The sequence below is a fragment of the Pelecanus crispus genome, chromosome 1 (genome assembly GCF_030463565.1).
Source record: "Pelecanus crispus isolate bPelCri1 chromosome 1, bPelCri1.pri, whole genome shotgun sequence".
Classification (NCBI taxonomy): Eukaryota; Metazoa; Chordata; class Aves; order Pelecaniformes; family Pelecanidae; genus Pelecanus; species Pelecanus crispus.
Genome location: NC_134643.1, coordinates 153440514 through 153492920, shown reverse-complemented (window position 1 = coordinate 153492920; position 52407 = coordinate 153440514). Strand labels below are relative to the sequence as shown.

The 52407-nt window shown below is 45.7% G+C and overlaps 5 protein-coding genes across 9 annotated transcripts; 4 read left to right on the top strand and 1 right to left on the bottom strand.

Moving 5' to 3' along the window:
- The first annotated feature begins 9628 nt into the window (after positions 1-9628).
- Positions 9629-13886, top strand: LOC104026372 (lysozyme g). Of its 3 annotated transcripts, none has more exons than XM_009486747.2 (5): positions 9629-9703; positions 10526-10615; positions 11666-11862; positions 12089-12227; positions 13273-13886. In XM_009486747.2, exons 1-5 carry the CDS (start codon positions 9661-9663, stop codon positions 13401-13403), a joined length of 600 nt encoding a protein of 199 aa, XP_009485022.1. In that variant the 5' UTR covers positions 9629-9660; the 3' UTR covers positions 13404-13886. The 3 variants fall into 3 exon arrangements, with proteins under 3 accessions (XP_009485022.1, XP_075569994.1, XP_075570002.1); XM_075713879.1 differs by having other exon boundaries at positions 9665-9816; XM_075713887.1 differs by lacking the exon at positions 9629-9703 and adding an exon at positions 10092-10406.
- A 2281-nt stretch (positions 13887-16167) lies between these two features.
- Positions 16168-28932, top strand: LOC104024605 (lysozyme g). Of its 3 annotated transcripts, XR_012831198.1 has the most exons (7): positions 24618-24737; positions 25504-25576; positions 25966-26067; positions 26329-26525; positions 26649-26787; positions 27813-28053; positions 28671-28932. XR_012831198.1 is itself a non-coding variant. In XM_075713917.1 (6 exons), exons 2-6 carry the CDS (start codon positions 25534-25536, stop codon positions 27944-27946), a joined length of 615 nt encoding a protein of 204 aa, XP_075570032.1. In that variant the 5' UTR covers positions 16168-16253; positions 25504-25533; the 3' UTR covers positions 27947-28641. The 3 variants fall into 3 exon arrangements, 2 of the variants coding, with proteins under 2 accessions (XP_075570032.1, XP_075570023.1); XM_075713917.1 differs by lacking the exons at positions 24618-24737; positions 28671-28932 and adding an exon at positions 16168-16253 and having other exon boundaries at positions 27813-28641; XM_075713908.1 differs by lacking the exon at positions 28671-28932 and having other exon boundaries at positions 27813-28641.
- Positions 28933-35348: 6416 nt separating this feature from the next.
- On the top strand, positions 35349-39617 carry LOC104023950 (lysozyme g). Its single transcript, XM_009484941.2, has 5 exons — positions 35349-35382; positions 36045-36134; positions 36862-37058; positions 38106-38244; positions 39039-39617. The coding sequence occupies exons 1-5, from the start codon at positions 35376-35378 to the stop codon at positions 39170-39172; spliced, it is 567 nt and encodes a 188-aa protein (XP_009483216.2). The 5' UTR covers positions 35349-35375; the 3' UTR covers positions 39173-39617.
- Positions 39618-44338: 4721 nt separating this feature from the next.
- Positions 44339-47885, bottom strand: MRPL30 (mitochondrial ribosomal protein L30). Its single transcript, XM_075716264.1, has 5 exons — positions 47832-47885; positions 47291-47371; positions 45501-45647; positions 44602-44675; positions 44339-44513 (listed from the first exon to the last, which is right to left on the bottom strand). Exons 1-5 carry the CDS (start codon positions 47883-47885, stop codon positions 44381-44383), a joined length of 489 nt encoding a protein of 162 aa, XP_075572379.1. The 3' UTR covers positions 44339-44380.
- Positions 47886-48025: 140 nt separating this feature from the next.
- On the top strand, positions 48026-51033 carry MITD1 (microtubule interacting and trafficking domain containing 1). Its single transcript, XM_075724752.1, has 7 exons — positions 48026-48179; positions 48719-48820; positions 48944-49080; positions 49163-49249; positions 49921-50036; positions 50377-50437; positions 50525-51033. Exons 1-7 carry the CDS (start codon positions 48026-48028, stop codon positions 50618-50620), a joined length of 753 nt encoding a protein of 250 aa, XP_075580867.1. The 3' UTR covers positions 50621-51033.
- The last annotated feature ends 1374 nt before the right edge of the window (positions 51034-52407 follow it).

Here is a 52407-nt window from a genome sequence, read left to right as displayed (position 1 = left end):
TTGCATTAAATTTAATTTAGGAAACCAATGTTCCAACAGTATTTTTAAGAGTGCCTTAGCAGGACTCATCTCTGAGTCCTCATTATGTTGAATAGTCTGTGGAAATATAAAATCATGTCTAACGTAGTTGCGTGCTGTGTGGAAACACGTGGGCTTGTCAGGATTCCAGCACGGTGTGTTGTTAGAGGTTATTCAGTTCCATGTGTGAATAGCCCCATTACAAACTCAATGCAAATCCTAGTCAGAGTCTGTGGTTTCATGTCACTTAGAGCTGCTGATTTTTTTCTAGGTTAATCTTCAGTTGGACCTTTTTTTTTAATCTGGCTTGTAATATGGCCACATGCACTCCAGTGCCGATACAAGGAGTTTGCAGGAATGTGTGGTTTGAGTAAAAGGGGAAACTGAGACTGTACTAAGAAGTTTAAATTTATTTTGAAGTAGCAGCCTCATAGATCTGTCTGCTTCAAGTCTTTACTTTCATGTCTGCTTTCTGCATTTTCTGTCTTGAATGATTAAAACTCATTGAATGGTCCTCTTGGTAAGATCTCCATTCTTGATCTGCATATTTCTTTGAGATGAACAATCCAAATCCAAGAATCTTATTTTGGCTGAAACTTAAAAATTCTTTAAGAACTGGAAAATTCTTCTTCTTTGAGTAGTGAGGAACAAACTGTTCTTCTATGGTAAAGCTCAGTGATTTTGCAGTGCAGATTAAATAATGAAGTGTCCATGATAATAAGACCTGGGTCAGCAAGCTAGAAGTGTTAACAATACAGAGCACACCAACTCAAATGTCAGCTGTACAGACTTGAAAAGCACAAAGCTTAACTTCATCAACAATGATCTAGTGGCAGTATGGCTGATAGATAAGATGATTATACACAGTATCTAGAAAGGATGCAGGTTGCATGTGATTAATTGCTTACAGCAGATAGATCGTGTATGTAAGGACATGGCTAAATAAGGTTCCTGAGCCTAGACTAATCGCAAAATGGTACCTGGTCTGGCATGTGTTAGCCATGAAAGGGTATTATACAATAAAGAGATGAGAAATGTTCACGTATAGCTTTTGAAGTTACAGGGCTTATGCGTGAACTCAGCATGTAACTTTAGTAATGATTAGTGCTTAAGTCTGTGCTTGATGCTTGCATGAAGTAATCATTAAAGAAAGGCATGGAGACAATAATAACCAAACGATCTGTGTTGTTCGGCTCTTAATGCTAGTACTCGGCGCTGGTGAGGCCGCACCTGGAATACTGTGTCCAGTTTTGGGCTCCTCACTACAAGAAAGATTGAGGTGCTGGAGCGTGTCCAGAGAAGGGCAACGAAGCTGGTGAAGGGTCTGGAGCACAGGCCTTATGAGGAGCGGCTGAGGGAAGTGGGGTTGTTTAGCCTGGAGAAAAGGAGGCTGAGGGGAGACCTTATCGCTCTCTACAGCTACCTGAAAGGAGGCTGTAGTGCGGTGGGTGTTGGTGTCTTCTCACAAGTAGTTAGCGATAGGACAAGAGGAAATGGGCTTAAGCTGCGCCAGGGGAGGTTTAGATTGGATATTAGGAGAAATTTCTTCACGGAAAGGGTGGTCAAGCATTGGAACAGGCTGCCCAGAGAGGTGGTGGAGTCACCATCCCTGGAGGTGTTCAAAAAATGGGTAGATGTGGCACTTTGGGACATGGTTTAGTCTACCCTTAATTGGTTTAGTGTGGACTTGGTAATGTTAGGTTAATGGTTGGACTGGATGATCTTAAAGGTCTTTTCCAACCTAAATGATTCTATGATTCTATGACTATTTGGACATGACTGGGCACTCTTTGCTGATTGATCCTGCGTTATGCTTGTGATGGTCTGCTCAAGAAATCCACCTAGAAGTTAAGTGCTGAGATGAGCTTTGGGATTTGGGAAGTGTGAAGAAGTCTAGTCCCTGAAAGAGATGGGATGAGAAACAAACTGGAGAGGGCAACAACTAAGCAGCTGCTCTCAGACCCCATTAGTAGGTTGGATTGCCTGCAAGTGTAATAAGGGTCATTGAGGGAGGCCAACTCGAAAGGTGAATTGATGCTTTCCAGTCCTTGGTTCCAAGTAATCCACATTGTGCTATTTCCCAGCTAGAAATTCTGAAAAGAATACTTTTCTACAGGAATTTCTATAGAAAATTTGTGCTTTGAACAGTACGGTTTCTAAAACAAGCCCTTTTATCTTCCATGTAAGAGTAAAGCAATTGTCTTCAACCCAATGTGAGGGATGCTGTCATCTTGTCTCTCTCTTGCGTGCGCACACACAAGCAAACGAGCACAAGCTGGTGCAGAAATAATACAGCTTTTGTACTCGTCGCATATTCAATAGCTGTGTATTCCACTTTTTTAAAGGAAAATTCTGTCAGTAGTGGATTGATCCATCAGTCTCTTTAGAACAGCTGTATATGCCAGTTTGAGAATGAGGGTTACACTCCAGAGTTTAAGGAAAGCCTCTCTAGGAATTGGAAGTGGAGGGTATTTGATGTTACAGTAGAATATTTTAGAACTGTTCTGAGGGGAGTGTTGCCCCTGAGCCCGTTTTAAAGGATAAATAGATAGATAGGTTCCACAACATTTGAGCAAATTACTGCTCTGAAGGTCTGCTCTGATCTTTTTTCTTGGATCATGCTTTGGAGCCTTCAGTATTAAGCCTGTCTAATACGATTGTGGTGATCCAAGACATTCCGGTCTACCAGATGCTCCTTGTCATCCATCCCCCCTGGAGAGCACCATTCTGTATCACATGCTGCAAAAGGGAACATGCCCATACCTTCTTCATCAATTTAAGCTAATGCATCAAACTGGCTGAAGTAATACGTAAGAGACCAAAGCATCACCCAAAAAACTCTTGTTCAAATTTGGTAGATTAATTTTAAGTGCATGTACACTGAGAGATATTTGATGCTCATTGATGGAAAGGGAGTAGTTAAGGAAACTTGCTTTTAGAGATCCCATGAGGTGCATATTCTAAGGCTACATTTTTTTGGATTAGCTATTACAACCGTGGCTTTTGCTGCCTAAAATAAACCACCAGTGATCCAGGAGCCATGTAGCTGTGTCAGCTCAGTGTTGAATCTGTGTTAATATACTTTGCCTTTTTGAACATGGCCTGTTCAGACATCATCTGCCTAGTGGTATGATTTCAACATGTGACTCATAAAAAAAGGTTTAAAAATTAACTTATCTGCTTCACAAACTGTGCAATCTCCAGTAACCATTGGCTTTTCCCAAGATGACGTTGTATGAAAATCAGGTGATTGTGATACACAAAAGCATATTCATTCCTTTCCTGATCTTCCTCCTAGCTAATCATTTCTTTTGTTAGGTGCTGCCCTAGAAAAAAGTCTGAAATTGTTTCCTGTTTGGTTTCAAAAATGTTGACAGTCCTCAGTGCTTTGTATCATGAATTCCAGGCACACAGAAATGCTCTTAATAGTTATCATTATTAATGGGTAAAGTTAATTATTAATGGGTGTTAGTTTGACATCCCTGTGAGTCATGAACGTCCTATCCTCATTTTGTATGAGGATCTTGTAAAATGAGACTAGCTCTACTGAAAGACCTAGGAACATCAGGAATTAGGTGCTCCAGTATCTAATTTCAGTCTCTTCCTGGAAACCAGATTTTGGGATTAGGTGTGTCAGTTTCCTCTCCAGCGGGTGGTGCCCCGGGGCAGGATCCAAGGCATCCAGAAGGCGCTGCCAAAGTGAGCAACTACAAAATGTTGTACCCAAGCATGGCATTCTTCTCCACCCTCGCTTCTGAAGCTTTGTGTAGCACAGTGTCAGGCTTGTGGGACTGGAAAGAGGGATCAAGAGAAAAAAGTGACTTTGTAGCTTATGGATGTGAGAGGAGATGAGGTTCTCCTCCCTATTCCCAGTGCTTTGTGTATTTTTTTGCACTTACTACAAAATGTTACGTTGATTTCCCCACCCCACCCCCCTTCTCTGTTCAATATGAAACACTAAGGCAGTCTCAGGAACATGAAGGTGATGCAGCTGTGTCCCTGCAGGGGCTGTAGGGCCATTCTTTTGTCTTCCCACCAACTTCGCCCGTGGCTCTGGTGTTTGTTCTCTGCTGTGCAGTGACACAACCTCGACAGGCTGAAGAATGAGCAGGCATGCATCCAGTCTTGGTAAGGGGTGTAAGTGCTTTACACAAAAGGGAGGTTAGCGTAGGTTTCTGCCTTCATGAGGTTATCTTCTAAGATTGGTCTTTCTTCTGCCACGGCTTGTTTAAACAAAGTGGGCGTCGCGGCCACTTTTTGTGTGCAAATGCGTGAGTGTGCGCTGTAAACTCCCACTCACCCAGAGATTTTGGCATTGGAACATGGAGTCCAGAAACAGACTTTGGGATGTAAGGACCAAGCTCCTCCATCTGGGCCGCTTTAGACTCAAACAGGAACAGAAGTGCATCTCAGCCAAGTACTTGGAACACGGTTTTGGAGCATGACAGTGTTTTGAGTCGTGCTTTACGAGCATAAACCCTCTCCTGGCTCAAACTTCAAATGACTTGCTTTAGGTGATAGATCTGTCTTTAAGCTGGGATGTGAACTGAGGTCTCATAAGATCCAGTCCAGTGACCTCTTTGCTACAACGCGTTTCCTACAGTAAAATTCAAAGTCTTATTTCAGAGAACAGAAGGCAAATACTTTTTCCCCCCCCGTCATAAATGCTTCTGGTCTTAGTTACTTTACATGATAGCTAGAGAAAGGCTTTGTGCAGAGTGGGATGTCATTTCAATGCCCACCTGCATTCTTCAGAAAGGCAAGACACAGGAAGAGATGGCGGCCCTCAGCACCCATTCACTTCTGAACACAGTGGAAACTGAGAGCCTCATGTCTTACAAGTTTGAAGACCTTTGCTATCATTGCTTACAGGCTGTAGAGAAGAAAATGTATGGAAATGTAATTTTTAAACCGGCTGTCTCCCTTTAAAAGTTGGGAAAGACAGCTCTAGAGGGTTTGTTTGAGGTGATGCTACAGATGCATCTTTAACTGGCCAGTTAGTGGTAGGCATCCAACATGCGTCAGCTGTTGTGGGCAGCTTCCCTATAAAGCAGTTATAAAGTCTGTGAATACCTGGTGTTACCTATAATTACATCCCAGACACAACGAACAACCTGAGAAATGCATCTGCCTGCCGACGTTATGAAACCAGAGTTGAATCTCACAACAGAGATGGTAATTAGTATGGGTATTGTTCCAGGTAATTTTAGATAGTATTCTCACCACCCAGTGAAACATGGTGCTATAGTCTGCAACCTGAAGAAGAATAGCATGTGCAATACATAATGCATTTCAAAATGATGCTCCATTTTGATCACATCTCCATTAAGTGGAATGAAGAAAAAAAACCTCACCCTGGTAGATCGCTTGGCGTGAGGGAAAAAAAAAAATGTAAAGTGAAAATCTGTGAGTAGGAAAGAACTGATGGTATTGAACCTTGGTGTGCTTTCAAACTCAGGTGTGCTCCTTTCTAGCTTATGTAAAACAAGTGGAAAATGCTATTCTGTCAGGTAGTGTTTTTTGTCCACTCTGTACTCCTTTTAGCTCAGTGTAACTAACAGTGTCAGCGAAAGACCATGGGGAAACCGTGTCTGCGGTCACCAACTGCAGCTTATTGCCAGGATGCCCCTGTGAATACCAGGAAGCTTTCCTGCTTCTGAAGTTTAAGAACATGCAGATACCTTCTGATAAGTGAACTCCTCCTCTTTCCTTGACTGTCTATCCCCTCCCTCCCAATCACACACTGTGCTGACCAAAACCAGCGCAAGGGGAATACGTACCGGCATCCTTTATGTTTAAAAATTACACAACAACAAAAGGAGTTTAAAATTATAGGGTTGTTGGGGTTTTTTAATTATAACATTTGTGTCCTTTTTCTTTAATTTAATAATATCATATTTCCGTGGCTTTCTTATATTTTTCCTACTACCAAGCATGAGGGCTAGCAATTTGCTGTCCTTCTAAATGAGAGTCTTGCAATATATGAATCCAAAAACCTGTGCTTCTAAACAAAATACCAAGAATAATAAAGAAAATTATCAAAAGAGGCATGGTAGTGTTATGAGAGAAGGTAACATTTTTCAGGGACATCAGTGCATTCCTGGATACTTCTTTATGAAGTCCAGCCATTTAGAAAGAGCTACATTAGTCATATACACAAAGATGCCTTCTAACTCATCCCCTCTCCAGCCTATCGAAAGCAACATCATACCACAGCTGTGCGCATCCCTTCTGTTGGGTTATGGGCTGTCAGAGGTAGACCTTATCTGACCCTTGACATAATATTCCAAATTAAATCTAGCATAAACATGAAAAGTTGTGCTGTACTAGTGACAGGTGCAACCCGCTCCCATGTAGTGGTTCACCTGAATTCAATGCTCTGGGTTTACAGCCCCACAAAGACCTTTGAGCAGAAGATCATGTTTTCTCACATCTTGCAGGTCCCTTTATGTGGCAGTGCCTTGGACAAGTGCACTGGCTTAGAGCCCTGCCCCATTCAATGTACGTGAGCATGACCTTGTTTCCGTAGAGGCTGCCTGCTTTCAGTATTCACTCTAAAATGCAGTTGGCAAATTTTGTGAGGATAAAGAGGTTTTTAGCAAGAAAAAGTCCCATTCATAATACTGCTAAAGAAATATCCTTATTTGTATAATTAATAGTAATAATAGTATAATAGTAATCATAGTAGATTTGGCCTTATACAGGAAATTGTGTGAATACAAGGAACCTGGGACCTAAGAGCATACAGCAGCACAGATAAAAATAATTGTACTTATAACATCCACCATTCAACGAGTAAATAAAGAGCAATACAATGCAGAGCAGGCATTAAGAATTCATGTGACTGTACTGTGAAACGCAGAAAATCCATGATCACATGGGTAATAAATGGGAGAGAAAATACATAGCAATAACAAACAGTATTTAAATTCAAAACTTCATCTTAAGGACCATCAGCAAGTGGCCAATACATTAGGAAAGAAATCTTACCTAAGGTCAGAGGCTGCTTTTCAAAATAAGGTGCCAAGTCATCAGCGTGAACACAGGTTCAGTGACAGAAAAACACGAGTTTATTATCACTAACATGATACTGTTGTTATAAAAAGGTAACTGGACGTTAATACTAAATTGTTTTCATCTATTTGAGAGAATGCATCTCTTTCTAATACATATTATCTTGTTCTATAGAAGGCAAATGAATTTATCTACTGCGTTTGTTGCCATCAAGCTGTGCACTCTGACCTTTTCCCAGCTCATTTCTTCTAGCTTTCCTCCCCTCCAGCATTTCTTCAGTCACTATTTCTTTTTGAAAGGTTTAAAGCCACACTGTACATGTGATGTCTCGATTTTCTACCCGTTATTGGGAAGAGAAAAATGTGGGGAAGGGGACAGGACTGAAGGGCACTGGCCTCCCAGACTGTCTTGGCTTCTCCAAGCGACTCACATGTTTTACATATGTGAAAAGTGTCTCAGCCACAAGGTGCAAGTCTTTCAGAGCCCCTCTGTGTGCCCCCACTGGCTTCAGCTGCGGAGAGACCAGCTCCCTTCCTCCTCATTTCAGCTGCAGCATCCTGCTTCCCCAAATGTGAAAGTCAAACCCTGCCTCTGCTCTCAAAGTATTCAAGTCACCCTCTGAATTAGGCTTGCTGCAAGCAATGAAGCAGTGAGATGCTTTTCTTTAATTGCCCTTTCTGGAATTCATATGAAAGTACAGTACTCAGCTAAAAGCTTGCCAATCTGAAATCATGGAGGAAATGAGACAAAACCCCTTCAGAAATATGTCCAGACTGATCTGAGGTATAAAGCAGGGAGAGCACTAGACAGGGATTTGATTTTTGCCTGGCCTCTGCCACTGATTCACTGCAATGCTTTCTGCAAGTCATTTATTGTGCATCAATGTGCTTATTGATGGAGGAAAACCAGTATTTATTTCCTTTCACAGAATTGTCCCGAGTCTTATTAACCACTGCTTGTGCAAATCTTTGGATGAAAGGAATCATAAGAGTTCTAAGCTCTTAATATATATTACTTATTGTACTTTAAAACAAATGTCATCGCACTAGGTAGGAATTAACATTCCAAAGCCCGTAGGGTGGGTACCCTTTCATACACATATATATAAAAGTCATCAACTGACCTGCCTCAGAGGAAGGCTGATTGAAGACAGGTGAGTCTGAATTCACTCATAGAATATCCATTTAGAGCCAGCAGCCTTGATTTTGCTTTGATTTAGCATTTTGTCAATATTGTGATTGTAATGCTCTTTCAACTTAAGGCCTGTGGTGATTTTTGTGATGGGAGGGGGGAAAAAAAAAAGGCTGATAACTTAAAACTTTATAATATGGCAATTTTCTGCATGTTGAAACAGCTACAGCCTGTAGCTTTTGATGGGCCCCCGTATGGATTTGCCATTGAATGAATAGGTATTGGGTCAAGCTATATTGATCCATACTCACTCTTAGAGCTCAAACTGAGCTACTGCGTGTACCCAGCTCCAGCCGGGGGTGTTTGCTGGCCTGAATAAGCTCACTCAGGACAAGGGAGTCTTTCCGATGACACCAGCGGGCTATTTGTGTTTGTGCATCCATGCAGTTTGGTTTGCAGTAGAAATACAGACTAGAGAAAAGGTCACACATTATTGAAATCAATAAGACATTTTCAAGTGTTAATAGCATTGTGTGGTGATTGCCTACAAGGCTCGTGGTGTGTTTTGTATTCTAAACCCTCTTGGGGAAAAAGAAACCTGTGTAAGCCATAAAAAATGCTCAGTCTAAATGCACTCACCAGCAAGGCAAGTACAGTCAATGGTTCCTCCAGTTGATAGCTACTATCTGATGACATTTTGGGATTTTATTAATAAGCACAACAGAAGCATTTATTACCGAAGTGATTATCTGCCATTATCACACACAGGAATCAATGCAGAAATGTTATTTCACCAGCAAAATCTTTGCCTTGCATGCTTTTAGCAGAGAGGGTCATATTGCTTGATTTTTGAAAACTCATTTTTCTAAAGCCAAGGAAAAATTCCATTGCCTTTTGAACAGAGAGACAAAGGATGCGTGCACTCTGTAGCACATTAGATTTCAAACACCTATATAATTAAAGCAAAGGTACCATACCTTCTTATCATAAAGACATGCTACGGGTGTTCAGAAGGGGCCATGTGAGCAAGCGATATGAAGCGACAGGGGCTGAAAAATCCCTGCTGGCCCAGGCTGCCGACGGGGACCTCCCTGCTCCTGAGCTCACCAAGCTCTGCCCTTGTGTCTCGATGTGATGGTGTAGTGGCACACGAGATGGAGGAGACATTCAGCCGCAGGAGAAGCCTGTATCCCCCAAACAAGGAGGAAATAAGGAGCAGATGGGGCTCCCATCACTTGCTTCTCCTCCCACCACCACTCTCTGAGGCTGGTGGCTGCATTCCATGCCGGGGGTGAGGTGGGAAGCGTGCTGCGGAGAGGGTGCCTCCGCTCCCCAACCTGTCTTCAGCTAATGCCATCCCCATCCGGGGCCTCAGGGTGGGAGCTTTTGGCATGCAAACTTTACTACAGGGCTGTTGAAAATCAGCACTGATTTCTTCACGTTTTGCAAACCACTGTGTTTCCAGGTGTCCTGGGGCAGCTGAGGAGAGCCATCACCATGATCCCCACACTGCTCTTGCTGGGTCTTACGGCCCTTGTTGGTGAGCCAGGGTTTGGGTTTGGTTTGCTGTCGAAAGCACCCTGGGAACAGTTTGCAGAGGGACTGTGGAGAGGAGGCGTGCGGTCAGGCCCGAGGGCCCCTTTCCCCACACAGGTAAAACCCTGTGTGGCTGCAGGTCCTCAGCTGCCATTTGAGGCTGCTTGCTGCCTAGCTGCGTCCTTTAAACCAGCACATCTGGAGTACGGCACTGACACCGAAAGGCAGCCACAGACATATGTCCTCTTAATTTTCCCAGCTAACCTTATCTGATCTGTCTGCCTACTCAGAAATGGTTTCACAAATGTCGCAAGCTGTTTCATTCCTCAGTTACTGAGGAAGCAGGGTAATTTGCCCAGGCTGAGGCAAGCACTCTGCTGAATTAATTCCTCACCAAGTTACAGAGGGATCAGGAGACGTTCCCAGCCAGGGTGCTCGGGTACCACCAGCTGTCATCTGAGGGGTCACAGACATTGGAGGGCACTGAATGGGAAAAACACTCTGAAATAAATGCAGGTGCTGTTGTTCCCCTCTCCCAAACCAACCTTTATACCTAACAGGGCAGTTGCCTATTCATGTAAGTTATCATTAGTTTCACTTGCTTCAACCTATCAAATTAGAAAATAACAAATTTCTGTTCTCTAGCTTTCTTTGATAACATTACTGATGGAGAGCAGTGGCAACGATACAAGAGTGGCCAACACAAGGTGATGTGGGTTACAGGTCTGGATGAATCCCTCATGCTTGACTTGTACTCACTTGCAGCACACTGTACGATATTGCTCTGAGATCTTATGTGTTCAAAGACCTCCGTTTTATTTTTCAGCTCCATCCATGAGTTACAGTTGCTATGGTGATATAAGTGCTCTTCAAACCCCCACGATCTCCTGTACAGCCACAAGAGCCCTGGACTGTGGTAGGTATCGTTCGTTGCTTGATTTGTTAACCTCTTTGTATCTGACAGAGAGATGCTTCACTTTCCATTATCACCAAATTAAATGCGGTGCAGCTATTCAGTCAGCCAAAAGGGAGAAAGCAACACCTCCTCCCCCAAAATGGCAGGTGTTGTGAAGCCTCCAGACCTGGTGGGAAGCAGGAGGACAAACCTCGGGTCCCACAGTCAGGGTCCTCAGCCTCTAAGCAAAGGGAAATGGCACAACCCCTTTTCACTCAAAATGGCTTTTTCATCAGCCAGGACTTTAGCATCAGCATCCTCACAAAACCCCAGAGCCTCTCAGCTTGAAGGAGAGGATGCGCAGAGCCTGGTCCCCAGCACTGGCATGTCGGCTGATCTGGCCAGTGGTGACCTGCCAGACACACATTTTGCAGGTCCCAGGTTTGTAGCCATCCTACTTCTGGGTGACCCATTTTTGGTAACTCCTTCCCGTTGCCCTCTTTCTTGCCTTGTGTTATTGCCCCATGTCACTGCACAGCTGACTGTGTCAGATTCATACTGCTGAGACCTCCAGGGACTGTAAGAGGTTTTGCCACGTACCTCAGATGTAGGCGCCTTGGACACCTGACTGCAGGTGTCCAAGTGTGGTTCTGAATCCACTTGCTTGTTTCCAAACTGTTCCAAAATTACTTAAAAAGACCCCCCACCTTTCTATACACAGACTGACAACATAGCTGTTACTGCAGTTTGGCTGGTCAGTAGTAATACATCTCTCACTTTTTTCAAATGCAATTTGAAATTTCACTTTTCTGACTCCAAAGCTGCATCTCCAGCGGTGTGGCAGCAGAAGAGGACCACGAATGCATGGTCCCAACTCTTGAGAAGCTGCCCTCTTCCCCTCGTCATCCTCATGTACTGGCACGGCAGCTCCCCGGCCACAGCCAGAGCCGATAGGGCTGTGCTTGTTCCTCAAGCACCACTACCCAATTTGGTGTAGCTGCCTTTTCTTCAGGGAGAAAGCAAGGGTTTTGGACGGGAGGGTGTGTAAGTCTGCCTCTTCCTACGCCGCAGGACTTCCCTCGGTACAGAGGGCTGCTGAGGCAGACATTGTGCGCCTGAGGAGATATGAGACCCCGATTAAGAGAGTAGCCAGAAACCTGTGCTTGGACCCAGCGCTCATCGCTGCCATCATCTCGCAGGAGAGCCGCGTCGGCCTGCTCCTGGACAACGGCTGGGACCAGGATCGGCACAAGTATGGATTGATGCAGGTACAGCAGGGCGATAAGTATGAGTAACGGAACAGTAATGGAGTGTATATCCCAAGGCTTTACCTTAGTAAATGACTGTTCTGTGTTCGAGACACCACTTATATGCATTCTCTCTACATTTAAGGTTGTGCTTAAGTGTTATCCTGAGTAAGGTCACTTCCATAAGTCACAGCCTGGGAGTGCAAAGAAGAGGGGGAAGCTACATTTTCTTGCTTGACTTTTCTAGCTTGGCAGGCAGCAACACCAGCCTTTCGGAATGTGGGATAGTGAAGAACACATAAATCAGTGCTCAACTATCCTGGTTCTTGCAATTAATGAAGTACGGGCAAGACATCCTAACTGGACCTGGGACCAGCAGCTGAGAGGTATGTGATGGGCCATATACCAGAAAGGGACACGCTGAGTGATGGGGGTGCTGTGCATTTGTTGATGTCACTTCTAAGGGAAAAAGAGCATCAGTCTGGCAGATTTTACAGCATCTCTTACAAAAAAAAAAAAAAAAACCAACAAGTTTTTTACTTTAAAAGAGGCAATCCCAAAACAGCAGACCAGCATGAGGTCTGAATATAGATGCAACCTCCCAACTCAAAGTGCTGTCCACAGGGCCTCCATGTTTCTGCCTGCAGAATAGAGACTGTGGTGGGGAACCAAGCTCCTTGGCAGCTTTGCTGCAGTAGGAAGCAGCGGGAAACCAGCCCAGCCTGGGAGCCGCTGCAGTGACATGGAAGCATCCCATGCAGGGCTGGGCGAAGGTGTCAGGCACAGCCTTGGTAGGTTGCCCCTTGATTTCAATGACAAACACCCGCAGGAGGCCACTGTGTTGAGCAGCTGGGCAACCACTGGTGAATGGCCAGATCCAAGAGCTCCTTAAATTCCCCGGAAAAGGCATTGCACTCAGTGAATGTGAACAGGTCTCAAGTTATCCTCTTATCTGTTCATCCTACGAGTGAAATGGCTGTCAGGTGGATAAATAAGGTAGAAACCAGCCATAAAAAGCCACTGAGGAAGGCAGAAATTGAGGCACCACAACACAACAGGCTTACCGTGGCAGGCTGTTGATTGTGTCAAGGAAGCTTGGGATCTAGGTTTGCTTGTAGTCGGTGTTACCTGCATGCTGGTTTGTTCATCCTATGTTATTTCTTGCTCTCCCATCCTTGCCTTTTTAGATTACACCCTTTTCTGGGACTAGCATGCCATTCCCACCTGCATTTGGAGAGAGTCATGGGTTCCTTCACTATAGAGATAAGGATTTTGCAAAATCAGTCACTTTTTGACAAGAATGCACAAGTAGCAATTTCCCAAGCAGTTGTAGGTTTAGTGAGATGCATGGACCTTTTGCTAGGAATTTTTACCTTTAAATCTCTATTTCTTACTTATAATGCATAACAATGCCTTCTTAACTCTTTCCAGGGGGAATCTGCACCTACCATGCAAAAATGGGCAGCCGCCAGGTCTATGAGGAAGACCCGTGCGACAGAGACAACTACTACGCCAACAGCGTGATTAGGCGAGCCCAATACTTTAAGAAACATGGGTTCTAGCTCATAAACCCACCCTGCCAGCAAGCCTCTCCTCTACATAGACTAGCCCAGTAGTGATCATAGCACCCAGAGCAGTTCCTCAGGGTTCCTGGCAGGACCAACGCTGGTGGCACTGGCACCAGCACCTCGCTCGCTCCAGCAAATCCCAGCTCCCCGCTCACCAATGGACAAGCTCAGCACTGACTGCCAGGGGACCTGTAGGGACAAGAAACCACAACCTCAGGGCCTTTGAAAGGCAGATAGGGACAGACCAGCAATGTTTACATGTCGGATGAGGAAGTTGCCTCTTCCCATTTGAAACTGAACCCAGGGTTGTTCGTGCATCACCCAGGTGTGGGCATGCAAGCAGCTCCCCCTGGGCATCGGCTCTGCTCTTCCCATCTCCTCCATCCATCTCCTTCCCTCTCTGTGGAAAATAAGGGGGAGAAGATCCCGAGTTGAAATCTTCCTTCCCCTTGATTGTGCTAGGTGCTAGGCAATGAGGAGCCTCTGGTCTCTGCATGTTTCTGCACTAGCTGTGTATTTCCATGGCCAGCCTTGTGGGGGACAATGCTAAACACACTTCTGTTAGTCTCTCAAGCCATGGAGCCCATGTCCATGGTGGGGCTGGAGACCTCTTCAGGGTGAAAAGCAGCCTCACACAATGGGAAAGGCTCTAAATGGGAAGTACTACAAGTGCCATAGCAGGCATGCAAAACACCTTTCCCTTAGAGAGCAGCTCTCCGCGCGGGAGCCGGCCCCATATGTGTCCTCCCCAGGAGCCGTATCACAACAATAGTGTTGGTAAAAAAACCCCACAACCTTTCCTGCTTTAGCTTTGGCACCTTTATGCTGGGTTTCGTCCAAGTTTAAAAACGTTTCAGCATCTGTCCCTCTGCCAGGAATCCCAACTTCTAATTAGGAGATAATTAGCTCTGGGTTTATAAGCTCTGTTTGAACGTGTTCTTCAATGTGGATGGGTCTGGGTGCAAATTTAGGTTTACTGAGAATAATACCGGGAATAAGAGATAAAATAAAAATAAATGTTGAATCCAAATCTTTTTTTTTTTTCATGGGGCCCAGTGGGCAGCAACCTGCAACTTGAGCAAATAACCCAATTCGGTACTCTTGGAATGGGTCTAAAACTCAGTTTCAGAAGAGAGAGAGGAAAATGGTGCTGCAGATCTGGGGTGGGTGGGAAGAGCTGGGCTGGGCGTCAGGGCATGAGGCAGCCCGAGCCTGGCTGCTGCCCCCAAACCTGTGAACAGGGGAATAAGAATGTTTAGCCTTTTGAATAACCATTTTGGAGGTGTCGGAGCACCTTTCTGCCAGCTATCACCATTGTGATGCAGAAGCGATGTGCCTGGCAGTCCCTGCCTGGCAGCATGGGGCTGCACTGCACATGGGCCTGGGCTGTCAGGCAGGGTCGATGCAGGCAGTGTGAGAGCTAGTTCGGAGATAGCTTTTGCAAGCAGAGCAATTTTAACATTGTGCTCCTTGCCTTGCCAGTCACTCCTCTGCTTACCGACACGGCAAGGACTGTGCACGATTAAAGTATTTGCAAGCAAACTCATTTTATCATCTCTGGAGACCAGAGGGAGCTCTAGGACATCTCTAACGTTACTGATTTTTTTTTAAGACCACAGAAAACAGCTCAGTGTTGAGCAACTGAAGGTATTAAACTATATTTTATTTAGTCTTTAGTGAATTCTCCGCTATATTAACATAATTTTAGTAAAATCATTACTTTGTAATACAAATTTGTGAAACGTATCACATGGTTTGATCCCCTCTACTCGAAATAGCTTATGCAAAAGTCATAGGTTGAAGTCTTTGCTTCATTATGTTATATAAACCTCTCTGTTATACAAACCTCTTATGTAAAAATCTATGAATGCATTTTTGGTAGATCACTATAAACTTCAAATAGTGCAGGGGATCTCATTGCTGCCTACATGTATAAAGCTGTTTTTTGACTTCAGAGGGTGAACAAGTGCGGAGCTTTCTTTGGTTCCCTTCATGTCACCCTTAATTGCTGCCAGCAGGCTGCCTGTCACCAGTACTGGTGTTGCCACCCCTGGGGATCTGTGAGCTCCTCAGGAGTCCAATTTCTGCACGCGTTACCTATGAAGCTGCTGCTTCACCTTATGGTAGCAACACCCAAGGGCCTGCAGACCTGCCTGCTGGCTTGTGCAGCATTGTCACAAAGGATTGTTTATTTTTTAAGTCTATTTAAAAGTCCTGATTATGGGTATTCCATATGTTGTGGCAAATATTATTTTAGGCTATCAGCACTTTGTAGCAAGTAAGGAAAATCTCTGAAAAATTAGTTGAAATATAATTGCTTCATATCTTGGCAGGAAAGAGTAAATGATTAAGGAAAGTTTAATACTAGCACACTGCCTTAAGATTTGACAAAAGCTTTCCTAACAAACAGTGAGTTGAGACTTCTTTTCCCCTCCAATCTTTTCCTGGTCACCTGTGCCCATGTTAGTGGAAGTTACTCTTCTGGCTGGTGTACACAAGGCTGCTGCGGTCATACTCTTGGTCACCTTTTTGGCCCATGCCCTATTAAAAAAACCAGGCAGCTTGCAAGGCAAATGATCTAATACCACGTAACATATCAGAAAAAGCAGAAGCACAGAAAAGGAAAGAGAAAAGCTGAATCAGAGGGGAAAGAAAGGTCTGGGGAATCACAGACCAGGACACCTGGCTGCAACACCGAGGAAGATGCTAGAGTAAAGGATTGAATGATTGCTTTGCGAGCACCTGGGGGACGACAAAGCAGCAAGAAACAGTCAGGAGGGCTCTGGCAGCCTGGCTTGGCAGGGAAAAACCACCTCAGACCAACCAAAGTCCTTATCTCAGAGGGTAAGTGGCCAAGAGAGAAGCCGTGGTTGTGCCATATCATGAGCTCGGTAAGGCTTTCAACAGCAATCTGAAGTACCCTCTTACGTGAAGGGCCTTAAGATAAGTACAAAAAGCATTGGTTATCAGTAGGTTGTGGTCAAACTGGTGAGGCATTTCAAGTGGAGCCACACCAGTCTCTCTCAAACACCAGTTTCAGATTTGTGGCTGGAAAATGAGTGGTGGACAAGAGCTCTCAAACCATGGGTGATGGCCACACTGAAAGGGAACATGAGCACTTCCACTAATGGTTAAAAACTATTAAAACCTGCTATGAATCAAAGTACTGAAATAAAGTAAACACAGGTGCAAAACACTCGAGGAGCTCAAGCAGGAGCGTAAGCAGGGGGGAGCAGGTGGGCAACCATCCTTCTGAAAGGACTTGGGGGTCCAGTGGGAACCAAAGGAGTAGATGCCAGGGGAGGCGGGGAAGGAGGAAAAAAAAAAAAAAAAAAAAAGAGGGAAAAATCTCTTTCGGGGATTTCTCTTTATCATAGCACCGTGTATGAAGCATTTGGGGTAATTCTCCTCTCAGCTGTTCAGCTGTCAGTATCAGTGAGGCTCAGCTATGGTGTTTGGGTGTGTCGCAGTGACAAAAACATGCTCAGGAGGATTGCAACTCAAATGGAAGGTACAGCCTACAGGAAACAAGGAATTAGACTTGCTTTTTTCTCCAGAAAAGAGAAAGAGGACACAGTTATGATTTTCTAATATGCAAAAGAAATGGAGGGCATTTACCCATGTCCTTCCCTTCCCCATGAGGGTAAGGCAAGTAGCACTGAGTTTGGCATCAGGTTTGCGTTGGATACTTCAAAAAACTTTCAGAGTAATGAAGCAACGCAACATTCACTGGGCGTTTTAAAGAACAAGCAAGACCAACAGGTAAAAGTAGCTGTATGTCATACTGTTGTAGAGTGGGGAAATGCAGTAGGTGTTGTTTAAGGACCTTTCCAGGCCAACATCACTGCATCAGAATCCACAGTCAGCAAATCAAAAAGACAATAAATTACAGACAGGCAAGCAAAATCTTCTCTGTTGCGGTCCTATGCTTTGGTTTTACAACCATTGTCAGTATTGGGAAGTATATTTAAATGTGCTTCTTATAATAAACAGCAAATGTGAGGTGGTAAGTTTTCTCTCTCGTCCCCTCATTAATCTGCAGGAGGTATGGGCTGATCCCTCCATGGCTCAGGCAGGGATTTGTATAATGTCCAGGGCTGCAATGACTGGCTTTCAGAGACACCAGGCAGAGGGAGCAATTAAACAACCTTTTCAGTGGTAACTGAAGCAGCACGAAACCACTGCCAAAAGCAAGTCCCCATGGGCCAGAGCCATAAGCCACGTGGGTGAACAGATTGCTCTCATGACTGACTCTGAATGCTGGAGTTGGATAGGTTTGAGCCACGTGTCCATGCCACTCTTTCCGAGCGATGCAGAAAACAAAGGGAAATGCCACCACAGCAATGCAGTGCTGTATAACCGAGTTTGTTCTGCTTTGTTACTCATTGCAAAAGTGGGCTGGGACAGCAACCTGTTCCCATGACGGTGCTTCTCTGGTGGTTGCCTTGGGCATGCTCAGGACCACGCCCCAAAACGCTAGGCTCATCTTATGGGGTTTTCTTCTGGACAAAAACAACCTCATGTTTTATCCAGGCCAGAAAGGCCAACACTGGCTCCACTGTAAACTGGAGATGTCAGATGAACGTGAGAAACACCGTGTGGGTCATGCTGGTGGTCGGTCACCCCTGAAGTCTGCCTCCAGCAGCAGCAGTAGGAGAGGCTGCCTGGGGAGGACACATGAGCTTGGCCGCTTTCTGCAGTCCATTTTCCTTGTACAGGCCCAGCGTCCCCAGCTATTTAACAGGGGTGGCAGGAGGCACATCCACCCTTTGTTTGGTACTGCTGTCCATGAATCCATCCAGTGGCTTTGGGAATATGCTGGTGCTGTCGGCCTCCACAGCCTCCTGGGTGGCAAGGCCACGGCCGTAGGTTCCTTGATAATGCTGGTTTGAATCTTCATAAAAGCCTTTTTGAAGACCCAGCTATACTTCACCCACTGGCCTTAATCCAGGTACTCACTGATACTGTCCCAGAAGACCATCAAGGACCAAAGCAAGACTGCCCCTCATGGGAGTCGGGCTGACCCTCTCCCAGCTGACCAGGTTTATCCATCACCTCAGTGCTCTTATCTTCAACGTGCACTCTACTGTATTGCCCAGGACAGGCACCAGCCTGCGGTCCCAAGGACCCCTCTGGAGCCAGCGCTGCAGTCGGGGGTGACGCCGGCCAGCCGCCGGCACCGATGCTGCCTGGCAGCAGAGCCCTTGCCTGGGCTGCCTGCTCTGCCGTGGCACAGCGCGGTGCCCCCAGTCACCCCGGATGGGACAGACTCACTGACAGGGAGGCTTTCTGTTTGCTCCAGTACTTACTAACTATTTACACCGAATTAATCTGGCTCCCGTTAACTGTCCCAGGGTGGGAACCTCCCCACGGCCTCCACAGTGAATCAGCCTGGCACAAAGGCTACAAAGGACTACTAAGGCCTTGTCCGCCCCGAGTGCCCCGTTCACACACTTTTCACCAAGCAGCCCTGACCTTCCCCTAGCTGCTTTTGATGCATCTGAAGACCTTTTGTTGACAGTCTGAGTATCCCTTGCAAGGCACTCTCCAAAACCTTTTTCAGTCCTTTTCCTTGTTTATGTGTGACCTCCTGTGTTTTTTGTCAATTTACCACCAATTCTCACCAGGACAAGTTTTCCATTTCCTACACAGCAGCCTTTTCCCTAGGGCAGTCACCTTAACTTTTCCTTTAAGGGGGAAACATTTTCTTTTATTTTTGAGTTGTGGCGTCCTTTTAGTGTGGGCTTCTAACACGGTATTTTTGAAAAGCCTCCAGGATGCTTGCAGGCTTCTTTGGTTTGGGGCTGCTCCTTTTTGCTAGAGACTATTGTTTCTAATGCTTGCCTCAGATTATTTAGTTGCCTTCCTTGAAACCAAATGCTCCCGTACTGGGTGCACATGGCCTTTTTTTTCCTATTTCAGTGCTAAAAGTGATCATGTTGTGGGATTGCAACCTCCGAGCAGTTTCCCACTAACAGTCCTCAAATGAAGCCCTTGTTCCAATCCCTAGTAATTGTTTCTGTGGGTTCCCAGACCAGCTCCTTCTGGAAGTAGTGATTTACTGCCACCAAAATTTCTGCTTCTGCATCTCATCCTGATGAGGTACTGATCCAGTGTATACGCAGGCTCCCACTCATATACCATCCTATATTTGCTGCTTCTCTGGTCTCACTGACTGCTATCACTGTCCTCATAAAGGATCAATAGTACAGTCCTACTATGGCATTTTTGTCAATAGCAACTGGGATTTCCACCCACAGGTTTTTAGAGTGTCACGATCCAAACTGAGCTGCCCAGGGAGGATTGTGGCAGTTCTGTGATTCCCTTGGGCTAAATTAAGGTGAAACAACACCAAACGATTGATTAAATGCTTTATTGGTGATAGAAACAACCCGAACTTGGCAAGCATAACGGTAGGCAACCTGAACTAGGAAAGCGTAGTGGTAGGCAATGTGGGTTCTAATTGAAATACTTGTAAGAAGAAAGGAAAAAGAGGAAAAGGGGAGAGAGAGAGAGAGTTATCACCACCCTTGGATCCCGCAGTTATGATGATAGATGTGGTGATTCTCCGACGGCTGGCAGGCACGCCTGGCTTTCTCAGAGTTGTGTCTTTTATAAGCCAGTCTCCACCTCTCAATTGGGTCAAGTCCATCCCCTCGATGACTTATATGGTTGTTGTTTCAGAAAGTTCTCAATCTTCTGTACAGGCACAGTGGGGGGTGGTCATGAGGGGTCCCTCGGGTGGTTGCGAGCCCCTTCCTCAAATGAACTGTGTATGACCTCTGACCATCTATGATGAGTTGTGAGGCACATCAGAAATACAGAACTGCGCATCCTCCAGCATGCCTCCCCATGCTCTGTGCCAACCAACTGCTCACCTGTGGTTTGATGTCGCCATACAGATCTTAACTTGTTTCGCCACTATGTTTGAGACATCAACCAACAGCCACAACGTTTGAGACATCAACATACCTTAATTTTTCAGTCTTTCACAGGTGCTTCTCTTCTCCTGTAATATTTTTATGCTGCTACACTTTCATCCTTCACTTACAACATCAGTCCTCCACCTCTGCACCCTACCCTGTCATTCCTATAAAGCTGGCAGTGCTGTATCTCATTGGTTTTCTAGCCCCCCCCAAGTCTTTGAGATGCCTGCTATCCCGGGTTGTCATTTGGCACCAGGCATTCTGGTTCTTCTGGCTTGTTTTTGAAGCCACTAGCAACAGTGCAGAAGCACTTTTAAGTTTGCCCTCGCTTCATTGCTTAATATTGCATGTGCCAAACCCTTGCCACTGTATTCTATTTTGTCTTTCTTACTTATTGTGATCATGCTGTTTATTTCCCTCCTGATTTTTTCAGAGGTAAACTGAATGTCAGCCATGTCTACCATGTAGATCACCTCAGTTCAAATCGGTTAGTCCTCTTCATCTCTCAGCTTTCCCCTGCTTCTAGTGTAAATGCTTCTCTACAAGCTCTTTAATTTCCAGTGCCACAGCCTGGCTGCATTACAGCTCAGGTGCAGCCCACCCCTTTTAGGCTGCTCCTCTCGTCCATGAAGTTTCACCAGTTTCTCACATGCCTCAACCATCTACAAGCCCCTCCATTTCCCCACGTGGCCACGGTGCAGCCTCGGGACAAAGGGACCTGCCCCCAATGCAGGAGCTCCTGGCACCCAGAGCATCCCACCTCCCTGCCACAGGCTGGGCAACCTCCCACAGTCTAAATGGGCTTAATTGCTTTGGGAAGCTTATATTAGCCTAGTTTCTCCCCTGAGGGCATAATTAGGATCATTCATTTCTTACCCTACCCTTATTAAGTTAATTAGCAATAGAGGTGAAATGCTAAACAGCATGAAAAAACCCACACAGCGAGGATGCAGCTGACCTGAGACTCTCTAGTGCCTTCTCCCCATGAGCCGCCCTGTTGCAGCCCTCGGCCTTCCAGAAACATTTCCAACAACTGGAAACGTTTCTTGTTGCAAGGCAGGCGAGGAGCAAACTGGTCCCATTTCTGCCCTTTAAATCAGGTTTTATGTTATGAATTCCCTGCTTATTCAGCCACACCTCAGTTGATTCAGATCAAGGAACCGACAAAGCTCACAAGGGTTTTGTCCTGCCAGGCAGAGGAGAGAAAAGTAAAGAGTAGCTGGTACTAGATCTGATCCAGTGCCCTGCAGTCTGGCTTCTGGGTAAATCAGAATTGTCTCTCCCACGTGACTGCTGCAATTGATGAAGAGCTGCCTACTGATAGTTCATGAATACTATTTATTGACTGGATCATCATGGCCCTGTCTATATGTACTATAGGTAGGTGTCATGCACTTACCACATACCCAAGCTATTTCAGTAGCAGGACCATTGGGTTGCTCTATACGGAGGCTGGGCTGGGCTGTTGTGGCCACAGGCTGATGGCCAACAGTTCGGAGTCTTGCTGATGCTTACTAGCGGCATCCCTTGGGGACTGATCCTGCAGCCAGTACTGTTTAGTGTCCTCAGCACCAACATGGGCTAGGGACAGAGAGCGCTCCCAGCAAGTTCACAGGTGCTTGGTGGGACAGGAGTGCCGGTCAGAAGAATGTGAACAGGTTGGACAGGAATCTCATTAAATTCAACCTCAGGTGCTGCCAAGTCCCACACCTGGGATGGAAAAGCCCCAGGCACCAGTACATGCTGGGGACCAGCCAGTTTGAAAGCAGCTTTGCAGAGAAAGCCCTGGGGGTCCTGGTGGACAACAAGTTGACCATGAGTGGGTAATGCACCCTTGCAGCAAAGGCAGCCAACAGCCTCCTAGGCTGCATTAGGAAAAGTGTCACCAGCAAGTCCAGGGAGGTAATTCTTCCCATCTGCTTGGCACTTGTGCTGAGTTTTGGACTCCTCAGTATAAAACACACCCTAATGTGCTGTAGGCCAGGGATCTAGGTCTTCTCAGCCTGGAGAAGACAAGGCTTTTGGGGGACATTTTTAGCTACCTCCGTGGAGCTTCTAGAGAAGATGGAGTCACACTTTTCTCGGAGGAGCACAGAAAGAGGGTCAGAGGTAAGAGTCACATGTTGCAACAAGGCAAATTCGGACCTGATAAAAGAAAAGTAGTTTTTCACAAAAAATTGGTGGGTGGTTAAGCACTGTACCAGGTTACACAGAGAGGCTGGTGAATCTCCATCCTTGGAGGTGTTCATAACAAGACAGGACAAGGACCTGAGAAACCTGATGTAGCTTCAAAGTTGGCACTGCTTTGAGCAAGAGGTTGGACTAGGGACCTCCCAAGGTCGTCTCCAACCTCGGTCACTCTTTGTTTCTGTGGCTCTGTGAAGATGCAGCCAGAGGGGAGAATGGAAAATGTAGATGTAATCTCAGCACACACAGTGAGAGACTATGAAGGAGCTGCTCACATGGATGCTGCACAGCTTACCACACAGAGGTGCTCCCCACATTGGGAGCACCAACATGGTTCAGCCATCAGTCGTTCAAGGGATGGGCAAGGCAGAGTCAGCAAAACCGTGATGCCAACACCCCAGGTGTAATGGGCCTGGACTGAAACAGCTCATCTAGCATATTAAGTGGCACTTCAGCGTCTGTAGCCCTTCTCCCAGCAAAGCTGGTCTTTGTTTTTAGAGGTAAAGAAGCAACATTTTAAGAAAGAAGGTTGTTTTGGGTCCCCTCATTCCTCCAACTGCAGACTACAGGGGAGAATAAACTGCAGGGACAGAGGAGAGCAGAGGAGCTGGGAAAGCCAGCACTGCGGTCCCACCATGGGAGCATGAGCCCCGTGGGATGGGTGAAATTGTGGAGGCTGAGGGAGTCCTTGGAGAAGACAGAGAGGGTGCAGAGACAGGTTCAGCTAATCCAGTGACCACGGCAACCAGTTAATAACTGACTTGGCGTTATTTGCCTTGCTCCAACTAAAAGCAGGGGTAAATCCCCACTCCGCTATTTATTATCAGATTCTCCTTCCGTGAGATTTCCAAGAGATAATGTTAAAATATCAATCTCCTTGAGCAAATATGCCAGGTTCACGAGGCACTCCTCTGCCCAGGTATTAAACAGTGAAGGTAAACCTGGTGGAGCAGGGTGCTGCTCCTTTCATCGCAGCCAGCAGCTGTCAGAGGTGGGACGAGACCCCATGCATCCACACCACTGAAGGAAACGGGGGCTTGCAAAACAAGGCATTGGCAGAATGAGTCAGTCCCACCACCCACAGCTGTGCCCAACAAGCCCTCCTGCACCTTGCTTTCTGCCCACTATGCACCTCTTGGAGACTGACCGCAGCCTCCAAAGACACCAACCAGACTCCCACACCCACAGCAGGAGATACTTTTCCTCCCTGTGGTATTTTTGGCACGTGAGGTGGTGGGGAAAGGGTTGTGCGTGTGCAGAAATGTGGCTGGGGATTGGAGGGAGGGAGAGGTCTCTTGAGGGCAGGCAAGGAGCTTGGTGGATGGAGGCAAGGGGCTCCAAGACCCTCTGACTTGGGCAACTGCAGGCAAATAACCCCTGGCTAATGTGACGCCAGTATCCTTAGCACTGGTGTCTGTCCTCAGGTGGCAAACACAGTTTCGGTGATGGGAAAGGCCTGGCTCATTACAGTCCTACCCACAAGCATGTGCATGCCAGAAACAACTCACCCTCACAGCAGAAAGAAATGTTGAGGCAAAGGGTTGTCTGAATCATTTCAGAGATGCGTTGGGCTCATTAAAAGCTATCATAAAAAACCAAGCTGAACCAACAAGGTGTCATTATTTTTTTCTGCTGACAAGCGCTGTCGGCAGAGCACACTGTCACAGGGGCAGCCCCCAGGCAGAGGAAGATGGGCCACCGGTGTAGACATGGCCAGTCTCTCAGGAGAGTGCTAGCCCAGGTGGTAGGGCTGCAAGCCCCTCTGTGCCACATACATGAGGGTCAGTCCCAGCCCTCTTTTCTTGAGCAGCAGGGACACAGCCCAGGATGCCAGGATAGGACTGGGGCAAACACCTGCAGAACAGCTGGATGCTGGGTCTTTAGCTCAGCCCTCACCACAGCTCCCTCCAGGAACAGGGTGTGAAATATAAGCTGTAGGTGGAGAGACGCCCAGAGAAAAATAGGGTGGGTTTTTTTTTCCCTTTGGAAATCTTGGAAATGCCACTCCTGGGAACACACTTGCTACCACACCAATGTCTATAGTGCAACAGGTTCTGTTTACATGAGAAAAAAATGCTGTTAAGTCTCACAAAACCACAGCCCAGTACATTTCATCACAGTGTCGGATTACCACTGAACGGAAGGTAGCTTTCCCTATATATTAAACTTCCCCAAACCTCAGTCCTGTGCCAGAAGCTGAGCTGCAGACAAGTAGGTAAGATACACTGCTCAGGGTGGGAGCTCTTCTTCCCTTCAGCAATACCATCTCCTCGGTGGCCCGGGGGCTGCAGCTTTTTGCTGTGTGAGATTTCTGCTTGAATAAGGATACCGAGATTTGTCCTGTAGTTCTGGATTTAGGTCACCTAAATTTAGATGGCTCTCATCCCTACGTGAACCCCTCTCCCTAGGCTCCCCTCACAGCCAGTGAGGGGAAATGGGTGCTCCCAGAGTACAACTCACCCTAAAGTAGATAGCCACAATGATTTAGACAGCTTGCATCTTGAAAGTTCCAATTTCTGCGTATAACAAAAGTCTCAGGAGATTCAGGCAAAGCTGTCCAGATGTGGCGAAGGTGGGTTGTATATGGAATATGGGCTGGGAATAAGGGCGTTCATGCTGGGAGCACAGCAGCACAGGGAAGTGAATATCACTAATTTTATTTTTTCTGAATTAAATATTGGGGTTTGAGATTTGGAGGAAGTTACCAAGATGTCATAGAAGACATGGGTTTGAAACACCATCAGTAGTGAGAGGTCACAAGTCCTTTGTGAAAAGCTGCAGCCTCGTTTGTGCTGGAGCAGGAGAGCTGCCGTTGGGGTCTCTTACAAAAAGAGACAAGACTCCATTTGTGTATCACTTTGCCTGCCCAACCAAGAGAAATACCCCATCAGCTCAGAAAGAGTTTCTTTGTGTTCATTCGGCAAGCAGTGAGATATATTCATGTCTTCATGCGTGCCGAAGCTGACTGATTGATTTTTCAGGCTGTTCTGCGTGCTCAGGAAAACCACCCAATGTACCCGATGCTCCTGCTGCTGGGCCTTGCTGCCCTCCTGGGTAAGTCTGGCATCCCTCGCTGCTCGCCCCAAGCAGCTGGGGACACACGCCCTGCAGCTGGGAAGCAGCAGACATTGATGCACCTCCTCACTCCCCTCCCCAAAGTCTCCATTGACACTAGACTCTATCAGAGGAGAGAGTGCTTGGCTCCCCTTGCAAGTCTTGCAGAAGGAGGGGTGGGCTCTGCGGGACGGGTGGGCTCAGGGCACAGAGCGCAGGGCACAGGACACAGGGCAGGACCTTGCCTCCCCTCCATCCATCACAAGGAGGGACAGAGGCAGCCCCATGCAGCTCCCACACCCTGCAGCCCAGGTGCAGCCTCCCCTTGCGTTTTACTTGCAGTCACAAAAGGTTTTTACTGCTTGCGCCTTTCCATGTTGCCCCTGCAGGTGCCTCCCAGGGCCGCACGGATTGCTACGGCAGTGTAACCAGAATTAGAACTCCTGGGGCTTCGTGCAAAACTGCAAAGCCAGAGGGTTTATCCTACTGCGGTGAGTATCTCTCTTCTGCCAGACGGCTCCATTTCCGCTTGGCACAATAATCCCAAATCCTTCACATTTCCAAAGTGCTGAACACACAGTAGCTGCTGAGCCTGCATAATATCCCTGTAGGCGATCATCTACCTCCTCCCAGCGGAGAGGCAAATACAATTTTGATGTAATTCTGTCTGTATTAGAAGGAGAGAGGTGAGAGATGATTCTGAGCTTTAAAAGTTATTAAGCAAATATCTTCACTTTTGGTTTTAATTACAGGAGTTAGGGCTTCAGAAAAGATCGCTGAACGGGACCTAGGAGCTATGAATCGATATAAAACACTCATTAAGAGAGTTGGCGAAAAACTGTGCGTCGAACCAGCCCTGATCGCTGGCATCATCTCCCGGGAATCTCATGCTGGCAAAGTACTGAAGGATGGCTGGGGTGACAATGGAAATGGATTTGGTTTAATGCAGGTATTTGCTCATACTCCACTAAAAGCTGATAAACAAATAGCATATAAATAAAAGTAAGCCTCCTAAACATATCATCTATTACAGCAGGGAAATGACTTCTATTTGTTGTTTCGATATTTTTAGGTTGACAAAAACTCACATAGACCTGTGGGAAAATGGAACAGCGAAGCTCATCTTACCCAGGGCACAAACATACTTATCATGATGATAAAGACAATACAGAGGAAGTTCCCACGCTGGACAAAGGATCAACAGCTGAAAGGTAAGGTACATGCTACAGGTTTTGTCCAGGAGAGAAGAAAAGCTTTAGGGCGAGAACATACTGAATTGGTTCCCATGCTCCTCAATAAGCACATTTCTAACAGGCTGTCGCTTAGCTTTTTGCCCCTTTTTTTATTTCACCGTGAAAAGTCAAGCTTTGTCAATTCTGTTTAGTTTCTGCCTTTCCTTAGTATGGCAGTCTCGCCGAGTTTCCAGCACCGTGTGGCAAATACTTGTACACCTGAAATCTAGGCTATGTAAGAGCCGAGCTTTCCTTATCTGACCATGAGAAGTCTCCTACAGCCATTCAGGTTAACAAATAGCTCCATGGTTTACCTGAATGGGGCCAGCAGTTCACGCTGTATCTCTGTTGACAAAGGAGACGAGGTGTTTGCTCTCAGGGAATTGCAAAACTGTGCCGCCCAACATGGAAAAGCTGCCTGCTTCAAAGAAGGCTGCACCCCGCAGGCCCCTTGGACTACTGGGGTGCCAAGGTGGGCTCGTTTCACAGCCACTGCAGACACCTCTGCCTTTCAACACAGCATATGGAGTAGCATATACGCAGCTGCAAGACAAAGATAATGCAATGTATGAGTGTGTTTTAACTCTCTTTTTAAAGCAGTATTTTTCAAGGATGAGCGAGAAGTTACAAGGATGTTGGATATGACATGATATGACATGACATGACATGATATGACATGATATGATATTAATCATATTAAGAAGCCCAGTGTAAATGAAGGGCGTGTGCTGGGCCGGGTAAATGGTGCAAGTTCATCAAGCTGCAAATATCTGTGAATGCAAAATCTCAGGTATCTTTCTGATATTTTAGTGGATTCAGGAATAACTGTAAGCTGTTTGCAGAGCTCCACTTAAGTCAGAAAAGCTCTGATAACACCGCCCACTCCCCTTCCAAAGTCCTCATAAGTGAAAGCTTTCAAAACCAGTAAAAGCAGAACATATCAGGCTGGAATTTTCCCTATTTTTTTTTAAGTCTGTATGACTTCTTTCGGTGTTTCATTTCAGGTGGGATTTCTGCCTACAACGCTGGTACTGGGAACGTCCGAAGCTATGACAGAATGGACGTTGGCACCACCCATGATGACTACTCCAATGATGTGGTTGCACGAGCCCAGTATTACAAGAAACACGGATACTAGACTCAGGAATCTCTACTGAGTAACTTCCTTACCATCACCTGCATGTCACCCCTGAGGGAGCCAAGACACAGAGCAGCTGTACCCTGCAAACCCATACAGATACGAAGGTACAGGAATGATTTACAGGAATAAGAATCTGCAGCCTAAACGCCTCCATTTTAAAAATAGTATTCAGTAAGACACCGCTCATGTAGTTTCTTTACAAGCGCTATGGTTTGGATTTTACAAAGGGAATACTACCAAATCTTAATATTTTTTTCTGCTAGCTACATATATCTCTAGTTATGAGGACTGTCTTGTTTTGCTATTGATAATTTGCTGCCTTCCAGATCTTAAAATACATTTCTGCCAAAATCTGTCATTCTCTTAAGAAATCAAAAGGCAAAATACTTCTTTGGGTATTAGCTTAATGATTTATTTTTTCAAAGATGCTTGATATTTACATTATGCTGGAGAGTAGTAATTCTTTTCTGAACGCTAATTTTTCATATAAATGCATAGAATAGAGATGGATGTTTTCCATCAGAAATAAGCAAACAGATATCGAATAAAAGTGTTATTAGCAAACAAAGCAGGACTCCAGTGTACTCATATTGTCATGTGTGTTAGCAAAGTTTGGATAAGTATGATGTTAATTTTAGGTAGATAGAGAAACTGAGAAGGGAATAGGATGAAATACGTATTTGTGCATCATAAAATTCTTTTCCCCCTCTACTGCTTGTAGATGAATGACACTCGGGAAAAGAGCCATCTGAGTTCAGCATATTTTGGTGCTCCTGTTCCTTCTAGACATGTTTTGAGGGTGGGAGAGTGGAAAGGCAACAAAAGGAGAGGGGTAGATGCCTGCAGGACTGAGTGACACATTCTCCAGGGCCAAAGGAAGAGTTAGGTTTCGTCTGGCAGTGCAAGCCGTGCCTTTCCCACCAGCATCCACTTGCATGCTGAGGAAACTTCCTTTATTCTTCCACCGTAAGCACAACTTCTGGGACTGGGAATAACCGTAAGTCAAAATAATTAGAAAAAACACTGGCTGCAAGCATCTTAAAAGGATAGGAAAATGCAACCCAAAGCCATTAACAGTGCACAGAGTTATGATACACAACCTCCCAGGAGCAATTAGAGACCATGCTGCAAACATCCAGCATGGATTTAAACAGGGTAAATAGTGCCCAACCAACCCGTTTGCCTCCTGCGATGAGATGACAGGCTTTATGGAAAAGGGGAGATGAGTGGATATGGTATACCTTGACCTCTCAAGGTCTTTGCCCCAGCCTGCCTTATAGTCAGACTGGTGAGACCCAGACTGGATAGGCAGGTAGAAAAATGGCTAGAAAGCTGCCAGGCTCGTAGCGTGGTGGTCAGTGTCACAGGGTCCAGCTGGTGGCCAGGTGCTACTGGCATCTGCCGGGGACAGACCCTGCAGCTTGTACTGCTTTGTGCCTTCAGCAGCAATTCAGTCCAGGGACAGAGAGCGCTCCTAGCAAGTTCACAGCTGATACCAAATATGGGGTCCTGGAGAGGCTGGAGAAATGGGCTGACTGCAACCCTATGATGACCAATTCAGACAAAGGCAAAGCCCTGTGCCTGGGACAGAACAACCCCATGTGCTGGTATGGGCTGGGGCCAACTGTCTAGAAAGCAAGCTGTGCAAAAAGGGTTCTGGTGGACACCATGGGCCTTCACGGAGATGTAGCTAAGAGCACCCTGAGCTGCATTAGCAAAATCCTATCCAGCAGGGAGGGGAGTGATCATCTCCCTCTCTTTCATGCTTGTGAGACCACACCTGGAGCACTGTATCCAGTTTGGGGCTCCCTGACAGAAGAGGGACACTGACACACTGAGGTGAGTCCAGCAGAGGCCACCAAGCTGGTCAGGGGATGGAGCACAGGGACACACAAAGAGACGCTGAGGGAGCAGGGTCCGCTCAGCCTGGAAAAGGGCCAGCTTTGGGATGACCGTGCTGTCTGGGTCCTGACTACACTGATGGGCTCTGCAGCCTCGTCCTCCTCTCTCCCAGGGCTCTGGCTGCCTGCATTGAAGGTCAGCTTTGATATTGCACTATGAGGAGCCTCATCTGTTCTCCGCTCCCATGCATCTTCCGTCTGCTGGCTCATGAGCTGCATTTAAGCTCGCGGCCTTGCGCTGGGTCCTCATCTGAGCTGCACTGGAAGTCAGCCTGCGCCTGGCTTTGTAACCTACTGCTCCTGATTTCGCCTCGCTGACTTTCCTTCCTGGTTTGTTCTTGAACCTGTCATAGAACCACAGAATCATAGAACTGTTTAGGTTGGAAAAGACCTTTAAGATCATCCAGTCCAACCATTAACCTAACATTAACAAGTCCACCATTAAACCAATTAAGGGTAAAGTAGCAATTTCATGTTTCCTGGCTTGGTGGCTGGGTTATTTAATGAAAGTAAAAACTAGAAATCATTAAGATTGGAAAGGACTTCTACGATCATCAGTCCAATTATCAACCCAACACCACCATGCCCACTAAACCATGTCTCAAAGTGCCATATCTACCTGTTTTTTGAACACTCCCAGGGATGGTGACTCCACCACCTCTCTGGGCAGCCTGTTCCAATGCTTGACTACCCTTTCCGTGAAGAACTTTCTCCTAATATCCAATCTAAACCTCCCCTGGCGCAGCTTGAGCCCATTTCCTCTCGTCCTATCGCTAACTGCTTGGGAGAAGAGACCCAAGAGACCCACCTCACTACAACCTCCTTTCAGGTAGTTGTAGAGAGCGATAAGGTCTCCCCTCAGCCTCCTCTTCTCCAGGCTAAACATCCCCAGTTCCCTCAGCCGCTCCTCATAAGGCCTGTGCTCCAGACCCTTCACCAGCTTTGTTGCCCTTCTCTGGACACGCTCCAGCACCTCAATGTCTTCCTTTCAGTGAGGGGCCCAAAACTGGACACAGTATTCTAGGTGTGGCCTCACCAGCGCCGAGTACAGGGGGACAATCACCTCCCTGCTCCTGCTGGCCACACTATTCCTGATACAAGCCAGGATGCTGTTGGCCTTCTTGGCCACCTGGGCACACTGCTGGCTCATGTTCAGTCGGCTGTCTACCAACACCCCCAGGTCCTTTTCTGCCAGGCAGCTTTCCAGCCACTCTTCCCCAAGCCTTTAGCATTGCATGGGGTTGTTGTGATCCAAGTGCAGGACCCGGCACTTGGTCTTGTTGAACCTCACACAGTTGGCCTCGGCCCATCAATCCAGCCTGTCCAGGTCCCTCTGCAGGGCCATCCTACCCTCCAGCAGATCAACACTCCCACCCAGTTTGGTGTCACCTGTAAACTTACTGAGGGTGCACTCAATCGCCTCATCCAGATCGTTGATAAAGATATTAAACGACACTGGCCCCAGAACTGAGCCCTGGGGAACACCGCTCATGACCGGCTGCCAACTGGACTTAACTCCATTCACCACAACTCTCTGGGCTCAGCCGCCCAGCCAGTTTTTTGCCCAGCAAAGAGTACGCCCATCCAAGCCATGGAAGCTGCCAGCTTCCTAAGGAGAATGCTATGGGAGTCGGTGTCAAAGGCTTTGCTGAAGTCCAGGTAGATGATGTCCACAGCCTTTCCTTCATCTACCAGGCGGGGGTCACCAGGTCATAGAAGGAGATCAGGTTGGTCAAGCAGGACCTACCTTTCATGAACCCATGCTGGCTGGGCCCGATCCCCTGGTTGACCTGCACATGCCTGTTGAGTTCACTCAATATGAACTGCTCCATAACCTTTCCCAGCACCGAGGTCAGGCTGACAGGCCTGTAGTTCCCCAGATCCTCCTTCTGGCCCTTCTTGTAGATGGGTGTCACGTTGGCAAGCCTCCAGTCATCAGGGACCTCCCTTGTTAACCAGGACTGCTGATAGATGATGGAAAGTGGCTTGGCAAGCTCCTCCACCAGCTCCCTCAGTACTCTCGGGTGGATCCCATCTGGCCCCATAGACTTGTGAGTGTTCAGGTGGCATAGCAGGTCGTTAACTGCTTCCTCCTGGATTATGGGGGCTCCATTCTGCTCCCCATCCCTGTCTTCCAGCTCAGGGGGCTGAAAACCCTGGGGATAACTGGTCTGGCTATTGAAGACAGAGGCAAAGAAGGCATTAAGTACCTCAGCCTTTTCCTCATCCTTGGTGACAATGTTCCCCCCCACATCCAGCAAAGGATGGAGATTCTCCTTGCCTCTCTTTTTATTGTTGATGTACTTGTAAAAACATTTTTTATTATCTCTTACAACAGTGGCCAGATTGAGTTCTAGCTGGGCTTTTTCTTTTCTAATTTCCTCCCTGCAGGACCTAACAAGATCCCTGTACTCTTCCTGAGTTGCCTGCCCCTTCTTCCAAAGGTGGTAAACTCTCCTTTTTTCCCTGAGTCCCAGCAAAAGCTCCCTGTTCGGCCAGGCCAGTCGTCTTCCCTGCCGGTTGGTCTTACGGCACACAGGGACAGCCCGCTCCTGCGCCCTTAAGACTTCCTTCTTGAAGAGAGCCCAGCCTTCCTGGAACCCTTTGCCCTTCAGGACTTCCTCCCAAGGGACTTTCCCAACCAGGGTCCTGAAGAGGCCAAAGTCTGCCCTCCAAAGTCCATGGTAACTCCCTAGCAAGTCACCTCGACTTGGAAAAACCCTGCTTGCCATCACCACAGCCCACGTGGTGCTGAGAGCACTTTGCACAGGAAGGTAGGCTGGGAGGTGTTTGCCTTGTTGCCATCCTGGAGAAGTGGCTGTCTGCCAGCATATCCTTGGAAACCCAGGTGATTCACTTGTTTTTTTTAAATGCGGGCTACACAAATCACCCAGAGGTAACAAATGCTGATCATTATTCAACTCTGAGAACTACCCATTACTCCTGCAGACTGACTCTGATCAATCGCTTCTGCAGATGCCTTGTGCCACTAGCTCCCGGCACCAGCATGGAGGGATGTCCCTGTCCCAAGGCTGACCGATCCACAGGCTCCATTAGCTGGAAGGCACCTTGCTGACACTTCAGCTAGAGCTGCTATGAAATTACTTGTGCTCAACATACATGTTTTAAAGCTACTGTCTCTTGTCTTACCTTGTACCAAATTGCTCAGTTGTATATCTGAAGGCAAGGTCTTTGACAGGACAAGGAATAATGAATTTAAACTAAAGAAGAACAGATTTAGACTGGATATAAGGAAGAAATTTTTTACAGTGAGGGTGGTGAAGCACTGGCACAGGTTGCCCAGAGAGGTAGCAGAGGCCCCATCCCTGGCAACATTCAAGGCCAGGTTGGACGGGGCTCTGAGCAACCTGGTCTGGTTAAAGCTGTCCCTGCTCGCTGCAGGGGGGTTGGGCTGGATGGCCTCTAAAGGTCCCGTCCAACCCAAAGTATTCTGTGATTCTATGATTCTTAGCACAGCCAATCTTCATACTAACTCCCACCAAGTCCATATAGCCAAATGTCAAGTGAGGTAAGGGCCACTGCGCATTTAACTACAGTTAAACATGAGCACCTCAGTATTTTCTACCTCCTGGCAGTTGATGTAGCAGGGTTTTCTGGTAGTCGTATAATAAATACGTGTCAAAACCACCCTGCCTTTTTGTTTCTTATTAAAAAAAAAACCTCCAAAACTTTGTAATTTGTCTTAGCAAAGATATAATTGGCTTAATACAGATCTTCACAAAGTCCTCCTCACGTGCACGCGGAGAGGGCTGCAAACCTCACAGCAGATGTTTGCTGCAGACATCCCTCCATGTGGGCACGTGGCAACTGCTCTTTCTCCCCATCCACACCACTGAGGTGGGCTGCCCTCCACACGCCAGGATTTTCCTCCCACAGCTACAGAGAGGATTTAGTCTCTGACATCCACCATCTCCTGCCCTCCAGCCTGGGGACTGACACCACCAGAATCCCTAGCCCAGGGCCGGAGCAAGGCAGCAGGGTGGGAGAAGGGAGTGGGGAGGGCAGAAGCATCCTGCTGTGATACAAAGGCAACCACCACACTAGGAGGCACAGCACAGTGTTATCCTCTGCAAGACATGTGAAGTCTTCATGCTAATCACCACCAGAAAGGCCTCAGCCAAGGAATGTGTTTGGTTCGGGTAGCTACAGCCCAGCAAAGATGGGGACCAATTGGAGAACCTCAGAATCACAGCAACAACCATGATCAGAAGTGAAGAAAATGTGGCCTGAAAAGGCTGCAGAACTGGGATGGCTTAGACAAGAAAAAACATGCTAAGGACAGGTGTATGTCTACAGCTACATAATAGCCCAGCCAGGAAAGGGAAAGAAGTAAACAGGTTTGCTACATCCATGTGGACAGAGTAGAGCAGGTGCACACACATAAATGCAAAAATACATGTAGTTTCCCATTTTTGGCTTTAATTTTTAATCACCAATGAATACAAAGCATTTAAGTATTGCTCTTTTAGTATTTATCTTACAGTGAGAATGGCCTTTGCTGTACTCAGGTGAGGTCATGACCAAGACTTCCAAGGTACTTCAGAATTTATTGAAAGTCTCAGCTCAGCTTTGCAAGACCCAAGGCTTTAAAAAATTAAGTTATTACAAAAGACACTGAAATTTGTGCAGTTTGTGTAAGCTTCATGCCTCAGTCCTGTCTGCACTCTCCAGCATGGGGCTTTAGGTCTGCTGATGGGACAAGTAGAACTTCTACAAAAAATACTGGGGACTTTTGAAATCAAACCAATAAATAAAACCAGCAGGGTTTGGAAACATATGGTGCAACTTGTTCCCTGTAACAGCCACAGCCATATGTTTCCTTCTTTCAGTACTCTGTTGGATCTGTGCTATCATCATTTCACCCTCACAAAATTTACCGTGGGGGAGACACACATCTGAATGGATTAGCAGTGATGGGGAGGTCTGCCATCCAGTGGCTTTTTTCCATACTGCTGAACAGCTACAGTGGCTTTGATCCACTCTGCCTGCTAATTTGGGTTTGCTTCTTCACCTTTGTTGTCACCGTACAAGAGGGGATAACAACAGTGACCTGGCATATTCCCTGCATATCCAAATTGTCAGTGGTTGCAGCTCTGTGTCATGTTATTGTTGCTGGGTCTTTGCCTGCAAAAACTTTATTACATCCAAAAGCGCAGGTTCCCATTTTCCCACTGCCAGCGCATTATTGCTTTTAACAACTGAAGTGGGGCAGCTGTTTTCAGATGAGGCTCCTCCTAGTTCCCAACTGTTAGCAATGGGGATTTTAAATTCAATTAAAAGGTATCTCATTTTTAAAGTCCCAATTGTGTTTGTGCTGTAGAGCAGACATCCTGTTGTGTTTGGGTGCATGTACAAGAAGCTGTTAGGAGTTCCCATTTCCCGTAAAAGCAGCAGCGTTTCGGAAGTGCACTGAGTCAGCTGCTCCAAAGCGCCGCCAGCAGATAAAAAGCCCATTTGCCTCTTGGAAGCGTGGTGAGAGGGTGGGGAGACATCCTGCAGCAAACATGTCAGGTCTGTCAAGTTTGTCTAATATTCTTGTAGATAATTCACTGTACCAAAGTCTGTTTTCCATTAACTGCTGGGATGGGGTTAGCATTGTTCCTCTCTTGCTGTTTGTGTGCTTTCCCTTCTGCAGCGGCATGTTTAGGCAACAGATAAATGCAGATGAATTGCAAGTCAAACAAACTGCAAGTCAGATAAATTGTAATTAATGGAATTGAAGGATGTTTCTCTTCAATTTTTCCTGTTGACAGTAGCTATGGAAAAGTAAGCTGGAGCCAGTAAATAGCGTAGGATTTCTTTTGACTCTCATAGCTTTTTTTGATTTTGGAATAGCAAAACTGCCTTTTGGAGGTGCCTTTCTCCGTTGGCTACGCAGGCAGCCCAAGTCACAAGCTTAGACTGGACAGCTAAGTTTTAGGCAAGCTAAAAGTTGAGGAGATGAATTGTGCATGAGCTAGTTCACTCACAAGCTACACTGTGGCTTTATGCTAGCATAATCGAGAGGTAATCCTTTCCAGAGCGTATGATACCACGACCGCATCTGCCAGCACAAATGCCTGCACTAGTATCGAAATGATGCCATGGGTTTCAGTCATGGATCTGAAAACATTTTAATGGCATACGTCACACGCTGCGCTGGCCTGACATTTGGTTGTAAATACTGCTCTTAGGCTGTTCGGAGCGTTATGGGAATATCCTGAACGTTGACACAACTGGAGCTTCGGAGGCAACCGCGAAACCGGAAGGTCTGAGCTATGCAGGTAGGCACTAATTCAGTTGTTTATCTACGCTTACACCCATGCACAAGCTCATGACTATTACAGATCCCGGTCTCTGGCTGTCAGTCGCTGCCATGCAGATTTTTCCACAACCAACAAAGGTCCTACTTGGGCACATAAGTTTATGTTGGGAATAGAGTTGCCTTTGAGATGTTCTAAGGAATATTCAGGACTATCAGAAAATGCAAGGTCTGCTGAGTGCATCCAACCCCTGCCATTGAACCTGCTTTTCTCTCTCCCTTAGGAGGGTTTCCCTCATGACCTAAGTTTCTGAACATTTCCCTATTACAGTCCTAAATTAAAAGGAACTAAATCTGGGACTAATTCACCCAAAGGCTTAGATTTAAAACAAGAAGACCTGCCTTTTTGTCTGCACGCTAGAGAACTGCCCTCTGTATTTGAAAAAACGTCTTTGATATCATCTGTGTATTGATTTCTAGGGCACTTACCCTTCAGCAGAATTGGTCAATTCTATCACTGCTTCTCTCTAAATAGAATCATAGAATCATAGAATGCTTTGGGTTGGAAGGGACCTTCAGAGATCATCTAGCCCAGCCCCCCTGCAGTGAGCAGGGACAGCTTTAACCAGATCAGGTTGCTCAGAGCCTAGATTCAGAAGGATTCAGAATGTCAGCTCAGTCATAATGACTGTTAGAACAACTTGTTTCTAATTTAAAAATGCAAGGAAGTCATGCACATTGTGTTGTAGGAGTTCCTGCCTCAGAGAAGATTGCAGAAGGAGATTTGAAGAACATGGAGAAATACCGAGCCAAGATTACAAAAGTTGGCAACAGCAAGTGTGTTGATCCAGCTGTGATTGCTGGTATTATCTCTCGAGAGTCGCATGCTGGGACAGTGCTGGACGGCGGCTGGGGTGACCACGGGAATGCATTTGGTTTAATGCAGGTATGGTCAACCTTCTTAAAAACACAAACCTCATCCTTCTTTTGAAGCAGAAAGTCAGAAGAACAGCAGGGGCTCCGTTGAAAGGCAAACCCCTAAACCTTTTCAGGCAACTTTTTGGCCAGAATAAAGCCGACACTGACCCAGCTGTCAGCTCCCAGCACTGGGGAAGGACCCCAGTGAGTGTCAGGGCATAAGCAGACTGCTTTTGCACTGTGAAAGTGCTTCTTGCTTCCCAGCACTCCTTTGGGAATGGAGAGGTTAATTGTTCCTATTTCATACTTTAGATAATAAATCTTGTTTCAAAAAGCTGCAGCTACATCCAGTCAGGTTAATTACCCTTTATGCACCACAGGGGCCTGGCTAGTGGGGGATCGTGCTTCGTTATTCATGCCTACATTCATGCCTCGCTTGTTTGCCAAGTTGTATGCTTCTCTGTACAATCCCTAAACATTTGCTGCATGCATTGGGATCCGCTTTTGTAACAGCTCCAGCCCCCTCAGTCTTGTGCTTTACTACCCCATGGATAAGAGGTGGAGAAGAAGGAGAAAAGGAGGAAGAGGAGGAGGAAGAGGAGGAGGAGGAGGAGGAGGAGGAGGAGGAGGAGGAGGAGGAGGAGGAGGAGGAGGAGGAGGAGCAGAACTGGGGCAGATCAAGGGGAGATCCCTGGAGGAAACAGGGGTTTTCTCATCCTTGTTGCAGCTGGGGAGGAGAGGAGCAGTCACCTTGCAGCTGGAAAAGCTTGAACAGCAATAAGCCCACTTTCTGCACCCTGTCACCTTTACAGCCGCAGCTGTGTTGGGTTTTTAAGGCTCTGACAGACAAGGAGGTGGGGCAGGCATTCCTCTTCAGTGCCCCGATAGTCTACTATTCCTGCATCTGCTGGCTTCGCCTGCACCTTAAGCTAAGTTTGCTTCCTCTCTATACAATTACAAAGATGTAAATCATGAGATTAAAGATCAAAATTCATACAAGCAGCCTGTAAGCAATGAAGAGCTCTGGAAAAATAGTGGGGTTTCTGGTGTGCTGATATTGCTGTCTCACTTTCAGGTTGACAAACGGTACCATAAGATTGTCGGGTCATGGGACAGTGAAGAGCACTTAGCACAAGGCACAGAGATTTTATGTGGGATGATAAAGGAAATCCAGCAGAAATTCCCAACATGGACAAAGGAACAGCAGCTCAAAGGTAGAGTTTTGTCAGCTTTAAAATGTCAGCTTTAAAACAGTTCACACACATAGAAGTCAAGCACAATAACGCTGTAGAACTGAGCACTTGAGAAAACTAAACACATCCCAGTACCCCTGTTCATTTTATTGAGGCATGGAACAATATTCCTTGACACTCACTAAAAGGAATAGAGGAATAAGATGTGGTTAGCCTTCTAGCAGGCTTTTGGAAAACCTGGCATGTATCATGACATTTTTCAGTTGCAAGGAGTAAGGGTGGGTTTTTCCCCACCTCTCTCCATTTCATTTCTTTTGTGTTTCTATACCCACCTACAAAAAGCTACTATCCTGGCAACTCCAAAGAAGGAACACATTAATTTTGAAAATGTATGGTCCTCTCTGAAGGAAACACAGTTATATTCTTGAACACTGATTATAGTTGAAGCCATCACGGTTGGATCCCTTTATTCCAACTACAACATAAATATGTCTGAGGTTATTAACACAGGTAGACATGAAGGAATATGCACAAAAGGAACCAGTCATATAACTAAAGATGTCACATTAGTAAATACAGCAAGGGATCAACGATCACCAAGTCTGGATGTAAAGGAGGAAATTATTATTTCTTCACAAAGTTAAAACACAAAAGGAACACCTCAGTGGCAAAAATATCTGGAAATGGTAATATAATACTGGTGAAAAGAGAGCTGCAAACTAAAGCAACACATTTAAGTAATGATTTTTGTTTGCTTGCTTATTTACTGAGGAAGTATCATCTCTGTTTATGTGTTCCTTTCACTCTCATTTCAGGTGGGATTTCAGCCTATAATGCGGGGCCTGGAAACGTCCACACCTATGACGGAGTAGATATTGGCACAACCCACAAGGACTACGCCAATGATGTGGTTGCAAGAGCCAAGTTTTATAAGAGAAATGGATACTAAGATATGCAAGTAATGATTACATTTGCGTGACTGATTACATACTTTGCTTCTAATTAAAAAAATCCTGGATTTCTCCCCCAGAAAGAGTAAGAACGAGGGAGGGCAATGAAGCCAGAAACAAGTGCAAGCTTTCAATTTTTTTTTTCAGCTAAGGCTAAAAAAAATCACTTTAAAAGATAACACTGCTAATAATCCAAACTACAACCTATCTTTTGCCATTTATTTTTTATGTCAGTTCACAAGAATATTCAAGCAGAGTTTTCATCTGTGCTTGCAGTTTCTCAAGCAGCAGATTAATGCTGCAAGAAAGTTATAGCACTGCTTAACAAGATTTTATCTGCCTTAGATTTTATCTGTCAATACGTGTCTAACAGCAGTACAAAATTGGTTGTTAACAATCTGCAATTTTGGAAGCAAATATTTGCAATAAATATTGTATATGTTTAATCTATCAGAAGAGTCTGTCTCAGTGTATCACATCCTTTCAGAACAATCACCCTTAACTTTGGTGGTGTCACCACAAAGTGGCTGTTTCTTGTGACAAGAGGGAAAATACTAAGCTTTCCTTAACTTTTTTTTTTTTACCCTTGATACTACTTCATTTTAGCCTTTACAGTTGCAAACAATCTGTAAAACTCAAGCTGCTGTAATGAATACTTTTATTGAAGCTATATATTAGCTTCAATGCAGGGTCTGGACTAAGAATATGCACGTTCCAGCATGTTTTTAAAATGGCAGGTAGTTTATAAAATCTGATGCAAGTTCACACACAGTAAACAGATCCTTTTAATCAATCGCATAGTAAAGCTTTTGGGGAGCCTTAGCTTCAGAGTTGTTGGGTTCATTCAGCCATTTCAAGACACAGGGGAGAAAAGTAAGTGGTTTAGAGTGGTTAAAAAAAAAACCCTCAAGCGTATCACTAGGGGCTAAAGGAGAAATAACAAAGAGCACAGGGGGGTTGTTTGTTTGGTTGTTTTAAATAGGGTGCATTTTTTATAGCTAGTATTTCGCACCTGTGATTAAAAATATCCTGATGCTGTTATTAGAATTCTATTGTTCTGCTCACACTACAGTATTAATTACCAAATCTGAAACAGTAAGTCAACCTGCAACAGAGCAATAGCACAGAAATACAAATTTATTCTTAAACCAGTACATTTCTACATTGCTACCACACATTGCACCAAAGATTGAACATACTTTCAATGCTACAGTGGGTAGACATGGCAAATGGTTCCTACCCGAGAAGCAAGCTCCAACGTGAGCCAGCGGTGTGCCCAGGTAGCAAAGGCAGCTAAGGGTACCCTGGGCTGTGTGAACAGAAGCACAGCTCGGCCAAGGGAAGGGATTACACGCCTCTACTAAGCACTTGTTAGACCACATCTAGAGTAGTGTCCAGTTTTGGGCCCCCTGACACAAGAAAGAACAATTAAGTCGAGCGAGGTCAGCAGAGAGCCACCAAGGTGGTTGGGGCTGGAGCACTTGCCCCATGAGAAGGGACAGCTTCAGACGGGCCCAACAGCAGCCCCACAGGACCTACCTGTGGGGGGGAACGGAGCAGATGGGGCCAGGCTGGCTCCTCACGGAACTGCAAGGTGGGAAGAGAAGTGACAACAGGCATAAGCTGAAAGAAGAGAGGTTCAGACTGGATACAAGACTGTATTCTGCATGTAACCTATTCCCCGTGAGGACAGCCAGGCAGCAGAGCAGGCTGCCCAAAAAGGCTGAGCTGTCCCTGTCCTCAGAGGTTTTCAAGACCCGACTAGACAAAGTCCTGAGCAACCTGGTCCGACCGCAGCACTGGCCCTGCGTTGAGCAGGAGGCTGGACTAGAGACCTGCGAGGTACCTTCCAGCTGGAATCTTTCTGTCATCTTAGGTCAGCCTGTTTGTTCCCTGCACAAAAAGGCAGTATCTCTTACCTGTGCTTCATGTAAATCTTCATTTACAATGCTCCATTAACGAATGGATGTGGACACGCACTGTGTTTGTGCACCCTGTTGGTTCAGGTTTTAGACCCGAGAGCAAATCTTTAGAGAACATATGCTTATACAGAGAAGGTTTGGGATAGCAGATTGACTGTATGACAGTTGTGACCTTGGAGGAAATACCATTTCAGAAACACCCAAACCTACACATATATTAAAAATTCTTAGAAAATACAGTTTCCTTTTTCATGAAAACTGCCAGCTTCTCAATTAAAGACAGCTGTAAACATCTCTTGTAACTAAATCGTACCCAGAAATAACAGGCACTATCTAAAGCATTTTCCCTTTTCTGTACTTGGCAAGCAGTTATTAGCTCTGCTCTAACTTAGGTAGCTTATCAGACACTTTTTAGGTTGTGCACAGTACCAAGCAAGCTTGTTCATTAACACATTCTTTCCAGTTTACATTGCACTACTTTTGAACATTGTAGCATCTGTATAGTGTAATGAATAGAAGATCCATATTCATACACATACTGTGTATGACAGAACTGGCAGTGCTCCCTCTGTTGGGAGATTCACCAGGCTGTAGTGCCATGGACACAAATCCTGAATGTGCTTGGTAAGGCTGAGCGATCCTGGCTTTGGTGCTCTGGGCCACCAAGCCTGGTACAAGACCTATATTTGCTATCCCCCAGCAACAAGACCCATTTGCCTAATTTTCTGGGCAAATTGTCATCTTGTGTCATCTCTTTTAAGCATGCCCTGTACCTCGCATGCACTACACACATCCTTCAAAAGGGCTGGAATTTCAGCTTTACTAAGTACCTCCCTGTGAGAACACGGTCAACACCACACAGAGACTGCAGTTGTAACATACTGCAGCACAAGACGCCATGCAGATACTGGAAGGGAGGAGGGAGGGAAGAAAAGCAACATTCATTTATCCGTTTCCCTTTTTCCTTTCTATTCTATATACTTCAGACTGACACCAGTATTTTCTGTGTCCTTCCAACTACAGCCTGTATCTTGTTGAGAAATTGAGGTTTTTCAGCTCAATTTTGCGTTTCTGCCTTCAGCCTGTTCATAGGAGCCATTACAGTCTTCAATGCCACCATGACAGCCTAACCTTCTTTTTCTTTCTCCTGCACAGTGTCTCTAGCTTTTACGTCCCTCTACTGATATGCCCATTCCTTTGAACTCCTACTGGTGTTTACTCTTCTCTGCAAGCATGCAGAAAAGATAAACATTCATTTTCAGCGATTGTATCCCTCTGATCTTCTCACAACACAGAGTCATTAAGATTAACTCCTCTACAGTGCATCTAGTGTGGGAGAGGCTCACAGTGTGTTAAACTATGGAATTTATGCTCCCTGGAATGAAAACTACTTTATCATTTGATACAGCAGCGGCTTCCTAACTTTGGCTGCAAGTCTTAAAACTGTAAAGAAAAATATGCATACAGTACTATTCAAGATCCTTCAGTAAAAGGTGTTATTTTATAAGCTTGCAGCCCACAATTACTAACTTGCATCAAAGAGGTATGCTTCAGCGTCTCCAGATTTCTAAAGTCTGCAATTTTAGAACAAGAAAAGCATCAACTTTCACATAGACTGCAGCTCTTAGGCTATTATTATTAAACATTTAGGATCAAGAAATAGGTTTTAAGTGAGATAGCATGTTTCCTGAAAGACAAATTATACAACCTACCAAGATGTGAATCACTCCCGTTACTCCCAAACGGGGAATTCAGGTACTTTTTAAGCTACAGAGGGGGCCAGATGACAGGCTGTTTGCTAAGGAACAAGCGTGAGATCTGGATGACCAAGGTAAGTCACTCAAACGCCTGCCTCGATCAAATGACACTCTCAGTGGATAGCCAGTCGATTCTTGTGTAACTGGTAAACAGAGGGCTTTTCAACTCCAGTTCCTTCCTTCACACAGTAAAGGTGAAGTCATGCACCATCATTGTAAATCTTTACTGGGAAACATCCTCACCATCGTTAGTTAGATCTATTCTACTTACTTCTCTGCTTATCTGACTTTATTTCACAGGATCATTGAATGCTTTGGGTTGGAAGGGACCTTTAGAGGCCATCCAGCCCAACCCCCCTGCAGCGAGCAGGGACAGCTTTAACCAGATCAGGTTGCTCACAGCCCCAGCCAACCTGGCCTTGAATGTTTCCAGGGATGGGGCCTCCCCTACCTCTCTGGGCAACCTGTTCCAGTGCTTCACCACCCTCATTGTAAAACATTTCTTCCTTATATCCAGTCTAAATCTACCCCCCTTTAGTTTAAAACCATTACTCCTCCTGTCACAACAGGCCTTGCTAAAAAGATTGCCCCCATCCCTCCTACAGGCCCCCTTTAAGTACTAAAAGGCAGCAGTAAGGTCTCCTCGCAGCCTTCTCTTCTCCAGGCTGAACAACCCCAACTCTCTCAGCCTGACCTTGTAGGAGAGGTGTTCCAGCCCCCTGATCATTTTTGTGACCCCCCTCTGGACCCGCTCCAGCAGGTCCATGTCCTTCTTGTGCTGAGGGCCCCAGAGCTGGACGCAGCACTCCAGGTGAGGTCTCACCAGAGCAGAGCAGAGGGGCAGAATCACCTCCCTCGACCTGCTGGCCACGCTGCTTTTGATGCAGCCCAGGATTCGGTTGGCTTTCTGGGCTGCGAGCGCACATTGCCGGCTCATGTCCAGCTTTTCACCCACCAGTACCCCCAAGTCCTTCTCCTCAGGGCTGCTCTCAATCCCTTCATCCCCCAGTACTGATATTGGGGGTTGCCCCGTCCCACGTGCAGGACCTTGCCCTTGGCCTTGTTGAAATGAGGTTCACACAGGCCCACCTCTCCAGCTTGTCCAGGTCCCTTTGGATTACATCTCATCCTTCTGGCGTGTCAACCACACCACTCGGCTTGGTGTCATTTTTTTATAATATAATATAAGATATTATATATATTTTTATATATAAAATACACTATATATGAAATAATATTTTTATAATATAATTTACAAACTTCTCTAACAGCTAGCCAGAAACTGCAGTAATCTACCCACAAAGCTAAAACACAAGGAAAGAAAGCCTATCATTCATTTAATATTTCAGGCAAACATTGCCAATATTGAATTTTATGTTTGTACACATGTAATCCTTCTTTAAGCATCAGTGTCATCCCTGTCACTCATACCAGACAGGGTAAGAATTAAGCTTACATTTCATACACAAACTCTTAACTCAGGAGTTAAATTATTTATTTTTTAAAATATAAATCCAACCAGCACACCTTATGACTTAATTTCTTTCTGCTCCACAGGTTTTAGACGCTGTTTAATGACAAGCTCTCCCTTGCTCGTAAGAAAGGTGTCCGACATTTCCTCTTCTGTTGGCAATCCATAAGGTAGTTTCAGTGGCTGTATTCTACAGGCAAAAGAGTTTGCTCAGTGAAGTCTTATGACTAGAAGAGAGTTACATTAAGTGTTCCAAATTAAACAAACAGTTAACAAACCTTATCAGATGTTTAATAACTTTCAGTTTTGAATTCACAGAAGGGATATTTTTGTGCAGTCTTGGCTGATGTGCCTATATAAAGGATAGAAGAGGTTTTACAAATGCATTGCCAAAACCCAAAACTCTGTTCACTGAACTTTTCACACTATCAGTAAAAATATTAAACCACATTTGCAAATATAAGATTTAGAGAAATGTCATGCATCAAGAACATACATAAAAATATGAAATCAAAACTTGATCAAATTCGATTCCAGTAAAATGACAAATCCAGCTTTATTCCCATTACATTATCAATATATTCAAATGTCTTCCAACTGTTAAAACGATTAAAAATGTAAATACAGGAGTTTAAGGGTAAGACTGCTTGCTTCAGTTAGATCTGAAATTGATCAAGCACACATTTTTTTTCTCTGTAATATGCCACTGACTAGATGAATCTTTGCACAGTGTGCAATTGGCCTAAAAAATCTGGATAAACATCTTTGACACAAATTCTTAGAGTCTTGGATTTGGAAGCCTTTTCATTAATAAACTAGTCTTATTTGCCTACCTGCAATATCTGAATAATATCAGCCACAGAGAAAACTGAATTAAGAGTATTTACAAATCTATCTTCATTTTAGCAGAATTCTCAAGGTAAAGTTCTCCTCAGGCATGCAGAGCAATACCATACAGTGATATTCTGAATTCCCACTAAAAGGGCATTTGCCATTAATGTTCCTTTCAGCTCTTAAACACATCATCAATTTCTCAATTACATTTCTAGCAGCTGTAAAGGAATCCAAGTTTTGTCACTACAAAACTGAGGTCCTTAAAAAACCCCACCACCTTAATTCTACCCTATGTTTCTACATTTCTGATGTACACAATAAGTATAAAGAAAAACAATCATACTTTATCCAGTCCAAGATCATGTACTATCTTCTTTTCCCAATATGGGCGACCAACCACACTTTTTATTCTAGTAATAACATGGATTTTGTGGGGCTGCTCAGGGTCACCTCCATACTTTTCATGATCTCCAGGCCGTGGCTGAAAAACCTAGAATAAGAAGTTCACAAAACGGGTTTCTCCCCAAATATCTGAATTACTATTATTACAGTTAACAAAATAACTCTCTAAAACATACTTCAACACTGGTAAAAATTCTTACATGTTTAACTACCTTTCTTTTCAGAAGGTCAAAGCATCAACAAGTGACCTCAAATTTAGCTTTTATAACATTGTCAAACATTTTTATAATGGTTTGCTGACGAATACATTAACTCTTGAGTTTGGCCATACAACTGCATAGAAATACATGGACAACACTCTATACCAGCACCGCACTTAATTCACATGCATCTCATTGAAGAAGCTCTGCTTAGCCTCTGAACGGTTTAAGGCTTTAAGAATTATTTTAAGAAAAAGAGTCAACTGACATAGACGGTATCTTGCAGAAAGATAAGCTAAAAATGTAAATGTACAATGTAAGTCAAACTTCTCACCTCTTTGGTTTTAGTTATTTACTGAATAGACTAGACTATTTCAGTTGGAAGGGACTTACAAGGATCATCTAGTCCAACTGTCTGACCAACTCAGGGCTGACCAAAAGCTGAAGCATGTTACTAAGGGCACTGTCCAAATGCCTCCTAAACACTGACAGGCTTGGGGCATCGACCACCTCTCTAGGAAACCTGTTCCAGTGTTTGACCACCCTCTCGGTGAAGAAATGTTTCCTAACGTCCAGTCTGAACCTCCCCTGATGCAGCTTTGAACCATTCGCACATGTCCTGTCACTGGATACCAGGGAGAAGAGCTCAGCACTTCCCTCTCCATATCCCCTCCTCAGGAAGCTGTAGAGAGCACGGAGGTCACCCCTCAGCCTCCTTCTCTGCAACCTAGACAAACCCAGAGTCCTTAGCCGCTCCTCATAGGACATTCCTTCCAGCCCTGTCACCAGCTTTGTTGCCCTCCTCTGGACGCATTCAAGGACCTGAACATCCTTCTACAATTGCAGGGCCCAGAACTGCACACAGTACACCAGGGGAGGCCGCACCAGCACTGAATACAGCAGGATAATCACCTCTCTTGACTGGCTGGTTGTGCTGTGTTTGATGCACCCCGGGACGCGGTTTGCCCTCCTGGCTGCCAGGGCACACTGCTGACTCCTGTTGAGCCTGCTGTTGACCAGCACCCCCAGATTCCTTTCCACAGGGCTGCTCTCCAGCCACTCCTCTCCCAGTTTATACTTGTGCCCGGTGTCACTCCATCCTAGGTGCAGAATCCAGCATTTTGACTTGTTGAATTTCTTGCCATTGATGATTGCCCAATGCTCCAATCTATCTAGATCTGTCTGCAAGACCTCTCATCCCTTGAGAGAGTTGACATCACCTCCTGGTTTGGTATCATCAGCAAACTGGCTAATGGTGCATTCAACTCCTGCATTGAGATCATTGATAAAGATATTGAATGGACCTGGCCCTGGGACTGAGCCCTGAGGAACACCGCTGGTGACCGGTCGCCAGCCAGCTGTAGCCCCATTTGCTACAACCCTTTGAGCCCTGCCCTTCAGCCAGTTCTTCACTCAGCACACCACAAACCTGCTCACCTCGCAGTCTCTAGAAGCCTGCCATACCACAGAAAGCAGAGAATTAAGCAGGCTAATATCTATTTCTCAGTTTCTCATCTACTATAGCACATACCGAGTCTGGAATTCTCGACCTGGTGAAGAGACAACGAACCCACGCCGCGGACACCATCCCCTCCATCCTCTTCCCCAGCATCTGCAAAGAGAGCGGGACGTAACTTATCCGGACTTTCCTTACAGCTCTTACTACTGGCTAACAGGTTACACAGCCACCCCAACTCAGACAGGGTGAGCACATAGCCCGTGTTTGTTACATCTCTCGGTGGCTGAAGAACAGACTGCTCTGACACCGGGCGCCCACAGGCTCCTCGGCCTTTCCAGCGGCCGCGCTCTCCTCTCATGGGAGGCACCGACCGGACCCCGCGGCGCCGCCGCCCCGAGGGGGACGAAGCTCGCAGCAGCCTCCAGCTCGGCCCCTCACGCCCCCTGCAACCACCCCCCCTCCCTCCTTCCCCTTCTCAGCGGCGGCTGCGGGGGGGCCGACAGGGCCGTTCCCCGCCGCCCCTCGTCGCTCCACGGGCGAGGCTCCCCGCCCCCGCAGGCGTACAGACAGTGCCGCGTCGCGCCCAAGCCAAACCCCAGCCCCGGGCCTCCACCTTCCAAGCGGCTGCGTGCCCCAGGCCGCCTCGGCCCGCCGCCGCTGCCGCCATCTCGGTGCGCAACCTTCCGGCCAGGCACCAACGCCACGGCGCTTTAGTTCCGCGCCGGCGGAAGGACTACAGCGAGGCACAGCCCCTTTCTCTCCTCCTGCGGCGCCTCGTCCCTCGGTGCCGGTGGCCGCCCCGCGCCCATGTCGGGGCCGGGGGGCGATGGCACCGCCGCGCTGGAGCGGGCCGGGGCGGAGACGGTGAAGCGGGCGGTGGAGCTGGACGAGGCGCTTCGGTTCCAGGAGTCGCTGGTGTGCTACCAGGAGGGCATCGACCTCCTGCTGCAGGTGATGAAAGGTACCGGGCGGGGCGGCGGCGGTGGCCGGGCGAGGGGCGGCTTGGCAGGCCGTTTGCTACGACCGTTGGGGCGGTTTGGCAAGCCGTTTGCTAGGACCGTTGGGGCGGTTAGTTGTTAAATACACGCCGGGGGTGGTTTCGAGGGGACACGAGCCGTGCTTGCCGCCGAGGGCCGGCCCCGCTCCCCCGTCGCCTCACGGGGAGGCGGGGGGAAAGCTGGCGGGCTCTCCCCGGGAATCATAGAATGGAATCACAGAATGCTTTGGGTTGGAAGGGACCTTTAGAGGCCATCCAGCCCAACCCCCCTGCAGTGAGCAGGGACAGCTTTAACCAGATCAGGTTGCTCACAGCCCCGTCCAACCTGACCTTGAATGTTTCCAGGGATGGGGCCTCCCCTGCCTCTCTGGGCAACCTGTTCCAGTGCTTCACCACCCTCACTGTAAAACATTTCTTCCTTATGAGCCGGGGCCAGGCAGGGCTCAGCTCCCCGCGCTTCCCCCGCCTGGAGGAGAACTGGCCCGTGTGCTTTCTGTTCACAGCCACGAAAGATGAAGCAAAAAAGCACCATTACCGGCAGAAAATATCCGAGTACATGACCAGAGCTGAAAACATTAAAAAACACATTGAAAAAGAGAAACAAGGTATGGAGCTGCGATGTACCCGTTCGCATTTAAATACCCGTTGTTATGTGAACGTTTTACGGGCGAGGTGGTTAACACGGGAATGATGTCATGATGTTTACTGAAAAAGAGACTTCTTTTCAGATGGCAAATACCATAAGCAAATCAGGATAGAGGATAATGCAACAGGTTTCGGCTACGAAAAGCTTTTCCAGGAGTACCTTACTGAGATTGTTTCTGAAGTTTGGGTGGACGACCCATACATTAGGCATGTTCATCAGGCAAGTAGATATTCAGTGTAACTGATACAGATGTAACTACTAAAAAAATTCCAAGTTACTAAATTAAATAAAACTTTTACAGTTGTATAACTTCCTACGATTCTGTGAGATGCTAATTAAGGGGCCGTGCAAAGTGAAAACGATCCACCTCCTCACTTCTTGTGATGAAGTAAGTGTCTAGGTTTTGGTTTCTGTTTCCCTGTACTCAGGTGATACCACATGCAAGTATATATCTATATAACATATTTATTTTTAAATACAGATTTACTCTTACTTACCAGTACTTGTTAGACTGAGGCTCTGATGCCTTCAACAGAAAACACAGATTAAGAGAAAAATAAAAATGTCATAGTTGAACATAAGTCATTTTATAAGTTCAGAGTTTTTTGATAACTCTAACAAATTCTTGGTAAGCAGGATCCTGAACGGAAAAGATACTTTTGTGAAAATTTTGTTGTGGAAAATATCATCAAAACCAAAACATCTATTGAGATGTGGTTTTTTTCTCTTCCGACACCCGTATATAGTTGTCATTTTAGAGGCTTTGATGAACTAAACCCTCTCAAACTATCACTGCATTTATTTTGGGTCAAATAGTAATTCATATCTAGTTTCAAAGCGCTGAGAGTGAGCTCCTCCACATCTCTTCGCAAGTGTACCTGTAATCTGTCTGCTTTTTGTCCTCTCTTTGAAACTGCAAATCTGCCTTCATCCAAGTTCCTGTCTTCTGGTTTAAGTAATTACTAAAAAGGTTTTGTTGGTGAGTTTAGGAAGAGGTGACCAGAAGTAGAATATATGGCTAAAAAAAAAACTCCACCACATTATTTTTACTTTTAACAGGGTAGTGGGAGGAGTCAGCAGATTAGTGGCTTGGAAGAAATACAACAATCATTGAAGAATTATGGAGTAACACTGAATATTGCATTTTCATCTTCAATACATGATCGAGAAATTAGGTGGGTGATATAAAAAAAAAACAGTGAATGCCAGTTATTTGAAGTCAAACTACATAACCCTAATTTTTGAGACAATTTCTAATTACAGCTGCGGTTAACAAAGTGGAAGGCAGTGACCCTAACTGGATAAAATCAGCCTTCCATAGTTTCATGTGTTCTACCTGTGAACATGATAGTAGATGCCTCTTTATACAGAACAGTGTCTTCTATGGTTCACGCAGGTATCGGCGACACTAGGAAATAACTGTGATTGAAACAAGCAGCTTGTGCGTCATGTGGCTATAACTATTTTTTTAGTCATCATACTCATAGTTTTCAAATTTGTGAATTTTTAAAACAGATTCAACAATGGATGGATGATTAAGATTGGAAGGGGTCTTGATTATTTTAAGAAACCACAGGTAAGAATGCTTTGACCTCTTTAATTAACTTCTACTGTAGAAGAGCTCATTCTAGGTTCAGCATGTTAATTCTGTTAATTTCTGCAGGGTCGTTTCAGCATCGGATACTGTGACTTTGACTTGCGACCTTGTCATGAAACAACAGTGGATGTCTTTCATACTAAACATACAAAGAAAATGTGATCAGATGTGACTGCTTTTAATGAGTGTTTTTATAAGCATAAAAATGTAAGACTGGAAGATGCCACTTGAGTCCTGCTGTCTACCCTCAGAAGCAACTCATCGAAGTACTTAGTCCAGCACAGCTTTTATAATCTATAGGTTTAAGAATATTTGAGACTTTTCAGTCTGAGAGAACACAGCTGTACAATTCCTCCACCGTACTTCTCCTATAATCTTAATTAATACAATCCATGTCTAAATTTAATCTTGATTTCGTAACAGACCCTCACCACTGTCTCTCAAAGGCCTCTTTACTGTCATTTCCATTTTTAATATTAATTTTGTCTTGAGCAGATTTTGGGGTTTTTATCTTTAATTGACCACCTCACAAACATTTGAAGCTGGGCTGCCACATGTCCTCTTTTTTTCCTTTAAGTCCTGTATTCTAGTCATGACTACTGTTCTGCTGTGTTTTGGTCAATCCTGTAACACCTGATATCGCAGACTTTACTAGCAACCCCAAATCTAACATTCCATTTTCCAAGCTGCTTGCATACAAACGTTGTAGTGTTCAACATGCAGACGTTTTAGGGTTGTCTTATGTGTCTCTGCATGATGGATTTTGGGCTGGAAAGCATGCAAACAGCTGTATTCTTTTCCCTGTCACTCCTATATGTTCTTCTGTTCTGTGATGTATGGTCATATACCTGATTTCCATCCTTTGCGTTAGGTGTGAAAAGGTTGTATGATCCTCTCCCAGTCTTTTTCTCTGACTTCCAAGTTTAATGTCCTTCCAGCTGGTCATGCCAGCCTGAACTTCAGTAAGCCATTTCCCTGGTACTAAGATAGTCCCCTAAAAAAAAAAAAAAAAAAAAAAACCAGACCGTTTTTTAAATTCTTTCAGAAGTTGGATACCCTGGAACTTTCTTGTTAATAATGATTCTAAGGAATATGCTAATTGGAAAAAAGACAAAATCTTTTCTTGTCTTCATCTTCTGGAAAGCAGAAGGTATCACCTGAGCTGCTGCTTCTTTTTCTCCTAATGCAAGGGTTCTTCATCATTGTCAGCAAGAATCCAGCAAAGTCGTATATTCTGACATGAAGAACAGGCAGCAGCCTCTTTTGCAGATCCCATCAAAATCTTTTCAGCCTCAGGATGGATAGGTGCCTTACATTTTCTGCATCTTGTAATACCATATGCCTCCATATTCTAGTAGAACGTTCATTGCTAGAACTTTTTCTCTCGCCTATGTTTCTTTTTCCTGATGGCTGGAGTATTCCATTATCCTTTTTTTATTATTTGCTTTATTCTTCTTTCACCTGCTGTCATCTAATGCTGTTATTCTTTTAGTCTTGCCTCTAACACAACAGATCTATTCCACAGCTATCAGGGAGAAACAGAGCTGGTCTTTGCCTTGTGCTCTGGGTCACAGTTTGCCAGTGGTCTGCTGCCTTTATCCTTTTGCATAATAATGTCTCAGCTTTTCAGTGTTACATCAGCAAAAAGAATAACGTACGTGCCACAGAAGCTCTATGCTACCAGTTGGTCCCCCCAAACATTTTATAGAATCTCCCTGTCTTGCTGCTTGCTGTGATACTAGGTTTCTGGTCGCTGTCATCAGTTTTATTCAGTTGTGTATAATAGATGCCTATTTTTAATGGGAATAAAGGTTATTTTTTATTATTTGTAGTTTTAGTCATCTGTTTGAATTCTTCTCTGCACTACATAGGGCAATTCAAGGAAGCTGGGTAATGCCTTATAGATCAGCCATGTGTGGGAGAAGGTTCACTGTAAGTACAGTAAGCTT

Coding starts and splice junctions, on each gene's coding strand:
- LOC104026372 (XM_009486747.2), top strand. CDS start 9,661: ATGATCCCCACACTGCTCTTGCTGGGTCTTACGGCCCTTGTTG. Junction 9,704..10,525: donor GGGTCTTACGGCCCTTGTTG/GTGAGCCAGGGT, acceptor TTTATTTTTCAG/CTCCATCCATGAGTTACAGT. Junction 11,863..12,088: donor ACAAGTATGGATTGATGCAG/GTACAGCAGGGC, acceptor TGACTTTTCTAG/CTTGGCAGGCAGCAACACCA.
- LOC104024605 (XM_075713917.1), top strand. CDS start 25,534: ATGTACCCGATGCTCCTGCTGCTGGGCCTTGCTGCCCTCCTGG. Junction 25,577..25,965: donor GGGCCTTGCTGCCCTCCTGG/GTAAGTCTGGCA, acceptor TTGCCCCTGCAG/GTGCCTCCCAGGGCCGCACG. Junction 26,068..26,328: donor AGAGGGTTTATCCTACTGCG/GTGAGTATCTCT, acceptor TTTTAATTACAG/GAGTTAGGGCTTCAGAAAAG.
- LOC104023950 (XM_009484941.2), top strand. Junction 37,059..38,105: donor ATGCATTTGGTTTAATGCAG/GTATGGTCAACC, acceptor TCTCACTTTCAG/GTTGACAAACGGTACCATAA. Junction 38,245..39,038: donor AAAGGAACAGCAGCTCAAAG/GTAGAGTTTTGT, acceptor CTCTCATTTCAG/GTGGGATTTCAGCCTATAAT.
- MRPL30 (XM_075716264.1), bottom strand. CDS start 47,885: ATGGCGGCAGCGGCGGCGGGCCGAGGCGGCCTGGGGCACGCAGCCGCT. Junction 47,372..47,831: donor GGCACGCAGCCGCTTGGAAG/GTGGAGGCCCGG, acceptor CTCTCTTTGCAG/ATGCTGGGGAAGAGGATGGA. Junction 44,676..45,500: donor ATGATCTTGGACTGGATAAA/GTATGATTGTTT, acceptor TCCTTTATATAG/GCACATCAGCCAAGACTGCA.
- MITD1 (XM_075724752.1), top strand. CDS start 48,026: ATGTCGGGGCCGGGGGGCGATGGCACCGCCGCGCTGGAGCGGGCCGGG. Junction 48,821..48,943: donor CATTGAAAAAGAGAAACAAG/GTATGGAGCTGC, acceptor ACTTCTTTTCAG/ATGGCAAATACCATAAGCAA. Junction 50,037..50,376: donor ATACATGATCGAGAAATTAG/GTGGGTGATATA, acceptor TTTTTAAAACAG/ATTCAACAATGGATGGATGA.